This window comes from Scleropages formosus, chromosome 15 (assembly GCF_900964775.1).
Source record: "Scleropages formosus chromosome 15, fSclFor1.1, whole genome shotgun sequence".
Taxonomy (NCBI): Eukaryota; Metazoa; Chordata; class Actinopteri; order Osteoglossiformes; family Osteoglossidae; genus Scleropages; species Scleropages formosus.
Window position 1 is genome coordinate 520,830 of NC_041820.1, and position 67,845 is coordinate 588,674.

At 52.5% G+C, this 67,845-nt stretch overlaps 7 protein-coding genes across 13 annotated transcripts in view; 2 read left to right on the forward strand and 5 right to left on the reverse strand.

The window, feature by feature from the left end:
* Positions 1-6,453, reverse strand: part of ldlrap1b (low density lipoprotein receptor adaptor protein 1b) — a 12,292-nt gene extending 5,839 nt beyond the window's left edge. For both annotated transcript variants that reach the window (XM_018746994.2, XM_018746993.2), the window contains exons 1-2: positions 6,209-6,453; positions 289-431 (exon numbers count right to left, since the gene is read on the reverse strand). In XM_018746994.2, the coding sequence (XP_018602510.2) occupies positions 289-431; positions 6,209-6,293 (228 nt within the window). In that variant the 5' untranslated portion in view covers positions 6,294-6,453. The remainder of the gene's footprint in view (positions 1-288; positions 432-6,208) is intronic.
* Positions 6,454-12,044: 5,591 nt separating this feature from the next.
* maco1b (macoilin 1b) lies at positions 12,045-22,026 on the reverse strand. Its single transcript, XM_029258285.1, has 11 exons — positions 21,387-22,026; positions 18,551-18,692; positions 17,727-17,853; positions 16,986-17,109; positions 16,697-16,875; positions 16,057-16,597; positions 14,292-14,450; positions 13,965-14,147; positions 13,178-13,298; positions 12,879-13,053; positions 12,045-12,571 (listed from the first exon to the last, which is right to left on the reverse strand). Exons 1-11 carry the CDS (start codon positions 21,464-21,466, stop codon positions 12,369-12,371), a joined length of 2,034 nt encoding a protein of 677 aa, XP_029114118.1. The 5' UTR covers positions 21,467-22,026; the 3' UTR covers positions 12,045-12,368.
* A 35-nt stretch (positions 22,027-22,061) lies between these two features.
* rhd (Rh blood group, D antigen) lies at positions 22,062-27,848 on the forward strand. Its single transcript, XM_018746983.2, has 11 exons — positions 22,062-22,226; positions 24,054-24,288; positions 25,066-25,252; positions 25,556-25,706; positions 26,056-26,203; positions 26,331-26,503; positions 26,594-26,731; positions 26,881-27,008; positions 27,154-27,233; positions 27,323-27,396; positions 27,524-27,848. Exons 1-11 carry the CDS (start codon positions 22,188-22,190, stop codon positions 27,548-27,550), a joined length of 1,380 nt encoding a protein of 459 aa, XP_018602499.1. The 5' UTR covers positions 22,062-22,187; the 3' UTR covers positions 27,551-27,848.
* A 1,117-nt stretch (positions 27,849-28,965) lies between these two features.
* tmem50a (transmembrane protein 50A) lies at positions 28,966-31,761 on the reverse strand. Of its 3 annotated transcripts, none has more exons than XM_018746953.2 (7): positions 31,656-31,761; positions 30,992-31,119; positions 30,520-30,632; positions 30,290-30,357; positions 30,004-30,096; positions 29,799-29,859; positions 28,966-29,634 (listed from the first exon to the last, which is right to left on the reverse strand). In XM_018746953.2, the coding sequence occupies exons 2-7, from the start codon at positions 31,094-31,096 to the stop codon at positions 29,589-29,591; spliced, it is 486 nt and encodes a 161-aa protein (XP_018602469.1). In that variant the 5' UTR covers positions 31,097-31,119; positions 31,656-31,761; the 3' UTR covers positions 28,966-29,588. The 3 variants fall into 3 exon arrangements, with proteins under 3 accessions (XP_018602469.1, XP_018602468.1, XP_018602467.1); XM_018746952.2 differs by having other exon boundaries at positions 30,992-31,123; positions 31,656-31,760; XM_018746951.2 differs by having other exon boundaries at positions 30,992-31,182; positions 31,656-31,760.
* A 273-nt stretch (positions 31,762-32,034) lies between these two features.
* On the reverse strand, positions 32,035-35,387 carry mgst3b (microsomal glutathione S-transferase 3b). 2 transcript variants are annotated; one of them, XM_018747000.2, is made up of 5 exons: positions 35,144-35,387; positions 34,134-34,256; positions 33,450-33,522; positions 32,989-33,089; positions 32,035-32,730 (listed from the first exon to the last, which is right to left on the reverse strand). In XM_018747000.2, the coding sequence occupies exons 1-4, from the start codon at positions 35,267-35,269 to the stop codon at positions 32,989-32,991; spliced, it is 423 nt and encodes a 140-aa protein (XP_018602516.1). In that variant the 5' UTR covers positions 35,270-35,387; the 3' UTR covers positions 32,035-32,730. The 2 variants fall into 2 exon arrangements, with proteins under 2 accessions (XP_018602516.1, XP_018602515.1); XM_018746999.2 differs by having other exon boundaries at positions 32,035-32,733; positions 35,144-35,386.
* A 152-nt stretch (positions 35,388-35,539) lies between these two features.
* rsrp1 (arginine/serine-rich protein 1) lies at positions 35,540-39,680 on the forward strand. Of its 3 annotated transcripts, XR_001965902.2 has the most exons (5): positions 35,540-35,740; positions 36,440-36,504; positions 36,596-36,694; positions 38,994-39,077; positions 39,283-39,680. XR_001965902.2 is itself a non-coding variant. In XM_018746997.1 (4 exons), exons 1-4 carry the CDS (start codon positions 36,715-36,717, stop codon positions 39,451-39,453), a joined length of 906 nt encoding a protein of 301 aa, XP_018602513.1. In that variant the 5' UTR covers positions 36,701-36,714; the 3' UTR covers positions 39,454-39,680. The 3 variants fall into 3 exon arrangements, 2 of the variants coding, with proteins under 2 accessions (XP_018602513.1, XP_018602514.1); XM_018746997.1 differs by lacking the exons at positions 35,540-35,740; positions 36,440-36,504; positions 36,596-36,694 and adding exons at positions 36,701-37,198; positions 37,306-37,472; XM_018746998.1 differs by lacking the exons at positions 35,540-35,740; positions 36,440-36,504; positions 36,596-36,694 and adding an exon at positions 36,701-37,472.
* A 5,839-nt stretch (positions 39,681-45,519) lies between these two features.
* On the reverse strand, positions 45,520-49,069 carry syf2 (SYF2 pre-mRNA-splicing factor). The gene is made up of 7 exons (XM_018746956.2): positions 49,006-49,069; positions 48,571-48,666; positions 48,089-48,214; positions 47,605-47,722; positions 47,012-47,102; positions 46,485-46,583; positions 45,520-45,907 (listed from the first exon to the last, which is right to left on the reverse strand). Exons 1-7 carry the CDS (start codon positions 49,021-49,023, stop codon positions 45,742-45,744), a joined length of 714 nt encoding a protein of 237 aa, XP_018602472.1. The 5' UTR covers positions 49,024-49,069; the 3' UTR covers positions 45,520-45,741.
* Positions 49,070-67,845: the final 18,776 nt, after the last annotated feature.

The following is a 67,845-nucleotide window of genomic DNA, read 5'->3' on the forward strand; positions in this document are numbered from 1 at the left end:
ATGGGGTCGGGTTCAAATCCCAGGAAAATCACTGGGCCGATAATCCCATAATCCGTCTCCACGGGCCGCTGCCTTCAAGCGCCGAACGGACGCGTCGTCGGCCCGTCGAGGCACCCGGGTGTCCGTGGACCCCCTGCGGTTCGGCACCGGGACCCACTTCTTAGCACTTTCACGCAGAGGGAAGCGTTGCGCCGCGAAGTCGGGCGAACAAACGGACGGACAGATAATCACGGAGCGAACGAGGGAGCGTGGGGGCGGAGCCACGGCAGGGAGGCGGGGCAAACTCACGGTGGCAACGATCCTCTTGACGGCGGCGGCCGAAAGCTCCTCCCCCTTGGGCTGCTCCACCAGCGTCATGCCCAGGTACTTGAGGTTGAAGGCCATCCCCTCGAGCAGCGTCTCCCTCGTGTCCGTCCAGTTCTCCGGCAGCTCTGCGGGGGGCGACGCAACCGGTCAGCTGCGTCCACGCGCACGCACGCACGCATACGCACACGCTAATGGGGATCACTGGGGCTGAGGGTCAAGGGGGAAGGGACCACGTGCGGTCCTGTGCCGTGTCGATCGCAGAGCCTCAGGTCAGGAAGGGAAACTCGCGCTGCTGTCCATTTACTGTGCAAGTTTGCCGTGTTTCTCCAACCGAGTTCAGCAAGAGTAGGGGGGCGCAGCATGTCCAAGCGCTACGAGGATTTACCGCGCTTCTCGCCGCGTTCCTGTGGTTTTAAAACCCTCAACAGGAGAGCTGCGTTCCTCTGACTTGGGTGGTTTCACTGCTCCTCCCGCTCTGCACTCAGCGTCTCTCGAAGTGCTGCTACGCGTCAACCGCACGTCCACACGCTCGGCGACACTTTTTGGACGCGTGCAGATTCTGCCAGGTTTGTGACACAGTAAAAAAGTGTCACCGTCCCTCACGTCGCCACGACGTCACGGGGTCCGAACCCCCAACGAGACCCGTGACGGGCGGCGACCGCAGCGAGGAGGCGGAGCCTACGATTCCCTTACCTCCCGTGAGCCCCGGGGCCCAAGGACGCAAAGGGCAGCGCCCTGCGGAAAGCCTCCCGCTGCTCTGCGCCACACGCACCTGCTCACGCACCAGCGACGCGACACGACACCAAAGCGGCATGATTGACCGCGCCGGCGAGGGCAACCCGGGTCACAGACAGGCTGACAGAATGCGCTGCGCGAGTCTCCAGCGACACACTCACCGTGGCGAGCGCAGCCGCGCGCACAGGGCCGACGAAGGGCACACGCCGTATCTCGAAAGAATCTATAAATAAACGAGGGCAGAAGATACGAACGGCTTTGATACAGCGAACTTCCTGTAGACAATCGACACAAATCACCTTCCAGCCTTCGAGTCTGGGCTCTGCAGGCACCGGGAGCACCTGAAACTGACTGTCCGCCGGCTTTTAACCCTTAACTCTTCCGCCCGCGGCGGCCTTCCGGAAAAATCTCACCGTCGGCTCATTCCACGTCGACCACCGAGCGACGTGAGGCCTAGTCCAGGCCAACCGCGAGGTCCCGAGGGCATGTCGCTACAGGCGGTCGAAGTGTAAATCGACGAGTGACCACTGAAGGAAGCCACACGCACTGCGGAAGTCTTTTCCTGTACTGTGGGAACATCTGGAAATCAAACACGGGGAAGTTCTTTACGTCGCCATCGTGTCGCTCGAAAACGGCTCTCCGGCTCTTTGGAACAGAGCGAGGACTTTAGAAGACCGAAAAGGGTCATCGGCGGCTCGCTGAAGTCGAGCCGCGTCCCCCCCGGTGCCACGAGGACGGCGTAGAAGCGTCACGGAGCGTGCGGCCCTTGGACGGGGCACCGTGGAGCCCAAAGGGCAGCCTGACGAACTCGCACACGCCGCACTCTCGCCACGTGGGAATCTGGGACACGTCCCGCTGCAGGGACAGGCCCGGCTGGAGAGCCGCGGAGAATATTAAACACACGGGGGGGTAGCGCTGCAAGAGTGACCCTGTGTTTAAGCCTCTCTCACACACACACACACACGTCCCACTGGTGAAGTTTACCACAGAGCTCACCGCAGGTGCAGCACAAGCCGCTCAGAACCGCACTGTACAAAGAGTGTGAAGTGATCACGAAAACAGCCGGTGCCCCATCTCCTCAGCAAGTGCGAATGCTGCGTCCTGGTCCTCAACCTTCTTTCCGTCACAATTGGAACGCGCGGAGGACACGGACGCGACCACGCGAAACCTTCTTGTGGACTTCCCAGGCGGGAGGACTGGCTGACCGGGGCAACGCTTGACGGTAGCTGCTTGGCCCGATAAGTTTTCAGTAAAGACGTCCCGATAAAGGAACTTGCGGGCGAAGAAGCAGCGGAGCTCGTCTACACAGGAGAAAGATCCGAACCCGACCCCTTCGCTCTAACCACTACGCCCCCTGCTGGTGCCTCTTCCGGCAGATGAGCAGAGCGGAAGAAGATCCAGTAGAGAAACACCAGCAAAGGTGTGTAGCAACATGCTGCGTGATTCCGGGGGCTCACTCAAGTACCTTGCGTGTGTGTGTGTGCGTGCGTGCCCACGGGAGAAACAGGAAAGGACACACACACACACACACACACACACACCCCCCCAAAGGAGTACAATACCACGCTGCACTGCCAACGTTCTGCAAGGCTGAATAAATGACCTGTGGGGAGCGAACACTGACTCCGCGGTTCTGCAATCGGACCCGGGGCCCGGCCGCGGTCAGCGGCGCGGGGAGGGTGGGCCGCGACCCAACGCACAACGGACTCCATTGTGGAGCCGGACAATGCGGGACACGGGGAGCGGAGGCGGAACGGCTCCCCAGCGACACGTGGCATTTCGCCTGGCACCAGCCGTCGTGCTGGAAACGCACTTCGCACCGAGCGACGCTTACACTCCGCCGGGCCGCGCGAGCGAGCGCAGGGGGCTTGGACCCGAGTCCAGCAACCGTCATCACGCCACACTCCTCTCTGAAATTTTTTGCACAGATATTTAAAACGTATTAATTTACGGCACTTTTTAACATCATCGTTCAAAACAACTGTTACTGATAAACGTGATCGATAAAAAGCTCTGCAGCCCACAGCATTATTTCTCAGCTCTGGCTCTGTCCACAGACAGTGCAAAGGAGCTACAGGAGGCTGCATGTTCAAGACCTGGCCACTGTCCTACCGCGGTACTTTACTGGACCTCAACCTCAACAACGGTGAGTTGGTGTGAAAGACAGGGGGGGTTAGTATCATTTTCAAATCAAGAGTGATGATCAGCGAAGAGATGAGAAACTTGTTCCCCAAAAGTATTTCTGAGTCTGGAACGGATGTTCTTTTCTAATAACCACACGGTCGTTCCGGGAAACTTTACGTTCAAAACGAAACACGTCTTTCGTACCGTCGCCGTCACGCAAGCAAAGAGCAGCAGCGCGGCGCATCTTCACGTGTCCCTCACCAGTCACCAGGTACACGCGACTCACGCAGCCTTCCGGTCACGCGTGTGACGTCGTCTTAATCTGTCCAGGGAACACTCCGAGCTCCTCTAAGAGCCTTAGTCTCCGTCCCGAGACGCACCAAGTGGCCTCACATCCGTTCCAGACCGGTCCAAGCTGTCCACCGGGGGGTGGGGCACAGGCCAGGACACGCCCCCAAGGCCCAGCCAAATCCAGGGCCAGCTCATTTGTGTCCGCCCTAAGCGCGGTCATCGTCAAACTCATCGCCATCGTCGTCGTCCGAGGCTGTGCCGTATCAGTCCGGCGCAAAGGTCGCCATCCAGCAACAGCAGCGGTCAGTGGTCAACTCTACGGCCAGCGGGCCTGGGCTCTGCGATAATGACCCACAGTGGAACGCCGCTTGCGGAAGTGTGCGTGGGGGGGGGGGGCGGCGGTGACACGCACAGCCTCGGCACAGGAACCAACTTGCAGGGAACACGGTGGAAGAATCCGCAGCAGGAGGAGAAAAGCTGCGAGGCATCATCATCTGCCAGAGCACCGCGGTAACATGTGGTAACACGTGGTAATGTGCGGTAGCTCACCCAGGTGGAGCCTGTGCCTCACAGAGCCCAGTTCAAAGCCCACCGAGAACCAAGAGGCGGTGCAGGAAGGACCAGGGTACGAGAGGCCCGAGGAAACGTGTCCCTGGCGAGAGCCCTGAACCACGACCGTTACTGAGCAGCGAGGACGGTCAGAGCGACCGTCCCCTTCCACCGGAGCAGGGTTAGGGTCGGCGGATCTGCTCCCCAATACCGACCAGACCTGATGGCTCTAGAGCCCCCCCCCCCCCACACTGCTACGCTCCTCCACCCCCACCCCCTCCAAAAAGGTCCAAAATGAGAACCGGAAACGTTTTCGCTTCTGACTCCGATGTAGCGCGATGACACTATCTGTCACTCAGAAGTGCGGTGCAGTCGACCACGGCTGTAGCAGGAGGCGGCGGCGGCGGCGCCGGGGTCGGAATCCCACTCTGGGTGGGTGGGCGGGGGGGCTACTGTCCTGCGCACCCGTTTCCGAGGAGACGAGGACTTTGTTGCCGTTAATCAGCGTTTTGACTTGACACACGAACCTTGAAGTGATTAAACGGTTGCTTCATGATGACAGTGGGAGGGGTGTAATTATCACCCCTGGCAACCAAGGCCTCCGCTGGGGGGCGGGGGGGGTCTCAGTGGCGAGGCAAGAGCTTCACTGACTCTTCATGAGGGACTGCAGACGGGTAGACATTGGTGCGTGCGCGCGCGCGCACGCACACACACACACACACACACACACACAGCAGACAGTGGAGCCTGTTCTCACGGGAAAGAGACACACAACCTCAGCAAGAACCGGTGGCCCTCGAGAGCCTTTTCCCAGAATGCCACTGGCCATGCTCATGTTCACAGCGGACTCTCACACATGCACACACGCTCCACCCTCCCCGTTATCAATAGTTAACGAGCCCCCCCACCCACCCTCTCAGCCCCTTTGAAGACGGAGAGCACCGACACTGATGATGATGGGTGACGAAGGCGCTGACGGGCGACCGGCTGCCGGAGCTCAGATCAAAGAGCCGCCGAGACTCGCGAGGTTCGGGAGCCGACAGCGTCGGGACGACGATCCCGCCAGGCCCCGCCCGTACAGGGTGGCGGGGAGGGGGGTTAGGGGGCATTACAGGAGGAGAACTCATCCACCGAGGGACTCGTTCACTTCGACCGTCCTGCAGGGGGCGCAGGGTCTTGCCTGTCCCTGCTCTGTCCAGGTGTGTCCACCGCTGTCTCCCGTCCCTCAGGTGCCCCTGCTGTCCTCCCAGTCGCCGAGGGCTTCATCACAGGGGTCCAATCAGTCCTCATACTACAGTTATCATCATCATCATCATTATTATTCTTATTAGCGTGCGTTGAGCTCACACCTCTGTCCACCGTGAGCGGGCGTAAATAGACGCCGGACAGCCGGTACTGCAGTGGCCAGAACTACTGCCTTTGGACCCAGAGGTCACAGGTTCGATCACCACTGCCAGTTGGAGTACCCTTGAGCAAAGTACTTACCCTAAACTCGTGCGATGAACACGGTTCATATATGGTGAAAGACAGTAACTGTAGTGTAGAATCGCACGTCTGTATCCAACTTGTGTCTCTTCCTGCTGCTCTAATGAACACTTTGTTGTATTTTCTACGAGATGTTCGTCGCTTTCGACTCAAGTGTCTCATAAATGTAATAAATGTAAATATACCACACACTGGCACTACCGCGTGCCTGCCCATCAGGGGAACTTTCTCTCTCTCTCTCTCACACACACAGGTCCGAACCCACCCAGCGCTACCCGCTGCGCCACTGTGCGGCCGCAACGTCTCCACAAGTAGGAGCTGGAAGTAAAGTGTCTTTTTAATCCCAGAACTCGGAGCTGAAAGGGTTACAGCGCTGACCGGCGAACGGAATAACGAGCGCGCGCGCGCACACACACACACAGCTAAGACAGCAGAGCCTCTGGGTTTAAACAAACACACCGCGATGGATGTGTGTCAACTTCGGACAACCAAGTCAGTCAGTCAGTCACTCGCCCTCTCTCTCTCTCTCTCTCTCTCTCTCCCACACACACACACACACACACACACACACACGGAGAGTTAACGATCCTGATTTCACACACAGAACAGCAGGATAATTTACTACAACACTCCATTTATATAACTACCGCGTAAACTATTATTAAGTCTGTGCGTGGCACCGAGCGGAGTGACTCCCTCCGACTGCGAACGAACTCACTCTTGTGTCTGCCGACCCCCCAGGACTGCTTGGCGATGCTCGGGCTGCGGATGATCGCTCTGCCCGCCGACTTCAGCGCGTCCATGGCTGCGGCGGGTCCGAGACGGGCAGCGCGAGCCCCTCCGCCGTGCCGTGCGCGCGCGCGCTCACACACAAACCGCCGCTCCTCGAACTCGCGCTCCGAGCGACAGTGCGTCCCCGCGCTCCTTCCTCGCGGCCGCCCTCGACTCCACAGATCACGTGTGCGCGCGAGGGGCGGCGTTACACGTGTAGATCCGGCGGATGATGCGCAGCGGACGCCCCCTGCTGGCGGTGCAGAACAAGACGCGGCGGCGGCGGCGGCGGCGGCGTCGGACGCGTGGACGCGTTGTCACAGTAACATGTGGATACATTGTTGCGCTGCTCTTTCTTTGTGTCCGAGCGCGCGGCGCCCGGCACGTTCCCCCTGCGGACAACGTGTGTGTGTGTGTGTGTGTGTGTGTGTGTGTGTGTGTGTGTGTGTGTGTGTGTGTAATGACGCTCCGGATGGTGGTGGCGGGTCTGGTGTGTCTCTGCTCCGAGTGGGTGTGGTCAGCGCACAGACTGGTATGAACAAGATCCGAGCTCTGAAAGGGGACTCAGCACCCATGTGGGGGTCGCTGGGAAGGGGGCGCGCACACACACACACACACACACACACACACACACACACACACACTCACACACACTCTTCCACCTCCTGCAGACAGGTTAACTATGAGCCGGGTCTGTTCATGAGTCACCAGTGACACACAACCTGTGTGTGTTGTTCCAGGAAACGGCCTCGTTCGCCTTTACACAGCAATGTGGGTGAAGGATTAACAGCTCCCCACACAGGAGTGTCTGCGTCCTACCTGCGGACAGTGTCTTCGTCTCAATCGCCATTAACACGCTGCAACTCCGACACCGTTGTCCGCTGGCACCTGGGGGGCTTCAGGGGACCGATGGGACACCAGACAACCAGGGGGACCAAAGTAACACAACCGTGACCGACTGACCGCCCCGCAGCTGAGGTGTGCGTCGATGGACATTGTGGATAGCGTGAACACTGACACTGCAGACACTGTGACTGCGGACGCTGCGCAGTGGGAGACCAGTGTGATTCTGTGTTCATGGAAACGTGAGGAAAATGAAGAAGATCAGTGGGAGAAAAGAAGGAAGGAGTTACTGAGGAATTCCAGGATTGATGAGATGACTTGGCCTTGATAGTCTCTTTCATGCGTGCACACACACACACACTGTGTGCTGAGGTGTGTATCTGCTGTTGAGCACTCCAGTGCTGCCTATGAGAAAGAGGACAGTACCCCCCCCCGCCTGGCACAAAGTGGGTTGTCTTGCAGGCCTGACTTCCCCCTCTTGTCGAAGAAGGGACCATCACAGGGGCATTATGGGTAGCAGGAGACACACACTCCCATCAGACTTGCTCTACTTATCGCCATGGTTACAGGTGCCTCCATAGTGTCGCCTTCCACGTGTCAGCGCAAGGCAGGGAAGGCAGCGTGTGCAGCCGCTGTGTGTCGGCTTGGCGCCGCAGTGCGTGAGGAACTCCGCGTTTGACTTCCTCGAGGTACAAACCGTCACCTCAAGAGCAGTACACGCTCCCACGTCTCCATGGCGACCCTCTGAGGGCCTCCTGTCCCGATGCCCACCCGTTTCCCAACGTGGGTCATGCCGTCAACACCCCCGTGCGCCGACACCCTGCTTAAGTCATTTTCAATATTTGCTTTGCTCACTGCGCTCGCTCTAATCCCGCTGATCCTCGAGAGGGCGTGGCGAGCGAGGCGGGCTGCGGGCGAGCGAGGCTGGCTGCGGGCGAGCGATGCGGGCTGGGGGCAAGCGAGCTGTTTACGGGGCTGTGAGGACACAGTGGAGCGAAAAAGGGCTTTATCCACCATCTGCGTCCAGCCACTGAAGGAAAGGTACGGCACCCAGTGACGGAGCCCCACCCCACCGACACAGCGCAACCCTATTGCCTCGACCGCGTTTCCGTGCCCCCCGCCCCGAGTCGTCCTCTCAGCAAACGGCAGAGTCCAGGCGTCCTCCAGATGATGTCTTCGTCCACTCAGCTCTCCACAGACACTTCCAGGCCTTGTGATAGGGGGCGCTTTTCCAGTCTGCGCTTCGCACACACACAAGGATTGTGGGGCGAGGGCTGGAACGTGTGTGTGTGTGTGTGTGTGTGTGTGTGTTTGCCTTGGGGCTCAGCAGACAAACAGGATTTCTCAACCCCCCCCACCATCTTGGCCCCCTTCCCCATCTTATTGTCCACTGTGACACGCCTCAGCTGTCAATTAGGTTACAGTGTGTGTTGGGGGGGTGTCGCCCCAACACCCTGACTGAACAAGAGTCTTGAGAGTCTGAGAACTGAGTAGAGAAAGGGAAGCAGCTTGGGCTTCGGTACCACATTTACAGTTCTTTTACTGCAGTACTGCTGAAGGACCACCGGTCCCCAGCTCCAGAAGTGTGTGAGGGTGTGGGGAGGGTGTGCATATCATACGTACACACATAGATACACATGTAGATACACACGCACAGTATGCACATTATTTACCCTACCTGATACACACTCACACAAGGCACATACATAATTCATGAAGCCGCTGTTGATTCCTTGAAAGGCCTCCTGTTTGGCCATGGGGGCAGGGTCCGTGTGTGTGTGTGGTGGTGGGGGGGGTTAGTGCCATCAAGTCAGTTCTGACTCGTGGTGCCTGCTTGAGTGGTTTCCAGTGTCCAGGAGGGTACGCAAAGTGATTTACCGTGGCCTTCTTCCGAGTACCTCTGGGGATGGCGAACACGGAAAGAAAAGAAACGCCCCACAGACTGAGCTGGATTCAAATCCAGAACCAAGACCAGAGCCTAGGAGCTGCAAGGCACCAGCACTACTTGCTGTGACACCACGACGATCATGACTTTAATGACCAGTACAAGTTTCGTTCACATATCGATCATAATTTGTGCCGGAAGATCAGATCGTGAAAGAAATCGTACGGAGCGGAACTCTTCATAACCATGAAATGGTAAATAGACCAAGCTCCTGAACCAAAGGAGGTCCAGTCATTCTTCTCCAAACATGCAAAATTCCATCCTTTCCATTCGCACTCAAACAATACTGGATTGAAAGCCAAGTGTTGGATATTAGAGCTGCTCTGGGGACCTTTAAATCCAGGCTTAAGACCCTTGTGTCCAAAACCACACACACCTTTCCCAGTTATTGTTCATTTGGCCATTTTTTAACTTTATCTGTTCTCGCCTGCTGCAGTGGTGCAGCGGGTGGGACTGCGCTGGACCGGTGTCCCCCCCAGGGAGGACCGCCTCTATGGGTTCCGGCGCAGCGCCCGTGTTGGACAGATGGACCCTGCTCTTCTTTTCTCGCTGTAATGTCCTAGGTGTTGCTATTCAGTGTAAACACACCCTTAAAGTGCTGCGTGAAGCTGTGCTTAACTGCGTTAAATAATTGCAACAATGTCAGCAAACAATTACAGTAACAGCTACTGTAAATCAATAAACCCCTCCGCTGCTTGTAACTTTGTGAGAAATGAGTCATACGACAGGATGTTGTCTTTCAGAACTAGTTTTATCATGTTAAGTAGGGCTTCGCCTTTCAGCAGAACAACTTTTCCTTTAGGGCTCCTTGCCACGATGGATCATACAGAGTGCGGCGCTTCCTAAACGACATGCGTGAGCTGCCACATCTGTCAGCTGCGTCGTGGTAAGGTGTGTGTCCTGGCACTCGCTGGAAGGATTGTCACGCATGGGGCCTTTATCACACGAGGGAAACCTGTACAGGTAAAAGGATGGTAACGAGAGATGGGGGGGAGTAGCAGCAGCAGGAGGAGGAGGAGGAGTCACAGAGGCCCAACATTTCCTGCATGTGTCCACAGGGGAGCAGAACGATGAAGGAAAACGGACTGAGCTCAGGCTGACACTCCGGAGGGACTTCCTGTATTAAAGTGAAAAAAGAGGGACCGCTGGAAGGAGCTCTACAACAAACAGGTTTCTTCCTCATGAGTGAGTGAGTGAGTGAGTGAGTGACAACATACTAAATGGTGACCTGTGGACTGAGTTACACTCGTCTCTATACATGTATGGGGGGGGACTTGAGCCCAGGAATGTTGCCTGGTACTTCCAGTCAAGGCAACAGCAACAGACTTTAAGGAACCAACGCCACCTTGTGGCAGGAAAGAGCTTCACGTGAATAAATGTCTAAAAGTTGCTGTGAAAACACTGCAGCAGACAGACATTTTCACAGTTTGCGCGAAGAAGATCTAAGTTTCTGTTGTCTTTGAGGAAGTCTTTGGGTGCACTGAGACTGAGCTCAACCTCAGTGTAACCTGGGGCTGGAGCAGAGAGAAGCGGTTCAGCCGCAGGCTCCCTCCTCTACGGTGGCGGGAGATGGAAACAGCAATTATTTCAAACAGGAGCACGTCGCTTGCAAGAAAAGTTTATTCCTTGTCAACCTCACAGAAAGCGAGAACGCAGCAAGAACGAAGCCGAGATCAGTTCTAGAAAGAAAAGCTGAACAGGCAAAAAAAAGAGGGAAAATCAAAAAGAAAGGTGAGTGAGAAAACCAATAAAAAGCCCATAACACCACTGCACTCTGCAGGAAGCTTTCCCATGAACACGAGGGCCCATGTTTCTGCGGGTGGGTGAGTGAGACCACACCACAACAAAGCTACTGAGTCTTACACACACACACACACAGCAGAGGTTGGGGGTTGGGGGGGGGTTCTTCAGCATGAACCCTATACTGTATCACAACAGCCACAGAGAATCTGTACAGGAAATTAAAGAATGGCACAAGTCAGCAAAGTCCTGTTTCCCCAGAGGCTACTGCAGACAGGGACCACCAGGACCATCGCCTTTCCCCTACAGCCCAGTGACATTTTACACCCAGTGACTGAGCCAGTTTAGCACCATTTCCATATGCACTGACCAATGTATCAGGTGTATGTTTACTAGTCAATTTTTTAAATAATTTAAATTTTTTTTTTTTTTAAAAAAAAAAAGTATTTACTTGGCACATAAATTAATACAGCTGAACATTCAAGTGCAAACATGATTACAAGTGAAGACTAACCCTGAAAGGTGGTGGAACAATACTATGTAACAAGGTCAAGTGCAGCAGGTACCGCAGGCTCCGCCCTCTGCCTGTTTTCCCCCATTCTTGTGTGTGTGTGCACGCACGCCTTTTTTTTTTTTTAGGCAAACACACACACTAATCAGCCCTACAGCAAAGTGAATGTATCCATGGTGAGAGGAGGACCTTGCTGGTGTCTCCCATCCACAGCAGACTCTTGAATAGCTGAGGCCAAGTGGGCAGGGCTGATCTAGTCTCAAGGCACTGAGTACATGAGAGCTGGCAAGTTCAGCGCTCAGGCTGTTCACTGGGGACCAAACGGTCACTGCATTCGACCTTTTCCCCGTAAGATTAGCTAATGTGCTTCAATAAGTTACTCAGGGTCACTTTGATGGCTAAACACTGAAATGTCGCCGTTCGTCAGCCGGGTTACGGGAACTGTCCGGAAAGTGGGCAGCCATAGCGGCACACGGACGCCCCCCCTCCGGCAGCTGACAAACTGAGGGGCTGTGCCGTGCACCCGAACTAGGTTACACAATGGGATACAACTAGAACTTCTGCTGGCAGAGTGGTACATTCATTAGAACCCACCAACAGTAACATTCTTCCACGGTAAACCAGAAGACTCCTCTCTTCACCACCTCTTCCGCACATGTCAGCTACTCATGCCGTGTGTGTGTGTGTGTGTGTGTGTGTGTGTGTGAGAGAGAGAGAGAGAAAAAGAGACAACTGCAGGTGTGATCTCAAAAAAAAAAAAAAAGCCCAGCACTGTGTGCACGCCTGTGTGTACGTGTGTCCAGTGAAAAAAACAGGTCACATTCTGTGAGGTTTTCTAAACATTTACAATAGGAGAAAAGAAAAAAAAAAAAAAAAAAAGATACTGGTCAACCCTAGTCAACATGTGATGTCCCTTTTTAAAAAGTCTTTTTTTTTTTTTGTCTTTTGCTTTACCTACGACAAATACAATCACACAATACAACGTCATCTTGACCGGGGGGGGAACACACTCTTCCTCAGCGCCTGCGTGAATCTCGTACCAGGTCCACATAAACAAAGGGAGCAGCTTCACTTCTTCAGCGGCTGGTACACGGAGGCGTTGGGGTCCAGAGCCGAGGGGCTTGTGTCCATGAATTTGGAGGAGTAATGTGGGGTCACAGGGGTCATGTTGTTGGTGTCCGCCGTGTACGCCAGACTGGGCATGACCGCCATCACCTCGGCTATCTTCTGCTTCAGCTCTTTGATCTCCTGGTCCTTCTGCAAGATCTGGCCTGCAGAGACACAGCAGAGTACAGCTGTGAGGTAGTGTATGCTCTCTCGAAACAGGACTACCATCCAGGTTGGGGAGTAAAAGGACACATGCACTGACAGAGCCCACATGAAGCCAGTGCCCAATACCACTGTCTACATAGACTGCTCAACAAGCTGCACTTCCAGGACAAACTGCAGGTGCCCATCCAGCCCCTCAATGCCAACAGGCTCTACAGACACAGCAATGATGTGGAGATGATTGAGAAGAGAGCTAGGAATGCAGCAGCTGGGGATGAGGTTCAGGGGCCGGGAAGGACCAGGTCAGACCTTGTGCGATCTCCAGCTGCCTCTTAGCATCCCCTAGCGCAGAGAAGAGGTCCAACTTGATGCGTGTCTCGGCGCTCAGGCTGTTCTCCAGGTGCTGCGTCTTGTCCTGCATGGCGGACAGCGCCGACATGAGCACCTCTGTGTCCTTCTCGTTCTCCTTGTACTTGCGCAGCTCCTATGGGGTGTTGAGGACACACAGAGAGTGAAACCTGTGACCTGGGTAGAGTGTGGAGAGGAAGGGATCCTGTGTGTGTGTGGGCATGGGGGCAGGCATGCGGGAGTGTACGCAGCACTCTCACCTGCACCTTCATCTCCATGTCTCGGATCTGCTCCTCCTTGAGCTTCAGGTCGATGTTGAGCTTCTTGCAGTCGGACTCCAGCTCACGCACACGACTCCTCAGTGTCTCTGTGCACTCCCCCCTGAAGGGACAGGCATGACCACTGACCAACACACATAGTGCTCACAGCCAGATGTGGGCAGTTCCTAAAGGCCCCCAACCTGAATCCCAAGATTCACCACTTCATTCAGCAGCCAAACACACATTTGCATCTCTGATGTAAATTCTGAATTGTAACAAAGGTTTTAAATGAATAAACACTAAGCTCAAGTGCAAAGAACCACAAATGTAAATAAACCTCTAAAGCATAAATAGAAAATATCAATTCATAGAAAAATTTAGCCATTTGCAAGCTTCAGATCTGCACTTTATGTCAAGACTGGTCACATCAGCACATATTGAACTGTGTAATGAAAATATGGGACCAAACAAACCTCAGACACCAATATACACTGCGTGTGTGCGCATGTGCACAAGAGAGATACGTACATAGAAAATCATGTCAATGTGCAGGTTTGCAGAATTAGTCACATTGCTCCAGCAGCCACAGTGCATTTCAGTTTGGAGCAAAATGAAAACCCAAGTGTATTATGGGAACCATAACCTCAGGATATGACCTTGACAGTTAAATGTGGAGTAACAAGACCCCCTTGGACCTTGAACCCATATCTGTGCAGTAATTAAACGGCAGCAGCCGCCTGCAGTACGTGACATGCAGAAGAGTTGCAGTGAACAAGCCGCTCGGTACCTGGAGGCAGCGGCCAGTGCCACCGCCCGTGCCGCTGTCGCCTCCTCCAGTTTCTTGCGCTTCTTTTCTTCAACCAGCTGCTTTTCAGCAGCAGCGCGTGCCTCCTGCTCAGCCTTCAGCCTCTTCTCCAGCTGACCCATGGCCTGCTTGTCCTTCTGCTTGGCCTGGACAGCGCTGTGAAGCCTGGGGACAAAAGGAGGGCTATGTGAACGAGGGCATGCGCAGAATGCGCGAGTCCTGTCGGTGCTCCCTGTAGCTAAGCCCAGTGTTGCCGATGCTCACGGAGCTGCGTTAAAGTCGTTCTCTTCCAAGGGAAGCGGCCCTCACTTGCTTTGCAGCAGCTCGTTGTCCTGCCGCAGCTGGCTCAGCTCTGAGCGGATGCTCCTCTCCGTGCTGCTCAGGGAGCTGATCTGACTGCGCAACTCCTGCTCCGACTGCCGGCTCGCCTGCAGCTCTGCCTTCAGCTTCTTTACGTCCTGCTCCAGCCTGGCCCATGTGGAGGACAAGGTGTTAGGGTGGGCGCTAACATGAGTTGCCACAGCATAACTTGGTCTGTTGTGGGATGAAATGAGAAGCATGAGCCATCACCAGGTCTGACAAAGTCCCGAAGCTGAGAAAAACCAAAGACAGACCACCTGCTCACCGCTCCAAGAACTGCTCACCACATTTTGCCCAGCTGTACAGTATTAGTATGGCCAGTAATGGTAGCCAACCAGCTGGCCTTTGACTCCAGTGCCACAATTCTACATTCTGCTTGTTGCGTGTCCCTCACTGCTCAGTGTGTTACCAGCAAAACGTTGACATAGCTGTAATATTGGAGTACAATACTGCAGACTCCAGAAAGGCCCTCTTCTCCTCCATATGTCAATGCAATATGCCACTGCACTCCTAGTATCACAAATGGTCAAGTCAGCAGTTTTTCAGTTTATGAACCTGCTCCAGTTCTTTAAGTGCCACTCTTTCACTTGTGTATTTGCCAACAAGTCTGTCTGTAGTGATGCAAATTTGATCTGTGTTTACCCTGAAACTGGGTACAGGACAGTAAAGAATCCCCAAACAGAACAGGTGCTGGGCCACCTTCATTCGACTTACTTCCAAGGTGTTTACGGCTCATGTCTGCTGTTTCTGAGTGTCAGTGTTCAAGAACAAATTTTTGGACCTTCACTACTTCTGTTCCTCTACTACTACACAAACAATATCCTCGAAAGCAACATATGGAACTAGTATAACTTTATGGCAAAACTTATGGATGCAAGGGGTTCACATACTTTCAAGAAGCACTGTATCTGCTATGTTGTTCTGCGCATACTGACTGCCTTTTTTTACGTGATCTTTAATGAATGAGAACTTCAGCAGTCAAGCAGACTTTAGATGAACAGGACAAACAGCACACAGCAGCAGGACATCAGGAAGTTGTCTTCACCACTCATACGTGGAGACATGTAGGTATTGGGAGCCCAAACTGCTGCAGGCAGAGCATTGCATGATGGATCCCAGCCCTGACACTCAGTTCACTGAGCTGAGTCACAGGGTCACAAACAGATTACCCAGCAGCCCTTCTGCTGCCCTTTCAGGGGGCTAGCGCTTCCTGCTGAGGTGGAGCCAAAGCGGGGGAGGGGGTCACACCTGTGCTCCCCCATCGAACAGTGTCGCTAGCGACCCTCTTTGATGACTTGGGTGCTATTTTTGCCCCTGCTGGCAGCCCAGCATCCAACAGACCCCAGTCTGTTCCACCAACAGCACCGTTAGCATCTGATGCAACCTATCACACGGTCGCTATGGAGACACAACAAACAAGCCGCTCGAGTAAACAAACAAACCCGTCACTGACATCTTCTCCTCCAGTGCTTTGACCAGGACAGAAGGGTGACGCACAAGAATAAGTTTAACCTTATCTAGAGGATGGCCTGCCCTTAACCACAGCACCACCTACAGGCAGAAAAGGGGTCACACAGACAATGTCTCACTGCATTCTTCTCTCACTCATGTTTGTGTGCTCAAGTGATACCTATGACTGACCGCAACCCCAAAGCAGAGAGTGTGCACTACTCCAGCATGCTCTGAGTGGAGGCAGCCGGGGCTGGAGCCCTACCGTACAAGTGCGTCCGGCTTGCTGAGCTGGTTGTTGGGAATGCAATTTTCTGTGGGGTCCCTGTGGGAGACCGTCAGCAGTCCCTTCCCCGCCACACACTTCTTCTTCTCACTCTTGTTAGAGGAAGAGGAGGCTGTGACAGAGGAACAAGGTGCTGACAAGGGCACGCTTCCATTGGTGGCGCTGTGGCCACGGGGTGAGGAGTTGGCCACCCCCATGCTGGAATTCTTGCAGTTCCTGGAGGTGTCTGCAGCCTCCTCCTTGAGGAGCAGGTTCTCCGTGCTGCTTGCCAGCTCACTATTGATCCTCCTCCCACTGACGTGGTTCTCCATGTACTCCACCTCCTGCAGTCTGGAGTCCACCGAGGGCAGGATGTTGTTGGCCACTGCCAGGGTCGCCTGCCTCCTGCTGTCCCTTGCCTCCTTCCCCCTCTCTCTGTACTCCAGCTCCGGCAGTGCCGGCGGGACCCTCTTGCCTACAGGACCGCCATTCTGTAACACGGCCGCAGCGTCCGCCTCTGAGACGCCTCTGGCAGCCGCAGCTGTGGTGGGGGACAGGGAGACAGGGAGACAGGCAGGCCATGAGATCTGGACCCAGCCGGGGGCAGCAATCAGTGAGAGAATCTTCCTCAGGTCCTTACCTTCCTCAGCCTCACGCTCCTGCCTCTGGAGAAGCTGCTGCTCAGGGGGAAGTGCCTGCTGCAGGAGCTGCATATAGAACTCATTCTCCTTCTGCACCTCCTTCTGCTTGCGCAGGCGCATCTTGTAACTCACGTAGCTCTTGAAGCCAAAGCCCAGCGTCACCACTGGGTAGCCGATGCTGGGGGCGGGAGTGCGTTAATGGGGCGCATGGACACAAACTGAGACCTACACACTGTTTTATCCTGCGTTCTGTCCCACTTAAGATGTGTGAAAAGTCAAAAGACACACCAGTGTGCAGCAAATGGGCGGCACAGGTCAACGTGGAAGTTCTTCAGATCCTTGAACCTGATGGCTGCCTCTATGTACACAAAGAGTATCCAGAGAGACACTGTGGGGAGACACACTCCTCGCTCTGCAGGGAGAACAGAGGGATACAGGTCAGACAGCAGACAAGCTCACTGTGTGAGTGAGTGCAAACGGGAGGAGTAGTCAGAGCTCACAGCACTTTGAGCAGGGATCCTCTCCAGGCCTCCATGAGGAAGCCCAACCACAGCTAAAAACCCTTGTTCTCCTCAAGGTCCTGTGAACCCACTAATCACGAAGCAGCAAGTTGTGCTCGCGGGGACATGGATCACAGCCTCGAGGGAGAGCTCAGAGAGAGCAACTCAGGCGACTCAAACCGAGAGCTACAGATACAGTCCAGTTAACCAATGCGGAACAACATGGGAGCTTCCTTAACAGAGCCATGAGAGGGGTCCCGGTGAGTGTGTCCACTTTCATCAGGAAAGCAGGACTTGTCCATTCACACCCCCCTCACAATCCATCTGCTGGTATTCCGTGGAAAAGCAACAACATTCCTACTTTTACCCCACGGGGACAGTCAGGTGGGCTGGGCAGAATCCTGGCTGCCAAACACACAAATGGAACAACTCCCACATATGAGCTGTGCAGCGTGAGGGTTAGGAGCCATGCCAAGCTCATCCCACTGGCACACCTAAGCCCCACCTAAAGCCCAGCCACCACACTCACCTGTGTGCCACACGTACTGCACCCAGACGTAGGTGCTGGCAGCGAAGAAGAGCCATTGGATGGGGATGAAAAGCAGGCAGATGATGTCCGATGTGAAGGCCACGCACACAAAGAAGACGGAGAACGCCTGCAGGACAAGGACAGAGGAGGACCGCTAAGATGTGTGCATGTGGACACACAGGACTCAACGGTTATTCTACACCCACAGCAGCACGTGATGAATAAATCTGTATCATTAGCAGGGAGGGGTGGTGGTGGTCAAGGACATGCTTTCCTCTTTTAAACCTGCCCCCACTGTGGCACATTTAAGGGGGACGAAAACATTTTGAAGAACTGAGGATGACCTCAGGATGAACAAGAAATGTGTAAGCTTGGAGGAACTTTCCCACTCATCCTCTTCCCTTCTTCAGCTAGTAAAGGCCCACCTGTTACCTGCTCCACTCAATGGTTAACAGTGCTTGTGAGGCTGCCTGCGGTGGTCTGCAGTCCCTCCTGCTTCTCCCAGTGTCCCCTATCGAGCAGAGTCACTTGGACGCTTTAAACCCTTGGGCCTCAAACACAAGGCTAGGGGGCCTCAGGCTCCCAGCATGTTTGCAAGAAGAAAAAAGGGGGGCATAGCAGTGTTTAACTTACAGGTGACAACTGCTCCTTCATGGGCCTCCACCACCCCACCCCCACAAAACACTGCATCCGATGTAAATGAAAACATCGGACCCACAGCTCAGTGTGACACTACAAGAGCAACCCGGGAGGGTGATGGGGAGGGCACAGAAAGAAGGGTGTCGCTGATGAAGGGTGCGCCCAGGGTCAAAGAGGCAACTCACCAGCCCCTGGTATCTGAAGGAATCGTAAACGCTGCGGATGAAGAGCCAGAAGGGCCAGAGGTACTCAAAGCGGAACTCGAGCACAAAGTCAGCAAGCAGCACCAGGGCCCAGACGAGCAGGAACTTCAGGTACAGGAAGGTGCTGAGAGACACAGAGACAGACTCATCAGGACACAGTGGAGCTGGAGAGAAGTGGGCAGGAGTGTCACATGTCTCTCACTCACACACATGCACACACACACTTCAGTTCATTGATTTTGCTGTAAGGTTTCAACTGAAAGTGTTCAGAAGTTTAAAAGTCAGGTGCTCCTACAACTTTTAGATACATGGGAATTCATTCATTCTGATCAAAAATATTAAATAATTTCAATCAGAAACATTACACAGTTCCCAACTCTCAGGTGTCTGCAGACACTACGCAGGACACATAACCACTGTGCTCCTGCAAATCACATTTGCCTACATCTACCCAGCTGACACTAACAACAACACACCTTCAGTACAGATTCCAGTTCATAATTGAATCAGGACAACGGTAGCCGTGATAACCAGCCAGCTGAGTCCACCACCTTCAACGCTGACATACCTGCTGGTCCACATTTAGCAGCTCCTTTTCTGGGCGAAGTCAAACACAGGAGACTCATGCCTTAACATTTACATAATTATTTTTATTATCTGCAGAGAGAAAGGAAACTGCAGTTGGGCAGACATGCCTGCCAGCCGGACACACCTGTTGCCAGGTGTCTGCAGTGAAAGACACAAACAGCGCAGGGTGTCAAAAAGAGTGTGCCGGTGGAATCTGGAGAGAAGTTTGTGCTACGAGCAACTTGTAATGTCACTGTGCCAAGGAACAGAACAGCTCACATGCAGGTAAACAATGCCCAAACCATCACAGTTTGAAGACCTGGAGCTTCTTTCCCACAGCAAAACTTGTGGGCAAGAACAGCACGGGGCCCAAGGTACAGGAACCACTCACCTCCTGGCAGAGCAGCCCTTTTCGCCCACAATGCACTTCCAAGCCTCAAATCACTTTATGCCAACTCAGCAAAGTCCCTCCCAGATGAGGGCGATGACAGATGGAGAAACTCCTCAAATAGCAATCCATGTCACATCTGTGTACTCATACGACTCCTCCATTCCTGCCTTTACCACAGAAATCTGACCTCAACTTCAATATCAACAGATCAAAATGTCCAAATGTGAAGCTGAAGGTACAAAAACAATACAAACAGCAGCCATCCACCTCGGGGGATGGAAAGAAGGCAGAAAGATACGAGAACCAGCACTGCACTCAACAGCATGAAAGTGTTTCAACAAATATGGCTCTTTGCATGCCCCACACACACAAGCAGAGCAGTGGAACAACCTCACAAGTTCTCCCACTCCACCTGCCCAGACGCCCTGTGCTCCAAGCTCACCGAAGGCCCGCAGAGCCCAGTAATCCTCTGAACTCATGCTGGAAGTCCTCTACCCCACGGGCCTCAAGGGGAACGTAATCCAGATAAGGTGTCTCGCATGGCCCACGACTTACAGGTTAACCCCTGCAGCTAGAGGCCCGCAGAGCCAGTTCGGGTCCAGCTCTCTCCAGTAGAAGAGCAGGGTCCCTCATGGAAGGCCCTCCTTGTTAGTACTGGTAGAAGTGACCGGTCCCCAGCCACAGGATGGCCTGACCAAGATGTCGCCGGACCTCACTGGTGACCGGCAGCCCGTGGAGGAGCGCACTGACCACACGAGTGACCAATATGCTAAAGACTAGCATTACTGTAAAAAAAACAGTGTTATTGACGGACAGTTCATCATCAACGCTTCGGCACGCGGTCTGTACCGCAAGTCAGCGTGGCACACTCGATTTGGGGTCAAACGTGCGATGTGCTGCGGGTAAAACAACATGAGCATCAATCACATTCTCAGCTGACATCAGCAGGTGCTGTACTGGTTACAAGTATCACGTTACAGTGGATGGATGCAGGTTCAAATCCCACTTCCTACTCTAGTACCCTTCACGATCAGGCACGACTTAGCCAGAATGTACACAGTAAATGAAGCTGCTGTGTATAAAACGCGTGAATGATTCGGTGTAAGTAACTGTGCTCAAACGTAACACTGTAAAAGTGTCAGAGAAACAGAAGTAATGATATAATTAATTATAAGTGAGCATTTGCATTCGAAACGCTGCACCTCACGTGAGGTGAGGAACGAAGGAAGAAGGTTGTGGTGGTTGCAGTTTAATTTGTCCTCTCAGCGCTGTACTGGAATGAGACACAGAGCAACTGAGTAACTCGTGCGTTACTAAATATTTATTTAATGTACTTAATAAATTAAAAAAAAAAAAAAACCCTGTAGGAAACAGCTAGCCTAAGGTGCAGGAGGAGCAGACTGACTGAGACTTAACCCGGTCTGTCTCAGTCAGTCAGTGTCTGTGCTGCTCAGCTCTGACAGCTCCGAGCTCGTAAACTAAGACTCACAAACAACAAGCCAAGACTGTGTTAGTGTTACGGCACAACTAGACAAAACTACCACAAGCTCATACTGTTACTGTCTTAAGTTTATATGAATTATGACCCGCAAACCGCACCACACGAAGCCGTACAGGGAGCATAGCCAGTCCTACCGGGTAACGGAGGCTGTGTGTGGCCAGTGGCGCCAGGCGAGCTCGAGGCTGTGGCCCGCGGCCTATGTACACAAATACCCACTGAGGCACATCGACACCCACCGACACACACGTTCACACACAGACTGACAAACACAAGACTGCTGAGCCAGCGCCCTGCACACAGGACCCCTGCGCTGCCGCGGCAAGGCCGGCGCCCCCGGTCCCCCGGAGCCCCCCGCGCACCTCCCGTAGATACCCTCGGCGATCCGGTTCCGTTTTAACGGCCGTCGAAGTTTGCTGCAGTCCGCATTGCGCCGCTTCATCCTCCTCCCGTTCGCGTCGGCCGTCCAACTCCTCCTGCGGTATTTTCCAGGTTTCCTTCCTACGGCGGCTAAAAATAAACAGGAGCAGCACTCAGAAATGAATGGATACCATCACTTCTCCATTACAAAGACACAAATTACGCTTTTCCGCCACGGCCCTCCTCCTGCCTCTGAGCGCTGCACGAACAAGCCGCGCGACGGTTGGCGCAAACAGCCGTGCGTGACGGGCGATCTAGCCAATCGCCTGCCTGGATCTGCCTGTCATTTTGATTGACTGGGACTCTACCCAATGATGTTGTTCCACGGACACGCACTCTCATAATTTACGCCAAAGAAAGCGAAAATGGGTGGACTGGCGGCTATATAAGCAACAATCCTTCGTCAAGCCAATCGCTTCTGTCATGGACAAATCAGGCATTGTTCACTGGCCTATAAGTTTACAGCGGAGGCGGAGCGCCTGGACTTTCTTCGTACGCTAGTAGCGGTGGAGGATGAAAACTACGTAAAGTGACGACTCTACACGTAGCGAAATGACAGGCGCGTAAACCCTTGCTAGCTGCGACAGCAAAACTGTGAACCATTGATTTGACGAGAGGCACGCGCTTGGCAACCAACTAGCCAATAGGAAAGCGGGATTGGAAATGGCAGCGTATCAAGCTGCTGTGCGCTGAGTGTTGAGTGACGTTGACATGTCGGCGCTCGATGCGTCTTTGAGCAACGAATGAGGGAAAGAAAGCGCGCAGTGCGGCGAACCAGGAGTGTCAGTGTTCTTGTGTAGCTTTCTGTCTGTATCTGTGTGCCCTGTTCCCTCATCAGCCTGTCCGTGTTTTGTCAGTGACACAAAAGAAAGTATTGTTTCAGCTTGCAGTGTGTGTTTTATGGAGCTCTTGTCACACACACACAGCGACAGCGCTTTACACACACAGCCAGAATGAGGCAAAGACTGAAATACATCAAAGAAACAAGACCGTTGACTACAGAACTAGCGTAACACATTCTCAGTTTTTTTTTCAGCTATAAGTGTGTCTACTGGCCTGCAGGGAAGGAACAAAAACTCCCAACTGAAGTGGAGGGAGAAAAGAACCTCTCGGGTCATTCTGGAATAAATCAGACTTTTAAATCGGTTTACGGCTAATAATAACAACACTTATGCTGTGTGTTGACTTGATTTCCCAGCTCAGCAGGGTACGTCTCAAGTCCATCGTGGCGCTCCGTCATCAGCTTCAGCGGGCACGGGCTGCGTCCGTAGCGGCCGGCCTCCTCGGCTCTTATTGCAGGGAGCAGTGCTCAACAAGAAGTTGTTGTTAGTAATTTAAACCTTAAATAAGTTCAATACGTTTTGACACAGAGGTGGGAAAAACGGGAAAAACAAACGCGGCCCAGTGGAATTAAATTTCGAGGCGGAATGCCTGAGGGAACATGTGAGTCTTAAGCCTGGATTTAAAGGCAGAGACAGACGGGACATTTCTGAAGGTAACTGGTAGACTATTCCGCAGTTTAGGTGCTCTATAGCTAAGGGAACGACCTCCTGCTGAGGTCTTATTGATCACAGGTACTTTAAGGTAACCTGCATCTAATGAAGGGAGATTTTTGTCCTGGGATATGAGTGTCAATAATGTCACAAAGGTAAGCCGGAGCAATGCCATGTACTGCCTTATATGTCGAAGGATTTTATAATCAACTCTAAATGTGACCAGGAACCAATGCAGTGATTTCAGTACCGGTGTTATATGGACGTACTTCCTAGTTCTAGTGACAATTCTTACAGCGGCATTTCGTACCAACTGTAGCAAAAACAAAGAAAAACAAAAAATGCAATAATGTTATTTACAAATGTGACATTTGCATCTACATGTGAAAAATTCAGCTATCTAATTTACTAAAGAAGGGATGAAGCTTATGATGGGATTTATAATGACATTCTGAAATTCCCTTCTTACATGAATGTTCTTACATTGTTCAATATTTGAAACCTGTACACTTCACTGCCTAACGAAAATCTTCGCAGGGAACTAAAAAAGCTTTCATGTGCTTCTCCTTCACACCAGAGTGACCTGCAGATATTTCAAAGGAATATATTTTTTTGGGGGGTTGGTCTTCAAGGGATAAAACAAGGTGACACATACAAACATTAGTCTTCTTAATTTGAAATGATTAAAGCCATCTGTGGCATTCCTTGAGATATTTAACATTTTGGCAAAAGGCAGAAATCCCTGGAACCCTGGAATGAAAGCGTGCGGACACCACTGTTTAGGCAGAGCACAAATTAGGACATCTCTCATTGTCTTCAAGTATTTAAAATATTAATTATTCAAATTTGAGAGTCGTCTTTTCAAAATGCACCTAGGCACCTCAGGGTGTTTACATGCAGATGTTAACGTTTGATGTTACGACTGGATGTTCAGTGGCATTTCTAGAATTCTCGTTCACGACAGATCATGGACGCGTGTACGAATGACAAATGACCTCCACAAAACACAGCTGAAGGGTCATCTGCCATCGGTGGCTCAGAACAGACAGGCAGGCCTCCTGCCAGGCAAGTGGTCTCCAGGGCCCTGATCTGGGCCCTCCCCTGTCTTCTTCTCAGTTCTGCCGCTGCAAGATAAAGACAAGACACACCCAGCGTGTCCAACATCTGAGGTCTTCAGCATTCCTCCTCATCACTGCACCTCTGATGGCTCCTCAATATGCCCCCAGCCTCTGGGCAGCCCTGCCTCTGCTGGCCTTTCTCCTGGAAACGCTCCTCATCCTGCTTTTCACATTCTGCATTCAGTATGAGCAGTGGGAAGTTAAAGAGTCTTCCTTCACCGATATCTATGCAGGTATGTGTCTTGTCAGTTCACATTTGCTTAAGCTGGTTTACATGGTTTACAGTAAGATCTTTGAAGACAACACTTTCGTAAGCTGGGTCTGGTGGGTTTACATCTAGGAGATAAACGGTGTGAATACTGTAGGCTCCAAGGAGCATTTATGTTTCTTATTTCAGTCTTTCCTGTTAGCTAGGCATTGAAAACCCTTTCTCAGACAAGCAATGTCACTCATAATAAATGGTCAGAGAAGCTCCGAAGTCCCATGCGGCCCTCCAATGGCCCTCCAAGAGCTGAAGCGTAGCCGCGTCCAGTTGGGCTTTCTTCATTCGACATCAGCATGAGTATCTCCACTGACACATGGGCTTGTGGTTTTCAAAGGCAACTATTGATGAAGACCATGCGCACCCCGTAGTGCGAGTGAGTGTGACCACTCTGTGTTAACAGATCGATGGAAGCGCTGAGTTACGGTAGGCAGTGGGAGGCAGGTGATAAGGGCATTCATGTCCCTCCCTCTGGCCTCTCAGACACAGTCCTCATGAGGGAGCCTTGTGCTGGCACAGTGGATAAAATTAGAGGCTTAGCAAGCAGTCTCCACATAGAGCCATATAAAACCCTATGTGAACCCCAGATGGGTCTCTTGTAGTCTTTAGCGTACTTGGACGTGAAGATGTCTGTACCTGTGTGGAACAAAAACCACACTGAGAACACTGAGGCAGAGGGATAACATTGTCCAGCTCAAGTGTTCAGCAACCATCAGACTTGTGTCCTCTATCTCAATCCCTTTGGCAGAACTCCAGGATGTCAGTGTCATGGTCTTCTTTGGCTTTGGATTCCTGGCTGCGTTCCTCACCCGGTACAGCTTCAGCAGCTTGGGCTTCAACCTGCTCGTGGCCTCATTTGCGGTACAGTGGGCAGTGCTGATGAATGGTCTCCTGTTCTCCATTTCTAATGGAAAGATCTCTGTCAGCATGCGGAGGTAAATGGCTTTGGGTCCACAGTGGTCTTACATTTTGTAGCCAGACTTCTGGGCAGCAGATAGAGTACTGGCTACAGAACTGGAATAGGAAGGAAACCACTGTAAGAACCTTAAGAAAAGTATGAATGTAAAGGCTATACCTGTAGGCTATAAGCATTCTGTGTTGCTATGGATTGAGCCATGTGCTACTTTGAAAGGTCCACGTCACCTGTAAAGACAGACATCGGCATCCTTTGCCACCACCACAGCTGTCGCTTTGATACTCATCTTCTCCAACTTGCTCCTCCACTTCTGTTCCACCAGTTTGACTGAAGCCCAGATGTTTGCTGTATCTGGACTCATCTCCATGGGTGCAGTATTAGGAAAGACCAACCCAATCCATCTGCTCCTCCTGGCCCTGCTGGAGGTCACGGGGTTTGTAGCCAACACCTGGATCCTTCGGACCTACCTGAAGGTGAGTGTGGCCAAGCTCTAAAAGACAGGAGAACATTTATCTAAGATATGGGGTGACAGCAGACAGTCAGAAGCACAGCACTGTAAACAGAAGGATATATGTTTGAATCCAAGGTACACCAGAAGTTCACATTTCTATTTTAGCTTCCTTTGAATGGTTCTTTGACGATATACTGTATTTACCTGTTGGTTAGGATAAGGTGCTGTGTCGTGTCAGTGACACTGTGGAAATGCACACTTGCATGCAAAGTTGAGGTGTGCTCAGTGTTTCCAGGTTCAAATGCATATTTGCAGCAATTCAGTACTTGCCAGTGGCAGAAGAAAGTGCAAAGCAACTCTGATTCGTCCAGGTACCAGCGGTGGACAGCATCATGATGCTACACATCTTTGGAGCCTTCTTTGGGCTGATGACGTCGTGGGCTCTCCGGCGGGAGGGGCTGGAGCCCCGCCACTCAAAGGAGAAGGTGCACCGCAAGACTGGCTTGTTCTCAATGATGGGTGGGTCAACCTCCAGCTAGCAGTGCACCCCACACACACACAGCAGACAGGTGTGAGGAGCCGGGTGGGAGTGCAGTACAGTACATGCACTGGACAGCAGCAGATGCATCCGCTGTGGATTTTGTAGGTGCGCTTTTCCTGTGGATGTTCTGGCCCAGCTTCAACTCTGTGTTGATTGACCACACCCTCCACGCTAAGAAGCTGAGCGTCATCGGCAACACGTACCTGTCCTTGGCGGCCAGTGCTGTGAGCGCCTTTGTCTTCTCTGCACTGACCAGCCCTCGGGGGAAGATGAATGTGGTGAGGAGGACATTCAGGTCCTTGAAAGTGCACAACTCTGGGTGGTCAGCAGTGGGACCAGGACAGCACAAACAAACTGTTTCTCCGCAGGTCCACATCCAGAGTTCCATGCTTGCAGGAGGAGTTGCCATGGGGGTTCCAATGTCAGCCAGCTGCACGCCATGGGTCGCCGTCACCATAGGACTTCTCGCTGGTCTTCTCTCCACTTTGGGATTCCGATACTTCAAGGTTCTCCACCTGGAGTCCAGCCCAGAGAAAAACACCTACATGAAAATGCTAATAAGCTAGTACAGAAAAACCTGGTAAAACGAAACTAGAAGAAGTGTGTAAGCAGAAGTGTAAAGGGATGCGGGGGTGCTCTCTTTTCGTGTCCACAGCCCTACCTGCAGGTCAACTTCGGTTGCCATGACACCTGTAGCATTCTTAGTGTCCACGGCCTGCCGGGAATTCTGGGATGGATGGCCTATATGCTGATAGAGGTGTCCCACTCTGATGACCTCTCAAAGTAGGTGACCAGCTGGGGGGGTGTGAATAACAGGTTTTATGAGTAGCTCCAGTTATGAGCTGCAAGTCCATTTTCTCTGCAGTAACAAATGAAGAAGGTCAATGTGCTGGGGTGTTTTGCTGATGGGTTTCCCTCATGGGTGCAGGTCCCTGAGGTTTACCCTGTACCTCATGTGTACTCTCATCACCACCCTGGGTGTGAGCTTGGGCCTTGGAGCCATCACAGGTGGGTCTCCTTGTGGACCAGTGGCCACTGCAGGCTCTAGCATGGGGAAGTGTCAGCAGCTCAGAACAAATCTCTGCTCTGAACCTCAGGTGTCCTCCTCAAGTGGCGGGGCTGGAGACCACCCCAAGACAGGAAGTGCTTTGATGATCAGGCCTTCTGGGAGGTATGAACAGCTGTACCAGGCCATTGCTGAACAGCCAGTGGCTGTTATAAAGACGAAAAGAGCTCATCTGTCTCGGTGTTTTAAAGCGATACCCGTTTTTTTTTTTTTTTTTTTTTTGTCTCCTCAGTTTCCACACCTAGCTGTGCACAAGTGAGCAGCGTAAGACAAGAGCAGAGAAATCCAGAGTAGAACTCACGTGTGTATAAAACCAACATTTTCGTGCATGTTCACTTCCTTCGTAACCCCATCTCTCTTAGAGCAATTAAATTAATCCTTTCATTCAGCAGAACCTCTTGTGTCCAGGTTCTCCACTCATCTTTATCCTGTAAAACAATTCTGCACTGACTGTTTGCTCAGCTCAACAGGGTGCAGCTGGAAACAATTAGAACCACAGGTGAAATTCAATTCCAAAAAGAAAACTCCATCTGAATCATGGGATGCAGATTTTAATGTTCTGCAGTTTTAAAAAAAAAAAAAAAAAAAAAAAAAAACATTCTAAAGCTCCAAAATGATTAGAAGAAAAAAAAACTATATATGTATAAAAGTTTACATTCTGGTCAATAACTGTAAAAGCAGAATATATATTTCTTAAATGTGGTAGAGATTAAATTACCACTCAGTTAAACCCCATCTTACACACTTCATGTTGCACAAACAGCTTTTCGTGAGGCGTGTGCTTTGCAGAACAAAACTATTGCAAATAGTGATTTAATAAAAGCGTTAGTGTACGAGAGAAAGATGTTCAAACTTGAAGCTCACTATGTAGTCTTGGGTACATCAGGTAGACAGTTTACTACAGTTGCATAACTTCAACAGCAAAGATTAAGTCAGTAAAGGAAGGATGTTGATCCATCCCAGTTAAACTGTTTCTGCAGGAAATCAACACACACTTACAAATTGTGCTTTTCTTTAAAAAAAAAAAAAAAAAAAAAAAAAAAAAAACAAAAAAAAAAAACACCAAACCCAGCCTGTGGAACTGATACAACCATAAACAGAGGCATAGAACAGAACATTTCATTTATGTTACAAAGACCATTCTTGCCTGTTTTACAAATAAAAAAAAAGCATTCACATAAAGGCTTGTGAGAGGGGTGTGTGCTCAGAGACAGGCGACAGACCCGAAACAATGTGCATTTCCAGGAATACTTTACACCCTTCTTTCTTCTTAAAAACTTCAAAATTACATTATGATGCAGGGACAAATACTATGATGTTTAATGTATGGTGAATTTGGTGTGTCTATGTAATGTATTTGTTTCCTGTCTGATTTTCTTGACATGTCTTCAATTATATTACTCTATCAGCATTTCAGCCTTTACTCGTGACACAAGTTTTATTAAACAAAAAAGAAAAAAAATACCCAAATACAGGTAATTTAAGGAACAGTATAACAGGATGTAACAAGGAAGAACCTCTTTCTGCAGAATGCCACGTGAGCCCTCAGACAGCTGATCATCACCCCCCCCACAGTAATGACTAACACTTTCATTTATATGGACAAAACAATCAAGCCCTGTTCTGCACTGCTATAGCACAACGGGGGGGGGGGAGGGGGGGGGGGGGAGGGAGGGGGAGGGAAAAAAAAAGAATAGAAAATGTGAACAAAACAAGGAAACTGCTAAAGTAGGTGTGTTGCTGTACGTACATCTGTACACACCTTACTAATGTTCTCAGGAACCATGGGTTGTTAAAATGCCAGAACTTTTTTTTTTTAATAGAAGAAAAAAAGGAGACGGAAAACACACACACACACACACACACACACACACACACACACACACACACACTACACCAAACAAAAATGAGTCCTAATGCAGGATCCTTGTTTGACTAAACATTAAGATGGCTTATTGCTGACACCAAAACCCACCTCACCAGAACATTAGCTGGTTCAATCCTGCATTTTCATACATGCCCTTTGTGACAGTGTGTGTGGTGTCATTTGGGGTCTCACTTTCAGGATCTTCGAACAGAGAGAGAATGTCTGTAAGAGGAGTGTGGAAGCTGCTAGCATGTACCTAAAAAGGGGAAAGTTGGAGAGCAGCTGGTACTCTCAACTGATGACCCTAGTTGTGGCAAGGGGGCAATGTGAAAAGGTACATTCGTGACTTTTATACACATGTATCAAACAACCAACTGTGAGCGAGAAAACAAAGGGAGGAATGCTGCTGGAGGCCAACAGAGGAGGAAGGTCACTGCCACAAGTCTTCAGTTCGGCCAAACTTGAACACCAAGCCCCTAGAGAAGAGATGAATTGGAATGCTCATCAGGTAGATAGTCTGAAAATTGCACACAGCTTTGCTTGCTCTGTGCTCTCTACAGGCAAAGTGCTAAGTGACCACTTACAGTTTAATGGGAGACAAGTTGGAGTATGAGGAAAAAACAAAACAGAGGACACTTACCCAAAAAAAATGAAGGCATTCTGAAAGAACACAGCAATGCCAGGGTACACGACAGGCTTCTCTGAAAACAAACATAATGGTAATTAACTGTCTGTTTTCTCTGTGTACTTGTAGACAAAGAATCACCTTACATGGCCGTCATGCAGCATGAACCTGTAAACACACAGATCTTGTAGGTCTTTTCTAGAATGACGTCTTTACTTACGGGGCACAACAAAGCCACCAAACAAGATCCACATGGAGGCAATGAGTGACCCAAAGGCCAGCATGAAGCCAATGAAGAGCCACACACGAGCCCCTAGGAGTGCAGGAACAAAGGAGGGAATTTAGGCAGTTCCACACATGGTTGTCTGTAGGTTCTGTTGTGAAGACCACCTTCAATGAGTCCATTCATTTACATGGGACTCTGGGGAAGGGGGCACTAACCCCTCAGTGTGGGCTACTGGAGAGATGGTTGCAGAAGTGGGACCCTAATACCACATTCCTCCTACCTGTCTGTCCCATGCAGCCTTCACTATAGCTGTCCCCACGAACCTGGCCGTTGGACACAGCATTGATCCTGTTGACAATCAGGAAACAAATAATCGGTCAACATGTTAAGGTTTTGTTCTTCCTAAAAAAAGAATGATATGCATGATAAAAATATAAAAACAAAACATGCACTGTAGTGTACTTGTACAATCAAACAGGCAAGGGAGTCACAGGGTGCCCGAGAACTCACATGAGAAATGCCACCGTAGCGATGACCCCACACGCATGGTAGGCGTGGTTGAATGACTCCTGTTGGGGATACTTCACTGCCGCGTCGATTATGATCCACCACCCAGTGAAGAACTGCAATAATACCAATTGAACGTAGTCAGCCTAACATGTAACAACAGTACTCGGTTATACACAAATACTTGGAGGGCATGTCTCCACACTTGTTACACCTACGGAGTAAATTGTTTTTAACAACTAGCGCTTAGTGTTGCCCACGCAGTGTGAATATGGTGGAGGGAGCAATTGCCTGATGATCGGTACCCATCATGGGCTCGAGTCCCACTATTCGTGGACCCTTGAGGAACTTCAGGTACACAGTAAAAGTTGGCAGCCAGCAACTCACTTAAGTACCAAGGCTTAACACTGCAGATCACCCAGCAGAAAAGTGAGAGAGAAAAGACAATTAAGAGTATGGGCCCACATTTACTTACCAGGACCCCCGCGGCGATCGAAGCCATGGTGTTCCTGCGCTCTCCCCAGTCCACGGCGCTGCACTCGCAGTCCCCGCAGCGGATGCTGTCCAGGAAGCCCGACATTGCTGTTCAGCTGTGCGCAGGGCCTGGCTGGGACGGAGAAGACTTCGTTCAGTGGCGAGCGATTTACAGAGACTTACTCTTCCTTCCTGCATCACAAAGACACGAAAACGACCCGTTGTCAAACGGAAACCTTCTCCTAGTCAGAAACACAGATCCCCGGGGCTGTCTGGGAAATGGAGTCAAGGCAAGAAGGGTCTACTGCTGAACATCAATGCGGAAATGAACAAATACAGAACTACACGTCCCAGAATCCCGTGCGGCGGAGCCGTCAATAATAACCGAGCCAAGCTGCGACGGAAGAAATGACGATTAAATACCATGATTTTCAAGCTATGAGTGTTAAAGTACTTAGCAGTTATCGATAGTTTCAGAAATATTTAATCTGGCATTCATATTTATGTCGCACAGAAAAGCGGTCTACTAGCAGATTTGAATTGGAAAAAAAATTTAACTGAACACCTAACTAAGTCCCTGTCAAATTCCTTAATTACGGCCGACCGACATGAAGTGAAACAGACAGGTGAGAGCGACCGCTGTTACCTACATCTAATAAACTCACCTTTGTCAGGGTAGAGACGATCGCAAGAAGGTACGGGGCTATCGCGAACACTCTTTGCCGCGCCTGCGCAGACACTTCTTTCCGCATCGTTAAAGAAGCCCTGTCAATCAGGCTCTATACATCCGCAAGATTGGCTGTAACGCCGTGCCTCTGGTTTGCGCCTGCGCAATGAGTTCTTCTCGCTCACCAAGTCTTTTTTGATTGGAGGAAATCCAGCGTCAATCACGCAGCACAATTCTACGATTGGCTGCTGCGAGCAGTCCGTCTTGTGTAGCTGAACTAAGGGAGAGTTTTAATTGGTTGACGGCGCTCGGCCACTATTGACGCGCTTTACACCTTTTAACATCTGTCGCGTGGACGAAGACAGAGAGAGCATAGCTTTAATAAATTCGGTCCCTTTATTCAGAAAGCGTTTACACAAAAATCTTTGAATTCATTCATTGAAACAGTGATTAGAGTGTGGCTCAGGTCAAAGTAAACCGTCGAACTGAAATTGCTTAGAGCAAGAGTTTGGAAGCGGTGGTGCGGATTTGGCTGGATCCCGCTCTGCTGGGTCTGGGATTTGAGCCCTGCGTGGGGTGCCTGTGATGGACTGGGGTCCCGTCCTGGGTGGGTGCGTCCCCTCACCCTCCAGCCGCCTTGCTCCCTGTGTTGTCGCGTTAGGCTCTGGGTCACATAGTTGTAGACGTTGGTTGCTTGTAAAATACGCTGACTGTGGGTGCAGACCTGGTCCAGTGCTGCGAGGACGTGTCCGGACGGAGGTAAGGGCCGCTGCGTCTCTCTCAGCTACGGCAGTCCATTAAACAACTGTGTGTACAAGGGTCCCACTGGAATTTGTACAAATATCAGTGCGGAATGCCCAAGCCACTGTAGAGCAGGCCAGCAAAGAAGACAAAGAAAATGAAAGAAGACACAGGCGATAAGGAATTTGCCCTAATCCAAGAAGACAATATAAATGAGCGGAATTAGTTGTTCACAATACGATGCTGATGCAGTGGAGCGACCGAGCAGCGCCGAGGAAGGGGCTCTCGTGGAGAGGCTGACGCTGGGGTTCAAACCACTGGTCTTTATTCTGCTGCTGCGTGAAATAAAACAGCAAAAATGAGTGGTCCTTCAAGAACGAAACATATATTCAATACAGGGATTGTAGCGCAAGTACAGATTTCAGAGTCTGACACATTAGCAGGTCTCATGATATCACATTTCAGTACAAATAGTGAGCGAGAACAAAGAGCAGTGCTCTAAACATATGATGCGAACCAGGGTGTTCGATGCACTCCTTCTCTTAGTCTAAAGGGGGTGGGGGGGGGGGGTGTTGGGTGAAAACACACACCTAAAAGAGTCCCAGCAACTGCAGAGCAACCGCAATGGAGAGGATCATGACTCCGAAGATGCCGATGTAGCCGTAAGCGCCGTTCATCCTCTTCGCCGGATCTACAAGAAAGGAAAGTGAGAGCGTTGAGGCTCACACTGGTGCACTAACTACATTAACAGAGCCTCACGGACGCAGCACATCAATCCAGCAGCCATCACACGTGGCGAGTGCGTCCAGCTGATGGATGCACGCTTTAGCTACACCTGTGGCCACTTGAACAGGCGCCTGTTGTGCAGCCCGAGCGCAGAGCTCTCCTTAGTCACCTGGCCACACCGGCACTCCTCAAGATCTGCTTTTAAATGCACAGGATTGCAAGCACATCCCAAACTGCTCTAACACACTTGAAGCGTCCTGCTGCAGATGCCTACAAAAGTGCACCTTGTCTCAACTGCAAGTGTGTGGAGAAGGAGGTGCCTTACCACCGGTGTAGTAACCCCAGGCGTAGGAGAATCGGCTGGTAACCCAGATGACCCCCAGCACCGACGCTGCAGTCTGACACACAAGGAGATGGACCAGTGAGGTTCCTGACCACCTGAACTCAAGTCACTTTCACTGTATTTACAGCTTGTGCCCTGTGTTCCTGGCTTTTGGGGATTCTAGCAGGTACAGTAAGAATAGGGCTACTGTTCACTTCAATTCATCTCTATGGGAGTGCTCTCCTCATGCAGTGACACAGAGCTTTACTGTTGCTATGGAGACCAAAGTGGAGACATACAGTGAACAAAGTGGTGAGACACTGACAACTGGGATCACGTGGGAGTTTGTGGGGATCATTCATTTTTACTTCCAGCGTTTTAAACTTGCTTCTAATTTATTACTTTTTTAAGCTTGTAGCTGCATGTAAGCATTAGTAGTTCCACTCTTAACGTAGTCACATGAGTTCCTTTTTACAGAACCTAAAAGACAGAAGTGTGGACTACTAAACTTTTGCCGACTGTCACTCTGGAGTTCCACACCGGTGCTCCTTACTGAACTTGTAGGTTGAGGAGCTGTACGTGAAAAGGTTGAGGGTCCGTCACACACCAAGCGAGTTATCCTGCGTGGCTATTCCTTAACCGCCCTATTCCTCGCGGGAGGAGGAGGTTTTCCGCCCCGGTACGTACGGGATAGACGAGTGCCGCGATGGTCTGGAAGACGAGCCACTGGGGGTACACCTCCAGGGTGTTCTGGTGGGCCCTCTGGATGCAATTAAACACCTGCTCCTTGTCGCTGTACATGGTCGGGTACTGGCAGGGCGACACACACAACACATCTCACACACAGCAAGGCTCAAGAGGGAGCCTGAAAATGTAAATGTCCTAGGCAAGCGCGCGTATAATAATGTAGATAAATTGTGTGTGTGTGTGTATAGAATACATGAAAACAATGTGTGTACATGTGTTAAAGGGGAAAAAAAAAAAAAAAAAAAAGACAATAAATGAGAACATGATTCATCCAGTTTCAATAAGCACTTGTCCTGAGCAGGGTCGCGCAGAGCCGGAGCCTATCCCTGTGGGGGGGGGGAGGTTACAGCCTGGACTGGACTCCACTCCATCCCAGTAAACGTCATTAGATTTATTTATTTATTGAACGCATCTGAGAAGGAGGAAATAAGCACAGTGGGTTGGACCGGGTCCTGATCTCCGTTGGGTCTGGGGTTCAAGTCCCGCTTGGGGTGCCTTGCGACAGACTGGCGTCCCTCCAGCCTTACGCCCTGTGTGTTGCCGGGTTAGGCTCCGGCCCCCCGCGACTCTGGGACAAGCGGTTTCAGGCAGTGTGTGTGTGTGTTACGGAAGAGATACAAAGTCCAGTGCAGTAAGCGCGCGCACCGGCCCGGACTTTACCCTGTGTGTGTGCGCGTGCGTGCTCAGCACTGATTCATTACCGCGCCTAACACTGCAACACCAGTGTTCGCGGCACTTACTGTAAGTGTAAGTCTTACAACAGCAACAGTTTGTTTTTTCTCTTTTTTGTTCAGTAAAACACAACTTTGGAGAAGGAGCAATGACCAATCTATTAATATCAAGTAACACATAATAAATATAATATAATAATACGAACGCACAGATTTCTGCAGAGTCACGGTGGCTCAGCATCGGCGTCCGCGCCTGCGCGCACAGAACTGTGGACCCACCTTCACTCCGTACTTCTTGCGCGCGGAGCCCACTTTCACTGCCAGGTAGGTGAGCATAACCCAGCTGTAGCAGAAGGTGAGGATGACGAAGCCGAAGCGCGGGGGAAGCACGTCCACTATCTCCATGGCAAAGGAATCTGCGCGCTCTCTGGGTCTGCTTAGGCGGCCGACAACACGTCCAGTCTCGCGCTCAAATGCACGTTGAACTGAGTTCGAGCCGCTGGGCGTTTGGGGGGAGGTGAGAGACAAGGTCAGCCTCGCGGGCGGGCGAGGGGAGGCGCGGTAGCCAATCACAGATCGCAGGAACGTTCTAGCGCTCGGCTTTCCACCAATGAGTGACGCCGCTGACGATAACGTCACGTTAGCGCTGCCCGGTTTTGCTAGGATAACCCACATCAATTTCATTACGCAGCAGAGCGCTCAGAGAGAAGTGGTGTGTTTGAGTTGTGTCTGCCTGTCGGAGATCTTCTTGGCTTAAATTCGAAGCATTTGGTGTAGGAAATACGGTTGAAAGCCCACCTTTTCTGTCAGAAGTAGCTGAAAAATGCTTCAGAATAACGGGAGCTGTTTTTCTGCCTCTCTTCTTCACGAGGAACCGTAAGTTCTTTTGTAACTTGTTACCTATGCAGATTCATTGCTTGTAATTATTAATACTCTTCTTCTTCTGTTTTCTCTCGTAATTCGAGGTAGGTCATTAGTAGGTATAAGGCAAAAAAGGTTGATGAATTCTTTTTTTTTAATGGATGGAGCTTGAAGGAATCATCATCATGGATTCAAGGAACAGAGAATCAGAATGTATGTTTCCGTGTTTATGTGTATATAACACTACAGTCACAGTGCTGCAAGGAGAGAGGTGAATCGGCATTTCAGTCCAGACTGGTTTAAAATACAATCAGTCGGCGGTGTATTACTATTAATTTTATTACGAAAATGAGGTCAGGTAAAGCCTCGTTAGACCTGTTGTTTTTTTAACAGGGCTCATTTACTGTTGACGGTTCATTTCAACGTTAGTGATTTGACGTTTTAAAGAAATTATCCGTCTTTCGTAACTTACCTTACCAGAGTATGAGACTGGAAAGAATCAATGGTAAGGAAAGTTCGAGAGTCGTCTGCTTCGTGAAACTTCCGCCAGTTCCACCAATTTCCTATAGAGGGAGACAGAGAGGCGGAGCCTGCGGTTTCAGGCTGCCCCGCAGGCGATCCGCCTGTAGTTCCACGACTGGCCGATGGAGGGAGACTGCGGCTGTGAATGCTGGGGCTCTTTTACTGAAGTTAAACGCTAAGTGTCTTTTTCAGGGGGGCCGACTTGGAGCCGAAGATCGGCCCAGGTGATTCCGAAGACAAACGGCTTGACAGCAGTGGTAAGTTTAACCCTTTCCATACACACAGTTTATGAGCCCTTGACATTTGAATGCATTTTATAGATTAAATCTTGAATTGTCTAATTTTCAGATAAAAAGATGAAGATAGAGAGAGAATTACAAGCCCCTGCTGACTGGGCAGCGCCGGCTGGCTCTGACCTGTCTTTGAAGGTTGCCAGAAACCAGCAAGGTGGTGGACCTGCTGTGCCCATGAGACGATCACGATCACGCTCTCCTTCTGCGTCTAGCATGTCCAGCTCTTGCTCTAGCAGTTCGCATTCGACCCAGAGCAGTCGCAGTAGCGGATCTCGTGGGCGTAGACGCCGAAGTTCACGTCGGCATGGCTGTAGGAGATCCGGGTCCAGGTCTTGGTCATCCAGCTGGTCCCGATCACAGCCCCGTCCACGTTGCCACAGGGTTGTATCCCGCTCCCCCTGCAGCAGGCGGTACCATCGGTCTCCTCCCCGCCGGTATCGGGCACACTCGCGCTCTTACAGCCGCTCCCCATCACCCAGATGGCACCGAAGGAGGTGCATGACTCGCTCAAGATCACGATCCCGGTCTCGCTCCAGGTCCGCTGGCCACAGGCTCTATGGGTTTGTGGGCAGGACCAGGTTCATCTCCTCTACTTATGGGAGCGCCAGAAGCCGGGCGAGATCACCCATTGGTGCCAACATCCACCTGAGCTTAGATGGTATGATCAGCAGAGGAAAATGCTAAATGGCACAGTGAACTGTCACAGTTCTGCAGCTGAATCAACAAAAGAGCAGATGTTCATTGCTTGTTTCTTCGTGCGCATAGATAAGAGGGAGCTCCTCAAGATTGCCCAGGCCAATGCAGCCAAGGCCCTGGGGGTGGAGACGCTGGAACTACCTGCTAGTGTAAAATCCATCCTGGGTGAACCAGTGGAGTCCTCACACCTGCAGAGGTTTAATTCAGAGGGGTCTGTCTTAAGGAGGCAGATTGAGGTGGGTGTAGCACAGGATCACATTCTTGTCCCCACCCTGTCAAAGTTGAGGTCACAGTCCACTGCAGATTTGTCTTGGAGACACATGCTAGTCACAGGCTCAGAAAGCCTGTAACACACAACCAATGCAAGGAGTGTCACTTCTTCCTTTAAACAATGGCTTCATAAATCTTGCTGGCCACATACCAGCTGGCATATTTTTCTCCATTGATTTAGTTGGTACATGTTGGTGTAGAGATGGATTTTGACTTGGTTCAATCTGTGCCAAGTTAAAAATAACATCATTTGTCATTTTGATTGAAATGTAGTGTGTGTTTGCATGAAGCCACAGGCATAATGCCACATGGGACAGTAAACACTTGTAACTAAAGCTAAGCTTTAGTCCTGAATCAGCCTATGGATCTGACAGATTGTATACCTTCCAACTGAGAAGCAAAGCACAATAAATGCGTGCACACAGTGTGATGTTCAGGTCTTCCCAGGTGTTGCATGCTTCATCATCCTTCTGCTCTGTTTTGCATGTAGAAAAGACTTTTCTGCTTGTTTTTTAATCTTTCCCCGTTTTGTCAGCAGGAATGCAGTTTAGCTTTACATGCTCTATTTCTGTTTTTATAGATCACATGACAGTGGTGCTCACCTCAGGGTGCCTGGGGAAGGAGGTGGCATGAGGTGACTTGTAGAGTGACTTGGGTGACATGGGGATTGTGGGAAGGGTGGGCAAATGTGACCGGTGCACTATGCTCAGAGCCCTTCAGCTGCTACTGGCACGCATCAGGCGACAAACACATTCTTTGCTTGTAGTCCTATGTGACTAGTTACCTGTGACTGTATAGACTTGACAGTTGCCTGAGCAACAGTGGCATGTTGCCATTGTTTGTAGAATGATTGGAAGTATCAGTGTCTTTACCATTATTGAGTTAGTCCACAACAAATTGTAGGGTTTGAGGGGGGACAACAAATTTAGTGCTGCCAATTATTGAGAACTGTGAAACGTGCTTGGGTACAGTTGAGCTCTATATAGGGCTCATCTGTACACTGTTTTTCAGCAAAAGGTTTGTAACTGCCTTTTATTCACTGTATTCCAGACAAGAAATCTTGTCAAAGAAGAAGAACCCGACTTCGTTTGCCAAAGATAAGTTGGTCTCGCGCAGGTGGAGTCTGGAGCTGCTGGTGGCAGCAGTCAGACATGGCAGCCTTTTTCAAAACATGATTTTCTTGTTTTCTTTGGTTTTCCTCAGATGAGTCTATGCATTGTGTGAGATGATACTTGTACACTGTATGCACTTAATGCTTGTGAGTCTGAGGGTTCATACTGAACACAAGTGTGTGAACCTGTTACTGGATCAAGGTAGGAAATGGAGCCAGAACTTTTAAGAGTACAGCAGATAGTTTGGCCAGTTAGATGCTGAAATAAAGAACAGAAATGAACATGTCATCATGAATGTGAAACATGAGTTGACTGTCAAAGTATACTCTCCATGGAATCTAATTTAGTTTGTTCTTCTTTTTTGTTTCTTTGCAGCAGAATAAAGTAAGAGAAGTCGAAGAGGATGTTCCCAGCCCCAAGACATCACCAAAGAACAAAGTCATCACTTTCAGTATTCATGTAAGTATTTACTTGCCATGTTTGTAACTTCTAGCAATGAAAATGGTGGTTTGCACATTGCGTTTATAATGTGGTGCAGAACATAACAACCTGTAATCCTGTACTTCTAGTCTGCTACAGATGTCCTTTTTGTGAACCTGCTCTTTACCTTACGCACTTACAAGTAACAAGCGGTTACTGGAGCTTGTTTCCTGTTTCCATGTAGAACTCGGTGGCCAAGCCGACCACATCCAAAGCCTCCCACGGTCCAGAGAGCCCAGCAAGCACCAGCGAGGACAGTGTGACTGGGGGCAGCCCTTATGGTCAATGGGTCCCGATCAAAGCACAGTCATTTCCTCTGCCCGCTCACAAACAGTCGCCCTACAAGACACGGTAGCCCAGCGGGGGACACATGGACTGCTTGTACATACTGTATCATATTCTTGTACAGTGATGACACCATTATCTGTTTATACTATTTCAATGTTAGTTTTCTTTCAGATGTAAAGTGAGATAGTTGGAGGAAGACGGCGATTTCACACAGGTGGGATTTCATTAGTAGATTTATGGTTCTTGTGTAATTGTTCCTTCTGCTCAAGTTTCAATAAAGATGTTTATGTGAAACTGTTGTCATCTTTACAACTAGAAGCAAACTGAATTTTTCAAAATTAATACATGGCTCAAGTTGCAGTTACTGTAGTCATTGTTTTGTAGTCAAAGGTCCTGGGTTCAAACCCCACCTCCTGCTGTCAGTGCAGAAGCACAAAGCATTTTTTACCCTATTAATTTCACAATGGCCAGAGTTTAATCCACTGGCGTTGGTTGTACTTTATTTCCAGCTCATGTATGGTGTAAATGTTCATGCACCATAACTTCATGAGCATCACCAGATAAAGCCTTTTATCAGCCACTACTCCAGTATTGTATTTGCTTGCCTTTGTATCTTATGTTAAAAGAATTGGTGGGAGGGTATCAGGATTTGTCTATCCTGTGTTTTATGCACCTACTTGAACAATGAACCTCGGTGCAGCAAGTGGTAGGGAACAAACTAGGTTCACTTGAGTCACATGAGCTATATGTGGCTTTGGACAAAAGCGTCTGCTAAATGAATAAATGTAAATTTCCCAACTCTGCCGCTAGATGGCACTTTCACATATGCTACATGTGCTTCTGCTTAGTGTTTGTATCAGGGCTGCCAAAGGGCTTCTCTTGCCCTTTCTCATCTGAAAGCTGTATTTTTATTTTTATTTTTTTTTATTTCTCTTTTTTTTTTTTTTTTTAACCTCTTGTTCAAAGCTTTATTTAGGAGAAACTGTGGTCACAGCTGATAGTTAGTGCAGCACTTCTCCAGTGACTGACCCTAAAGGCCAAAGCAGTAGTGGCCTCTAGAAAGTGTTCTCAGTCTCCCCTTGCGTCGCCGCACGTGACGGTAATTGCTGCTAACTCCTCGCAGGGGAAGGCATTGCTCACTCACCGTTCAACAGGCGAACCACTGCAGGATGTGTCCCCACATACAGTAATGGGGCTGCAGGTGGAGTAGCGTTGAGAGCTGAGGCCATCCAAGCCATAAGGCCAGCTTTGAATGCCCCTCTTGCTGTAATGCCCTAGGTGAACATACTTACTCCTGAAGTGAAAGAGTGAAAAACATTGATTGACCATGTATTCAGCTGGTCAGTGTAAACACTTTGAAAAATTAATGAACTATGCTGACATTTTATCCATTTGAGATGCCACACTACTGTGCACAGTCGCAGTGCAAGTCAGAAGAAAAGTGCCTTTCTGCTAACAGGTGCATGGAGACACAGTTCTCCCAGTACAGTCAGTGCTTGTGGGTTCAAGTCCCAGGGGTGGGGTTCTGCTGGTCCTTCGCCTAGCGACGTCTGGTCAAAGAGCGGCCGCGCAGCAGAGGGCAGGAACCGAACTGTACGAGCCACAGAAACTGCATTGACCGAAAGGGTCCGCGAGAAAAATGATCGATAATATTGAGCGCACTGGAAAAAGAGCAGGAAAAGGCTCTTTTGTGTCGACATGCGAGCTGGGGCTAAAGTGTCAGTAATGACTTCTATATAAAACCCAGAATGTGCTGCGAGGAGTCCAGGTATAGTGTGGGCTCCTCACCTTGTGTTGCAGGTTCGGATTTCACTAAATGACAGCGAAGCGGCGCGGTACCGTACTGCGGTCAGCCTCCGGTGACGACCTCAGTTCCTGCTCAAGTGAAAAAGCTGATCTGCAAACCTTGGGCCACGCGGCGAAGCTCCGGAGCACCGTTTGAAAGAGCAGCTGGAAGTAAGGTCGTCTCCTCCACAGACGCAGCAGGGGGATGTGCTTCAAAAATCATTTTACACACACACTCACACACAAGCAGCTGACTTAGAGGATGCCCGTTACCAGCTAGATCATGACCCATAAGGTACATTTTTACTTAAATGTGCAGTTTTCCATCCCCAGCAGGACTAAGCAATGATATGGAAACACAATCGATCGTCTTGGGTCCAACAAAAGACGTAAAAACGTTTTCCGGCATGCGTGATGCAGACGCCCAGCTGAGAGCGCTGTGGCACCGTTTGCCACAAGACATCACATGGAGGCCATGCTCTAAATACTCAGAAGTGAAAAAACAACCTTGTACAGAAAATGAGCGTCGGAATCATTTGTGTCACTTTGTGAAGTAAACTATTTGTGGTAACGGCGCCGTTGGACAGGCTGTGGAGGACGCTGATGGATGGGGTGACATTTCCAGATGCAGTTCCTTTTGCTCTGTGGTTTCAGATGAACCCAATGCAAGAGAAGTGTCTTTTCTCCACGTTTTCACCACATTTTTAACCCTTCCAACTATGAGTCGCCCACACACGCGCACACATAATGAATAATAAATAGATTGAAACAGCGTCACTGCATGTGAGGGTGTGGAAACGAGGTACTCTAGGTGGTGGAGTGTGAAACTGAGTGTGGGTACCGCATTCCCACAGTGCACTAGCTTTCCATCTCTCTCTCTCTCTCTCTCTCTCTCTCTCTCTCACACACACACACACACACTGTTGCCTGCACTGGATGTCACAAACCAGTTGAATGAAGATGTAGACCAATTCATGATAATTGATAATTGACAGACCAATTAGCAGCAGACTGGCTACCAGGTGGGGGGAGGGGTGGCTAATAATGTAGTTATTAGTAATGTAGCTGTGTGTGAAGAATTGGCTAAAGGTCTTTAGCGACTCCTCCCGTTCACAAATGAAACCAGTAGCAGACACTGGGCTTTGACCACACAACCCCAACTTTCCACATCCCCCGTCAAAGCCCTACCTCTCGGTGCCTCCGCGTCACGGCCCCCGCGGTCCAGTTCCGGTCGAGTGGAACTCACCCGGGCTGCAGGATCCCGGTCGGCCCTCGAGGCCTACAGTATCTCGCGGGCACCTTCCATGGCATGAGAGATAAGCATCTGGTGCAGCGTGCCACAGGGAACCCGAGCCCTAAATTGGGAACATTCCTAATGAACCACAAACACATCTTGACACATCCAAAAAAAAAAAAAAAAAAACTGTTTACAGGCTCAGACAAAGGTGTCCATTGTGTGGAGGGCGCACAAAAACGCCTTTTCAGTTCAGCTTGAGAAAAACGCTACAAGTTGCCCCCTGCAGGCAAACGGTATTTGATGTTTAATTCTGCGTGTTAAAGGCACGCAGCGCCAGATGGTGTTTGGGTTCATCACATGAGATGCGTCCTCTTCAAACACACGGCTTCTGCTCAGTGCACCCTGTGTCTCAGGTGTCTCTCGAGGGTTCCGGCGCCTGTCCGGACGCTCGGGCGCAGGGGGCGCTCCGACAGCCACCCGGCACCGGGCCGCAGGCCTCCCTAGCCGAACGCACGGGGGCAGGAGAAGGGGCGGTTCTCCCGTGGCCTGAGAACGTCTCCAAACGGCAGCGTCCCCCGCCTGGACAACGTGTTTGTCCTTAATTGACCTCAGAAGACAATCAGGAACAATGAGCACAACCTCTGAGTTGAGAGAACGTGAGCCTCAGCGCTCAACACCTACACCTTTCCTCTTTCTCTCTCTCTCACACACACACACCTCCCCAAACTGACAAACAAGATCAAATGTATTGAATAACATCATTTGCATCCCAGCCCGCGCTGCCAAGAACAAAAGCCGTAAATCACTCGCCGCTCTTGTCACACACGTTCATACGCAAACCTGGAAGCGGCTCCACATTTTCATCGTACACGTCCAGGACGTCCAGCCAAGCTCACGTTAGCAGGAGGACATCTGAGCTGTTCTGGGGGGAACATTTCTTTTAACATGTGACTTCAAGTGAATTCTGCCCAAAGCTGCGCGACACTCACTGCCCGTCCCCTAGAGGGCGCCGGGAGGACAGGGCTTCGCACTCGAGGAAGGCTGGAGAGCTTTTCTTCGCTTTCACCTTTTGTAGGCCACAAGCCCTTTCCACACCATGCCACATTGGGATGGGGGAGTTGGCCTCTCCTATACAGCCGATAATACAGAAACTGTTTCCCTCCCCCTTCCTGGATCAGGGCCTTGGCATTGCAGAAGGGCTTGCGTGATGTAGGGATCTCCAGAGCTTTATCGTCGCGAGCAGCATGCTCCTGGTAGGGTCTCCCGTGCCGAGCAGATCTGGAGTGAGGATCCACACTAACATGGTCCGAAAAACCCCTTTGGCAAATGGGAACAAAATAACGTTTACCCCGGCTGGAATAGGGTCACCGGGACCTACCCCTGGAGCCAGGCCTGGGGGGTAGTGTTCCTAGGCGAGTGCCTGGTGGCCGGGCAGCCCACGTAACCCGGGCGGACTCAGCCCAAAAAGGCAACGTGGGGGGGCCATGTGGGTCCACCAGTAGGAGTGGGCAGGGTGGCGCATGGCATCTCAGCCCCTCATGACAGAAACTGGCTCTTGGCACGTGGAATGTAACCTCGCTGGTGGGGAAGGAGCCAGAACTGGTGCAGGAGGTTGAGAGATACCGACTAGATATAGTTGGGCTCACCTCCACTCAGAGCGTTGGCTCTGGAACCAAACTCCTTGATAGGGGGCTGGTCCCTCTCCAACTCAGGAGTTGCACAGGGTGAGAGGCGCCGGGTGGGTGTGGGGATACTCACAAGCCCCCGGCTCGCTGCCATACAGTTGGAGTTTGTCCCGGTGGACGAGAAGGTTGCCTCAGTGCGACTTACGGTTGTGTGTGCTTACACACTAAACAGCAGTTCAGAGTATTAGACCTTCTTGGAGATGGTGGGTGGGAGTCCTGGACAGGGCCCCACCTACAGACTGCATAGTCCTGCTGGGGACTTCAACGCTCACATTGGCAATGACTGGGAGCTGTGTCCACATACTTGGCCTTAAGTCAAGCCTGTTCAGTGTAGGTGTTGGGCTCCGCCAAGGTTGTGCTTTGTCTCCATTCCTGTTTGAGATTTTTATGGACAGAATATCAAGGCGCAGCCGAGGCCAGGAGGGCATTCTGTGTGGGAGTCGGAAGGTGACGTCTCTGCTTTTTGCAGATGATGTTGTCCTTTTGGCACCGTCACAGGGTGCCTCCAGCAGGCACTGGAACGGTTTGCGGCCGAGTGTGAAGCGGTGGGGATGAGGATCAGCACCTCAAAGTCTGAGCTGATGGTTCTCTCATGGAAAAGGATGGTATGCCCCCTCCAGGTAAGAGGAGAGAATTCGCCCCAGGTGGAAGAGTTCAAGTATCTTGGAGTCTTGTTCACGAGTGAAGGGAGCGCGAGATTGGCGGCAGGCTGGGAGCAGCGGCAGCAGTAATGGGGTTGCCGTACTGGACTGTTGTGGTAAAAGGGGAGCTGAGCCATAAGGTGGAGCTCTCTATTCACCGGTCATTCTACCCCATACTCCCATAGAATTTCTCGAGGAACACAGTTGCAGGCCTTCCTCCTATCTACCGGTCAATCGGTTTACGTCCCTACCCTCACCTATGATCATGAACTCTGGATAATGACCGAAAGAATAAGGTTGCGGATACAAGCGGCTGAAATGAGTTTTCTCCGCAGGGTGTTGGGACTCACTCTGTGAAAGGGTGAGGAGTTTGGACATCCGGGAGGAACTCAGAGTAGAGCCGCTACTCCTGATGCTCCCTGGACGCCTCCCTTTGGAGGTATACCGGGCACGGCCAACTGGGACAAGGCCCTGAGGTTGGCCCAGGACCTGCTGGAGGGATTATATCTCACAGTTGGCCTGGGAACGGCTGGGCCTCTCTGCTCCCCCGCTGCCACCGTGACCTTACTAGGACAAGCAGGATAGAAAATGGATGGATGGATTTTTTTTTCCCCCTCCCCCCCCCTGACATCTGAGGCTTTTCTCAGTCCACTGGTGCAAAGAAGCCAAACACACACACACACACACACACACACACACACACCACAATGAGCATCCTGCCTCTGTAATGCAGAACACGCAAATGCTGCACACTTTTATTAATGAACAGAAGAACAGGTAGTTTGTCAGGGTTTAAAGATTTTTTATGTGAAAAATGTACATAAAAGTCACGTGATGCAAAGAGACAAAACACTTGAGGAGAGAGTGGCAAGAAAAGAGTCTGAAAGAACGCAAACACACACAGCTGCTCTTCAACTCCGTGCCGAGTCCCCGGTGGGGCGAGAACCCCACCAGGAACCCGCAGCTGGAGTGCAGGGGTGGAGCCTGTCAGGCACAGCTCCGCCCCCCTACACAGCTGTACCCCTCTCCAGGTTCTGCTTGATTTCAGCTGTGTACTTGCCGTAGAAGCGCTCGGCCTTCTTGTTGAACTTGGCGTTTCTCTCGTTGATGTAATCGATGTCGGCATCGTCGTTGTATGCTCTGCGGCGACTGTACTTGGAGCACTTCTCGATCCTGTAGGGGCCGTGGCAACAAGTGGTGGTTTGTATCACAACAGCCGACACACTGACTGAGCCCAACCAGCCAAGAGTCAAATGCAGAGAAGGAAACACGAAGAACAGATTCATTCTTACACACAAACACACTTTTCCCCATACAGCTTCAAAGAAGATATGTACATCACACTGGAGTGTAACAGCAGCATAAGACTCCACCCCAACAGCCTCCACAAACACTGCTACTGAATTTAATCAGACGCAAGGGGTTGGCAGGTGTGTGCGTGTGCGTGCGCATCCGGGTCGCACTCAGTGTGATGCTTGTGTCCATTGCACCACCACAACAGCTTTTACATTGTGCTTTAGCGACTATGTTTAACACGCAGATCCAACAAAGGCCTCAGTAACACACCTCTACTGGGTATGAGGACCAGGGCAGGACAAGCTGTGGGGTCACACAACTCCACCCAGGCCATCTCCATCACACCCTCCACACCAAGCCCCACACAGACCAGAGAAACACACACACACACACACACACACAGCGAGGGGGGAGACCCTCTAGCACCCCATCCAGGGGGTGTGCTGGTACTCACTGCTTCTCCACGTCCTCCACCATGCGGTCAACACTCTCTTTGGAGGGAATGTGGGTACCGTGAATCAAGCTGTTGGAGGTGGGGTGGAAGTCCTCACCACTGTGACGGGGGACAGAGTTGAACAGCCACATGTCACACACGGAACACACACGTTAAGGAGCTGCTAGAGACCCCTCACACAACAGGCGCTCTCACTCGGGAGAAACGAGCAGAACATCACGTTCTCTGAAGGACCACAGAGCCACAAACAGCAAATCGAGGCCCTTCCACAGACATGAGAACAACGTCTCTCACCGTCTCTGGGTTTCAGTCCCAAACACACACTGGAAAGCAGGAAGAACCTTCCATGCGCTGCTGCCTGTCCGCTGACCCCCCCATGGCTCCCAGCACCATGTGGTGTCAGATGGCGAGAGGGGGCTCCTTCCACATTGAGCCATATAAGGACCACTAGTGCTCCTCAAAAACAAGGCCTGGGCGCCGATGCGGTGCTGAGGTCCGAACCCCAACTTGAACCCGCCGCCACTCACCACTCCTCGCGCTGTCGCTCGTAGTTCTCCATGTCAGGCTGGATCTGCTTCGTGAGTCGCTGGTACTGTCTCAGTTGTGCCTCAGCGTAACCTGGAGGGGGCAGAAGCTCATCAGCGCCACCTGCAGGCCAGTCCCTTCCCTTTGCTCCCCTACAGCTTAGAGAACAGATAGTTGCCATGCTGGGAGGCGCCACTGCTGCTGCCAAGCTGGTCACAGACCAAGCACCCGACCGCCTGCGGTCCTCCAGCGTGACGTACTGCAGCTCCTAAACACTGTGCAGTAGCTTTGGGAGGAATCCTCAGTGCTGAGGGTCTCCGCTTTCAAAATGAAGCGGAAAAGCATCTGAGGAGGAGGGGCTGGAGAGGAGAGCAGCACTCTCAGTGCTCGGACCCGGAGCCTTCAGGGTCCTCTTCCCCACGGAGGGCCGAACTGGACACGTACCATTACAACTACCCATAAAGCAGTAACGCAGCTCCCAGGGGCAGGAGGAGCTGGAACAAATCTTCAGAAGTTTCTATATACACACACATATCTGCAAATGCATTTGTGCTGCACATGTCAAGCACACGAAGTCACATGATCCAGCGCTCACCGGAGAATCCAGGGTCTGGGTTCTTCTTTTTCTTCTTCCTCTCCCAGCGCTCAGCATCCTCTGCACTGATCTCCAGCAGCTTCACCATGTCATAGTCCTCCCCCTGCGCCACGCACTCCTGAAACACACACATTCACTGTGGCATGCAGAACACAAGGTCCCATATTTGAGCGTGAGCACAAACACCTCCTCAGCATGTCTCTCTCAGTCATCAGACAAGGAGACGGCCACACCATTCTTAGTCATATAAGAGTGCACAAATTGTTATTCACAACACAAAGTGTCTACCGTTTCACCCTCATTAACCCCAGTAACAGGTGATCAATTATCAGATCATTCAGTCATCATCATCAGATTAACACTTGCAGCAGCCAGATGTGACCCAAGTTCTGGCATTCAGCAATATGAGCTGAAAGGGGCCCTTTCTCCTTTTGGGAAAGAGGACAGAGGAGGAGGGTGGCTGCTGAGCCCCACACACACACACCTTCCTCTTCTCGTCCACCTGCAGCTCCCACTCCAGACGTGCTTTCTTTGCCTCCCAGTTGGATGGCAGCTTCAGCCGCTTGTCCTCCTCCACCACCTCCTGGTGGTTCAGTTTGCGGGCTTCGTTCTGATCGGGGCACAAAGCACAACACACACATCTTGTTTACATTTACATTTATTCATTTAGTGGATGAATATAATGTCGCTTACAGTGTTAAGGTTACAATTATTTACCCATTTAAAGCTAGGTAGTTTTACTGGAACAATTCAGGGTAAGTACCCTGCTCAAGGGTACTACAGCTGGAGCCTGGGGATCGACCTTTGGGTCCAAAAGGCAGTGACTGTAACCACTACAGGACCAGCTGTGTTGTAGCAAGTGCAGCGCTGACTGACTGACTGACTGACTGACACACACACACAGCTTAAGGGTCAGAGCCCAATGGACGGAGCGACGGACCAGCGCCCCTCCCCCCGCCGCCTCACCCGTTTGAAGTGCAGCTCGCGGAACTTCCGCAGTCGCTCCTCCCGCTTCTGGGAGGCCGGAGTCTCGTCGCCGGACAGCTGGGCCACAACGTTCAGCTGTCGGACAGAGAGAGAGAAGTGACACACAAGTGAACTCCTTGCCACTCAATGGCAACAGTGCGAATTGTCACTCCGGCGGGTAAAAGGGGCTTCCGGAACAAATTATTATGATCGAGGAGAACGAAGCAGCGCAGGCCCTCAACACAACACAACCAGAGAGTCTGTGGTGTCAGGCCTGCTGCTGCTTCCTCACGAGTGCAGGTACTTAGAACAACACTACTCGGAGTCATTTCAGCACCGAAACACGCATTCGAACTCCACTGCATCTCCTCAAAGAGTAAAACAAACTTTTAGTCTACCGACAACTGTCCGCGTTAACGCTGCGCGTTTACAAACCTCGACGCCAGCCGCCATGTTGACGCAGGAGAGAGGTGCGTCACGCAGGAAATACGTAATCACGCAGTCACCTAGGCAACAAGACCAACGCTTTGCGGCAGTAGCCAGTAGCAGGTCGCGCACGTGACCTTAATATGAGAGAACGTTCATGCTCCGCCTGTTAGTTTGCAAGTGTCGGGACTCGATGGAGTCAAGGAAAAACAAACAATTCAGTATACTGTGAATGCCAAGGGATCCTGACACCTTTCAATAAATTAAATGTATGAACTTGTACTGCTGGAAACGCATAGAACTGTATCCGTATGTTGAATATCGCATGACAGACGTGTATTTTAATAAAGAATATCTAAGGGATCCTGCAGAATTGATCTACGAACTGAATGTGCAGCACACTGTGACTGTCAACAAGAACAGGACCTTGACCAGTAAACCCGCTGACTCTTAAACTCTTACAGTGGAAGCTCATGTACAAGGCAGATGTCAAAATTATTGTCTGTTCTTATTAACAGTGTGCTAGAAATGCAGATGCTTCAGATAGAATTGCAATTGCAGTGCAAAAGCATCGATTTGACATTAAAGCTCTTCAGACAAACGTGTCTTTTTGATACAAGTTCACCAGCTTTGGGAAATAGTCACTCGTTCGGGACGGATGTTGGACTGACTGGCAGTGATTTGGCAAAATGTCTCTGTTGAGTCCATCATGTCATGTGTGAATAAAAGTGACAGTGGCGCAAACGTTTTAGTAAAACTCTCCAAATGATTTGGTGCGAGTCACAGATTTACATAGATGTGTCTCAAGATAATTTGAACAGTGATGGTGAACTACGAATTTAAATAGTGAAACAAGTCTCTGCTAAAATGAGTTGGTGTAAATAAAAAAATGTAAACTTGGAGAGCTGGAAAATGAGCTAGATAAGAGCGCTAAACCTGTACAGTACCTCACTTTTCTCTCTCACCTCCTTGGGATGGGTACCTTTTACATGGTTTACCATTACTGATGTTGTTTTATTATATTTCACTACAATTTACAAAATATTGACACGTGTTGTGTGGAGGGTGGCCTCTAAACGACAATGAACTAGAACACACACACACACACACACACACACACACACACACACACACACAGAGACACACACACAGCACGACACGACAGACTTGTAAAGCTCATTTTTGTATTCACTGCAATCTCCCACAAACTGCTGTACACAGTGTGTCCAGTGGGCAACAGGTATCTCCGTCTGCAACAGCGCTGTGGGAAAGAGCTTTGGCTGAACATATCTGGTTGTCTTGCAGCTTTTTTCTCCGCTCACCTCAGTATGTTTCTCAGTAAATTGTGTTTCTTAACCGCAACACCTCCTTGTGGCCCGTAAAAGCGGTGCGGGGATGTGCCTCCGTTCCCTCTGTCAGTTAAGCACTTCCAGCCTCCTGCGCTCGCTCTTGGCGAGTTAATCATTCGCAGACACGTGTTCGGGTGTAGAGCAGGGCAGGAATGCGCAATCGGACCGCCCAGCCGCTCTTTGTCACACGGCCGTGTCGGCGTGCGATGGACGCCGCGGGTGCGTCCAGGATCAGAGAGTGCCGACACGCACATCAGTTACGGAAGGGTCGGCGTCGGCTGAACGGCACAGAGCCGCTCCTCGTTCGCCCCCTGGATCCTTCAGTCACTTGGTGTAAAGTTCTCACTGGACACACGGAGGGGTTTGCAGGGGCCCCTTTTCATTTGCGGGAGCGAACTGCGGGGCACTTTACTGAGCTTTCGGCCTCTTCTGCGACTTCGCTGCGATCTGACGCTCAGAAACTCGTAAACGCGCACAGCAGCTCGTCACCACGGTGCGTCACCTTTCGGGAGGAAGCTGAAGGCCTGCTGAGAGAGGCCTGTGAGTTCAACGATGACGCCGGAACGCGGCGGATGCCGGCGGACACGCACACACACGCACAGGCAACACACGCACGCACTCACATAGACATACTCGCACACACGCACACAGAGCGAAACACCACAGAGACTGTGGAGAAAGTGAAAAGATGTAGAGTAGATACGGTATAAATAACCAGTCCAGACATGACGGGTCTTTCACAGTAAGGTGCACATTATTGACTTAAATCAGTTCCCATGTCCCGCAGGCCTATTTCTGGCCGTGACGCCATCGTTGTTTCACGTCTCGACTTCCTTCAATGAGTCGCATGTTCCAAAGTGGTCATTTGATTATCACTCGGAGCTCTAGGCAGGAGCACAAAGCGTCTACTGTTTTACCCTCACTTTCACACTGTTGCTCTGCTGCGTTTCCCATCCGATTGTGTCATAATTAGTAAACTTCTTTAAAAGGACGCCATTAAGTGAAGTTCGCGCTCTTCCATGAAGCCGAGTCAAGATCAGAGGCGATCGAAATGGAGCGACGCAAAGGACCGGAAGGCAGAAGGGTGGCGAGGAGCTCCGAGAAAGAGGCCCGACGTGACGCCCTACGTCCTGCACCCTGCACCCTGCGCTCCTCGGGAATCTCCACGCCAACAGTCCTACGCGACACGAACCACTTAAATGGTCATTAAAAGAGCCCGAGGAGCGGGAGCCCGGGCCCCTGGCCGCCTCATGGCAGCCTTGCCGGGGAGACGGATGGAGACGGATGGAGACGAGGCTGCAGGTTCCATATGTATCCACTCTTGTTGGAACACATGTGTGGGTGGAGCTGCGCCGGGGGAACGTCGACCGGAGAACCATAAATCTTTTCCTCCCATCACGGCTTGCACAAAACCATGTAGCCGTTACAGAAGTAATGTATCACACACTCGAGACCCTCCCCTCTTCCCCGGGTCAGATACAGAGACTCGGCCCCAGGACCCCCCGCCTCTCGGGTCCTGAGAGCGGCGCCGCACACCAGCGGCCCTCCTTCCTCAGCCATTTATTTCTCCAGGATCAAGCCAGTGTTGGAGAGAATGCAGGAAGGTGCTGGGGGTGCAGGATGGGGCAATGGGGCAGCCGCTGGGGCGGCCGCCGAGACGGTGGCCTCGTCTGCTCCCGCTGGGCGCAGCACCAGGACACCATGGAATGGAGACATGAACAGTGACCTAGTCTGACCTGGTGTGTCCACTGATGGTGCGTAACCCTTCGCCCCGGGGGCCCCAGGAGCAGAGACAGTAGTGTGTGCTGTTGTCTCTCTTGTGTGTGTGTGTGTGTTCTGTCCCTGTGCGCCCGGGTGCTGTCGCTTTCAGAGTCGCCATGACAATACGACCAAAATATACGAACGAATCCCGGCATCAGTTTTGGTGAGAGCGCTGGCAGGAGGCGGAACGAGTCTCGGCGCGGCGCCATCAGCCCTGACAGCTGTGTCACATCTGGAGCTTCGCGCAAAACGGCACGGCCAATAAAATCATTCGTTTCCTTAATTACTATTCCTGTCATTTCCGCACCAAATAAATTCGCCCTGTTTCCTGGCCAAAGCAAACGCATGGTTCTTGTCCCAGGAGCCTCTGCGCACCGTGACGGCGCTTCTGGTCGCTGCTCTCGCACCGCGGCCCTCGTCGCCACGGCGGAGGGCAAAGTGGAGCTTGTGGAGCTGGCGGAGCTGGCGCATGGAGCTGAATGGAGTGCGAACGGAAACGCTTTCTGCCGTCGGACCGTTGAAATGCTGTGGTGCCCCAGGATGGGGACGAGGTCCCGCCCACTCGCTGCCTTGTGCCGTCACGGCGGCGCTTTCACGCATTCCTGTGGTCTCTGCCCTCTGCTCCTCGGACTTCCGCAGCTGCTTGTCCCCGTCTCTCTCCTTCTCCCTCCGCCAGAATGGGACTCTTTTGGTGCCACTGGCGGTCAGCAGCGCAACGGCCTCTTGGTCAAGTTTCCGATGGCCCTTCGAGTCCCTGAGGGCACAGCCGTCGAACCCTTGACTCTGATGCGAAAGCACTTGTACCGTATCGCCGTTTCCCTCTGAACGTGGAGTCTGCGGTTTGCTGGATGCACTGAACGTCCGGCACTGAGGGAGCAGATGAGAGGGACGGTGTGGATGCGTTTTGCTGGGTCACAGTGTTGCACCGAGGGAGCACACACGCGCACGCACGCACACACACACACACACACACACACACACACACACTGCAGTCAGGGGCAGGGCTGCCGCCACTCTACACTATGGATAAACTGAGCTCCTTTGTGTTGAACATGGAGATGCCTGATTGGCGCGGTTTGCAGGACCTGGAGTTCAGGGACCCGCTGACCGACCGACCGACCGACCGACCATCCGCTGCTCGACCGCCGTGAGCAGCCAGTCTGTCGCTCACCTGATAACCCAAGAGCCAAGGGCACCGGGGGCTCAGCAGACGTGTCGGCACAAAGAGCCCTCAGCTTTGACGGTGAACCGTTCCTTCGTTCGACACGGTTCATTGAGACGGTTTACAGTGACACGTTGCTGAACTTTATGGAGGAAATAAAGCCCCAGAACTGTCTTTGTGGGATTTGATCCTCTAGCTTCCTGGTCATGTGGCCGATCCCTAGACCACAAGGCCTCACTCCTGACTGCACGCTTGTCACGGCCCTCGGGGACGAATCGGCTTCGCCGGGATGATCTTCGTCTCCAAGGTTCAAGACCCTCACCTTGATTCGGGGTCAAACGAGCAGCGGGAGGTTTCCAGCCCAGAAGAAGAGTGTGTTCCTACGGCGGCGGCAGGAGAAGAGAACAGTAGAGGGAGCTAAATAATTAATTTCCACAGTCCAGGCCACGTGTGTGTGTGTGTGTGTGTGTGTGTGTGTGTGTGTTCGTTCATGAAGGGGGCTGGGCATCTCTCACTGTCACAGAAAGGAAGTGGAGAAGAAACACACCTGCAAACACTCCTTTCTCAGCGCTTTGATTTTCCCACATTTTCTCAACTCAAGTTTCCATCGAAAAGAAAAATATTTTTCAATACAGTTTAAAACATTATTATGGAATATTTCACAAGAGTCCAGTTAATAATGTGGCATCTCTGAACTATATATTTGAAAAGAAATTTAAATGCGCCATTTTGGCAACAGGAGCAGGTCACAGGGCAGCTGGTACGGTTAGGGTTCGAGCCGCACCCTTCGGCAAAGAAGGTTAGTGCTTCAAATCCCACCTCCAGTCGCAGTACCCTTGCGCATGGTACTTACCTTCTTTTACTGCCGTAAAAATACCCAGCTGTAAGGCAGCATTACCACAGTAAGTGGCCATGGAGAAGAGTGCGATAAATGATAAACGTAACACACTTTTTTCAGCAATATTTCGTGATCCATATTTTCCTGTGTTGCAGTTTGCCTCCGTACAGGCTGTGTGTGAAGCTCCTGGAACTTCTGCCCTCAATCAGTTCATGCGAGACAGTCTCTGAGAGAAAGAGTGTTATACATGACACGCGGCACATCACATCACCCGCGGCCGCGTCCGCTCCTCGCCGCACTCAGCGGGGCCTCGAACCCGGTGCACGCCGACACAGCCTCGTTTGCAGGCCGGCCGGAAAGCAGCGCTTCCCACGCGGACGCGCAAGGGCTCGTTGTCGGGGCCCCGTCAGACCGCGGCCCTGCGGACGCCCAGCTGCACCGAAACAGCCCTCATCTGCGGGTGCCGAGCGACACGCGGGAGGCGGAACGAGGGGAGAGTCTCACGCCCGACGCACACGTTCGTCAACCGCGTTTCCCGCGAGCCGTTCACGGTGGGGGTCAATCTGGTGACAAGAACCTTGTGCCAGAGAGGGGAGCTGGAGCGGATCGACCGCGCTGTGTGTGTGTGTGTGTGTGTGTGTGTGTTTGGGGGGGACAAAGATACCTCTGTGCAGGACACCCAAAGGGCAGAAGCTCGCCTTTTGGAAACATTTTGGCAATAAATAATGACTTCCTGTGTGTGTGTATGAGACATCACACAGAGGCGCTGGACTCCTGACCATTTCACACACTTTCGCCACAGTGCTCCAGGGCCCACGGGGGTGAGGAACCTCCTGGGGAGACCGTGCGCAGCCACCGTCTCTCATCTTGAAGGAACATGAGACACATGTCCCAGGCCAACCCCCCCCCCCCCAGCCCCCCAGGCACCACCGGACCTTGGCTCACGGGACACTTCAGGTCCCTTTCGGGGCCAGCAGAGGGCCAGCTGGACCCCCCCTCAGCAGAAGTCGCTGAGGTTGTGGAGACGCCACCCGCAGCACATCTTTCCTGTCTGCCTGGGGGGATAGCGACTTATTTTATCCCTTGAGCCTAATGTGGTGCCAAACGACCCCTCCCCCAATGCCCCCGCCCTTCCCCTCGTCTGCACCGACGACTTTGTACTTATGTTGTCACAAGGCGGGGGGTGAGGAGGGGGGTGCGTGATGGATGGGGGGGTCAGCGTGCGCCACAAGAGGATGTGGGAATGTGTGGATGGCACACGGCCCGTTTGGCAGCGTCGGCGGCCCCTCGCTCAGAGCTTCCAAAGCCCCTTTGTTCTGCTGCCAGGGGTAGGGTGTGTGTGTGTGTGTGTGTGGGGCGATCAAACGGCTGCAGATGGGGGCGCCCATCAAGCTGGTGTGTGCACTACACTTCCCCAGCTCCTCTTGACAGCCCCCTCCCACCCATAGGATGAGAGAGGAGCACCCTGGGGGGTCTCCAAGGCAACGAGTGTGTTTGCAGGGTCATGCGATGAGATGCTTTCGCTGCTCGGACTCTGTGGACACGCAGCACTTTGGTGGCGTTTTTGTCCCCACCTCCACCCAGTGCGGTTCAGAGAGGTGCCGTGTCCTCTGGCCGGGCGGGAGTGTGAGTGTGAATGTGAGTGTGAGTGTGTGTGAGCGTGAGTGTCAGTGAGTGTGAGCGCCACCGCGCTGCTTCCAATACACAAGACGGACTCTCACCTGGACGGGCCTTTCTGAGCATGCTGGGAAATGTTGTACCACACTCTTCTCCCTGTCGCAGCCTTGTTGCCCACTGGAGGCTGTGTGTGTGTATGTGTGTGTGTGTGTGTGTGTGTGTGTGTGTGTGAATTCAGACGCACGACGCTGTGTGTATAAATAATGTGGCTTCCATCCCTGGAATGTGAGCGCAGCGGAGACACAGTCCTGCTTTTCCACCAGTGTCTCATTATGCGGCTCTGCTGCCGTCGGCCGCCGGTTCCCGGCTGCGACCCAAACCGTGACCCTGCCCTCCCCGCGGCTGCGGCTCGAGCCCCAACCCCCCGCACAGGGCCTCCGGTCGCATCCCCAAGCTAAAGTGATGATTTGGAGGTTTTCCCCAGATTGCTTCCTTATGCGTTCGCCTCGTGCCGAGCTGCCATTTTCGCCCACGCGCCGCACGCCTCCGATGCTGAGTGAGGAGCGGCGCCTCCCGCAGGAGGGAAACCGCAGCGCTGCACACGTCCCTCCTGCGCCGTCGTCAGCGATGAGTCGTGAAAGGAGAGGCGAGTTTACCTGTTGCGTTAGAGGCTGGTGAACCATCAGCAACATCTGGATGCAGCACCTGGAATGTGTGTCACTGTTACTGAAAGCGCTCTCATTCACGGTCACACACACACGCACACACTCGCCCCGTGTAGCGCGACAAACTTCATCCTCTTGGGCCGCACCAGCAAAGCGGCTGAAACGCGAAGGACATTGACTGATAGCAAAGGATCAAACGAGAGCAAATCCGCTTTCTTCGAGCCGCGTCGCTCTGTTACCATGGAAACAGTAACAACAGCGCAGTCCCTCTGTCTTTGTAGGCCTGTGCCTTCAAGGGCCACGTGGAGCCCCCCCTCCGCGCAGCACGCAGCCGCCGACGTCATCGTCACGCTGAATCACGACAGGGCAAACGGAGACGGAAGGTTATGGGGTCGCACGCGCTGCGCGGCGGGGTGGCTGAGCGGCCGGACGAGGAGGGACGCGGGTGCGGGGAGAGGAGGGTGACCCACACTGACGAAGGATCCTGGGGTCCGTCTAGGAAGTTCACGAAGGAGGACGGGGCAGCAGCCCTCCAGCGTGCTATAGCTCTCAGCAGCAGTCTCACTCAGTGTTGCGTCCCTCCTGACGGACCCCCTGCGGACCCCCACCGTCCCACATCACGGATCGCAGGTGAAACGGACCGGCGCTTCCGCTCCCGCTTGCACCCAGGTCTTGGTGCCCGGGGGTCTGCGGGCAGGGGGGTCGGTCAGCCGGCGCCGGGAGGGGCGCTGGGAGGACACGGCTCCACAGGAAAGCCCGGCGTGTGGGACGGTTGTGTACCCGAACCTCCCAGCGATCAATAAACATATTTGAACATCATGCAGGAAAAGCAAACAAGTTCACATTTATCAGTTTTTATACATCAAAAACTTAATGTGTTTCCATGTTTTCTATTGCACAATTAACTTCTTTTATTTTTTCATTTTAGCATCTTTAAAGGTTTTTTGCTGCTGATCTTGAAGGGTTTTTGGCCGATTCACCACCGGGTGGACAAGCAGGGTGGACGAGCGGGGGCTGCGATGACCTCGATCAGCGCTGAGCCAAGCAGGTCATCAGCGGACACCAAGCAGCAGCTACTTCCACTTTAACCCGCTCCGCAGGAAAGCGGTCGCCTAAACCGAACCACATGGGCTCCGCCGAGTGCCGCGTGAGCCAGGCACTCCCCCCGACCCCACACCCATCCGTCTTGGCCAGGCACCGGGCCCCCGCGCGCACGGCGACCGCGCAGCCGATTAAATATTTACACGGCCTAATGGAGAGGTGCGCACACACGACACGCACGGACGAGGATGGACAGCGGTCGCCGCGTGCGCTGCCACCGTGCTGCGCCGCGTCCGCGGGCCAAGAGCATGCTGGGAGAAGAACCGCTCTAGGCAGGAGGCGCAGGCGAAGACGGAAGACTGACCAAACAGCAGACACACGGGTGCGAGGCTCTCTCTCTCTGCCCCACCGTGTGCTCGTCAGGCATCGTCACGTACGTTTGTTCGTTCGGCAGAGGTGTTTCTCCAGAACGACACGCTGCTGAGAGGAAACGAAAGTGCGTTTCTCCAAGAGCCGGAGGGAGACGGACACCGACGCTCGATTCTCCCTCGGTCCGACCGCACCGGTGCTTCCAGCGTACGTCACGTGGGGAGCTGTTTACAGAAAGGGCACGGAGGAAACTTTCTTTCACAAGTTAATAGAGGTGCCAGGAGGAGATCAGCCGTAACCCCGACCCTAAAGAGACGGGTTCGAAACCCTTCTCGAACGTGGGAAGGATTCAGCAGCTCTGAGGGACGCAGGGAGCTCAACCCACCGCACTGGACTGAAAACCAAGAGCCCTTGTGCTTTTGACTTTAACGGCGCGGCTCCTTCCCGCTGCGGCTTCCTCGGCGTTCAGCCCTAATGCGCTCTGCCAGCGTGGCTACAGTAAGTGCTCTTTGTCGGCCTGCCGTACTGGAAACCCATTGACCACAGAAGCCCTAGAGGCGGAGGCCTGGGGGGGTGGGCTGGGCTGGGCTGGGCTGGGCTGGGGTGGGGGGGCTCCCTAAGACCACAAACCACCTGACCCCCCAGGAACCACAGCGCGTGCAGGCACTCACCAGCCATGTCCCATCGCACCTGGTGTTTCCATTTAACCGGACAAAGCCGCGGCCGCGACGTCGCTCGCCTGCTGAGCCCAGGGAATGCTGGGAGCTGCGAGGGATCCTGCGATTACCGCAGTAAATTCCATCTGCTCCCGTGCATGAGAAGCGCTCGTGTGCGAACTACCGACGTGGGCCATGGTCCGAGAGAAAACCAAGTTATTCCGTGGAACTGACATTTAAAGCAAATGAACAGGTAACGGACGGTTAAACCGACGAAGAATTCATCTCCTGCAGCCATTAATTAATTTCATCAATCAGAGTTTGTAAATGAAAAAGGTGTTTTAGCCTCACAGACAGGATATTAATTAAAATGTGTAACGAGGAATAACATGCGGAGACATATCGTGAATGTGCCGCACACGGGTTTTTTCTCCAGCGACAGAGTGTGCACTTTTGCACACACACACACACGCGCGCACGCACACACGCACACGCGCACACGCGCACCAGAAAAGGAGGGATTTACAGGCAGCAATGCCGGCCAAATGGACAGTCTTAATTTACTGTGCAGTCATGGAATATGATAATTGTCTGATTTGTGCGAAATTTTAATCCCTCAACTCAGACACATAATCATTGCGGAGGAAAGGAGAAGCTACCTGCGTAATGCGTTTAACAGAAATTAACCTGGTTAACTGCAGCCGCTGTTTGAAAATGAGAAAGTGCTGATGGTCAAAATCAATTTCCTTACGGCCAAATTACTGCCGCACTGGCTTAGGATTTCAGCTAAATGGCCAAAGCTTAAAACACTGATACTAATTTTATTAAATTAGGGCCTCGATCATATAGTTCAAGTTATTGTTAATGCTATTTGCTTTATTCATGGCGGCTCTGGGGGTTGGGAATGGAGGGGGTGGGGGTGGGGGTGGGGGTGGCGGAGGCCCTGCACTGCACGTGTGTCCGTCTGAGATGTACAGGATGGGATGAAGGTGACCCCAAGTGCTCTCCACACACACACACACACACACACACACACACACACACACACACTCCCTGCCCTTACCTGGACTCAACTTAATAACCCAGTCAAAACAATGACAGTATGGGAACGTGTAAATTGTAGGGCTGAAGATTTGAAGCGACAAGTGTGCGTGCTGTGTGTGTTCCTCACTGCGCCCCCGGGACGCACTCGTTCAGCCGCACCCAGACGGAGGAGGCGGAGGTGGAGGGGCAGTGGGGGGTGGAGACGACAGGGCAGCCATGCAATAGATCTGTGGACAGGAGCTGGTGCACCGTGGACCGCGGGGGCGCCCACATCGTAAAGAGCACCCTCCCCCCCCGAGCCCAACGGCTGCCGCGGCTGCGCCGGCGATCAAGGTTAACCTCCGTCCGGCGCTCGGCTTTCACCAGCAGCCTGCGCCGCTCAGCGCTCACTTTGTTCCGCTCCTCTGTGCGCTGTGGGCTCCGCCCCCTGCTGTCCCTGCAGGCTCCGCCTCTATGTCAAGGTGTGCTCTGGACAGGGGGAAATTGATGGACACCTGGGAAGGGGGGGCAGAAAAGGAGAGACGGAGAGAGGGGTGGCACGGTGCTACGGCGACTAGTGCTGCTGTCTCGCAGCACCTGGGTGGTGGTGTGAGAGGACGTGGGTTCGATCCCCGCTCGGTCTGTGTAGAGTTCGCATGTTCTCTCTGGGTGCTCCGGTTTCCTCCCACAGTCCAAAGATATGCTATATGCTATATGCTGTTCAGGTTCCCCCATAGTGTGAGAGTGTGTTCTACTGATGTATGGATGGGTGACCCATTGAAAGTAGTGTATCTAGCAGCGTAAGATACCCTGGTCAATGAGGTGTGTGGGATGATAACACCACATAGTTTCTTAGAAGGTGCGTTGAAGAAAAGTGTCTGATAGATAAATGGAGAAAGTGCAAAGGAACAGGGGAAGGAGATGGAGAGAATGCATGACAGCAGTTGTGGCGATAAATCACGAGGACAGAGGAGGGTCAAAGGGCCAGGAAGAGCTGGGTGAAGGAGGACTGAAGGAGACTGACATCCAGGGATGTGTGGAGAAAAAGACGACTTGAACACATGGGAGGGATTACAGGGACCATATGGACACGGTGGTCCTCTGGGCACCGGGACCTTTGGGATGTGAGTGAATGGATGTCCAGAGTGCGAGCTGCACTGCAGTGTCCACAGTGCGGGTCCAGCTAAGGAAATTGTCCTTTTCTGTGAGCTCAATAAGTCACTCGTCATTTATTAATTCACCTCACACCTGTCTCTCAACCGCTTACAGTGCTCGGCTCCTTACAGCACTTCACTCGTTTGCACAGCACGGTACTCTTTACAGTATCACCAGGGCGAGTCCCTCGATCAAGGGCTCTACAGCAGGTGGTGGGATCTGATCCCGCACCCTTTGAGTCCAGAAGCTGCACTTCTGAGCACCGCGCCACCTGCCGTGGTCCGGCACACGTCACAAAGTCTCTGCTCTGAGAAATGAGCTCAAAGAGGGTAAGCTCGCCCCCCCAGGACCCCAGCAGGCCTACGGAGAATTGTGTCCTGTAGGCGCTCTTGCACCGCGGGTGCCCTGCGAACGTGTGCGGTGTGGTCCGTGTCAGGTCACTGCAAAAGCCCTGGGAGCGAAGGGGTGGGGGGTTGGGGGGGCGGCTCGTTCTTCCCGATAGCGGCTCGCGCGGCACGCCGGGGCTGGGAGGGGGATTAAAGTGACACTAATGGAACGTTGATGACAACTGGAGCGCGCGTGGGGACCTGTTCTCCCGCCTCCGGCCCCCATCGGGCTCCGGTTACAGGAGGGTTCGCGGCTCGGCCCGGTGCGGCCGCCTGTCATGAAGCCGCCGTCCGAGGAAGCGGCCACGTGATTTACGGTCGGTCCGCGCGCCACAGGTGCCAGCGGGATTGTGTGACCCGAGGCGAGCTGCTGGGATGCGCGTGGCGAGCCTCCCGCTGAGCCGCACCCGTGTCAGGATCGGGGGTCGCGGCGTCACCCGATCCTTCAGAAACACGCCTCGCTTTGGCGACGATGAAATATTAATGGGGGAATTAGACCCGGAAAGCCGTGACCATGAAGAGAGGAGCAGAGCCTGGGCATGATGAGCGCCGATCCACTCAGGCTGCCACTTATGCTAATAATAACAGTAATAGTAACAATAAATCATTATTATTACAGTATTTGTAGTAGTAATAGTAGTAATTACTAATTAATATAATAGTATTGCATTAATAATATATAGTAGTGTTATATAAATTATTAAAATAAGCTTCTTCTTCTTCTTCTTCTTCTTCTTCTTCTTATTATTATTATTATTATTATTATTATTATTAACGCAAATATACACATAATGTTCATCCATCCATTCATTTTCTATCCCGCTTGTCCTAGTAGGGTCACGGTGGCAGCAGGGAGAGCAGAGAAGCCCAGCCACCCCTGTCCCCCGCAACTTCCTCCAGCTCAACCTGGGGGATCCCCAGCCGTTCCCAGGCCAACTGTGAGATATAATCCCTCCAGCGGGTCCTGGGTCGACCTCGGGGCCTCGTCCCAGTTGGCCGTGCCCGGTATACCTCCAAAGGGAGGCGTCCAGGGGGCATCAGATGCCCGAACCACCTCAACTGGCTCCTCTCAATGTGAAGGAGTAGCGGCTCTACTTTGAGTTCCTCCCGGATGTCCGAACTCCTCACCCTGTCACGGAGAGTGAGTCCCAACACCCTGCGGAGAAAACTCATTTCGGCCGCTTGTATCCGCGATCTTATTCTTTCGGTCATTACCCAGAGTTCACGACCATAGGTGAGGGTAGGGACGTAGATCGACCAGTAAATGGAGAGCTTTGCCTTATGGCTCAGCTCCCCCTTCACCACTACAGTCCGGTACAGCGACCGCATTACTGCTGCCACTGCTTCCAGTCTGCGGCCGATCTCACGCTCCCTTCTCCCCTCACTCGTGAACAAGACTCCAAGATACTTGAACTCCTCCACCTGGGGCAAAAACTCTCCCCTTACCTGGAGGGGGCATACCATCCTTTCCCGTGACAGAACCATGGACTCAGACTTTGAGGTGCTGATCCTCATCCCCACCGCTTCACACTCGGCCGCAAACCGTTCCAGTGCCTGCTGGAGGCATCCTGTGACGGTGCCAAAAGGACAACATCATCTGCAAAAAGCAGAGACGTCACCTTCCGACTCCCACACAGAATGCCCTCCTGACCTCGACTGCACCTTGATATCCTGCCCATGAAAGCCACAAACAGGAGTGGAGACAAGACATAGCCTTGGCAGAGTCCAAAACCCACACTGAACAGGCCTGACTTAATGCCGAGTTTGCGGACACAGCTTTCGCTCCGTATGTACAAGGATCGAATGGCCCACAGTAGTGGCCCGGTACCCCATACTCCCGAAGCACCTCCCACAGAATTTCCCGGGGAACACGGTCATAGGCCTTCTCCAAGTCCACAAAACACGTGTAGACTGGATTGGCAAATTCCCATGCTCCTTCAATGATCCGTGAGAGGGTAAAAAGCTGGTCCACTGTTCCGCGGCCAGGGCGGAATCCGCATTGTTCCTCTTCGATCTGAGGTTCAACTATCGGCCGGAGCCTCCTCTCCAGCACCCCGGCATAGACTTTCCCAGGGAGGCTGAGAAGTGTGATGCCCCGATAGTTGGCACACACTCTCCGGTCCCCTTTCTTAAAGATAGGGACCACCACCCCAGTTTGCCAATCCTGTCCCCGAGGTCCATGCAACATTGCAGAGGCATTTCAACCATGACATACATCCAATATCCAGAGCCTTAAGCATTTCCGGGTGGATCTCATCCACCCCTGGTGCTTTGCCACTGTGCCCTTGCGGGTGGTGGGCCTGCATGGCCCCCCCACGTTGCCTTTTTGGGCTGAGTCCGCCCGGGTTACGTGGGCTGCCCGGCCACCAGGCACTCGCCTAGGAACACTACCCCCCAGGCCTGGCTCCAGGGGTAGGTCCCGGGACCCTATTCCAGGCAGGGTAAACGCTCTTTTGTTCCCATTTGCCAGAGGGGTTTTTCGGATCGTGTTAGTCTGGATCTTCACTCCAGATCTGCTCGCCACGGGAGACCCTACCGCGAGCATGCTGCTCCCGACTGTCATGTTCTGAGCCGGAAGGAAGATGGCGGACGCAAAATGCAGAGCTCCAGGCTTCATTGAAGGGGACATCCAGAAATCGAAGTCGTCGTACAGGCCAGGTCGGTCGAGGCGCAAACAGGGTTTCCAGGACAATTCGAAATCGTAGTCGAAGGGCACGCGGTGGTCAAACACAGGAAGCAATGAAGCGGGGGTCAAGGGTTCGGCGAAGGGACAGGAACAGGAACGAGGAAGGGACAACAAGGGAAGGTGAGTAATCGAGAGCACGCAGTAGCGAGTGGGATCTCTGAACTAGGTTCCGCATCGGTTGTTGTTCGTCTGCGTCCTCTTATGCCTCTCCCCGGCCTGGGTCCCAGGTGCTCCTCATAGAGTCGATGGTGTGGGCGTGGAACCGACGATATAGCTCTGGAGATCCCTAGATTACGCAAGCCCTTCCGCCACGACAAGGCCCCGATCCACGTAACATAACAGCAACAGTAATATTGATACTTAATGTTGAATGTGTGCTTGTTCGGCGTGCATATGTGCGCGCCGTGTGTGCGGTGGTGCTCTCTCTGTGTGGCCTGCCTGCACCGCTTTACCCCCTCGAGGGCTTTCAGAATGAAGGGCGATGGAGGGCCGGCGCTGCGATCCCCGGCGAGACCGCAGACGTGCCGGAGACGGACACACCAACACACCCCAAGCACGCAAGCGGGAGCCCTTCTGTTAGTAACCACTCTGTGTGTGGCGAGCGAGCGCGGCAATCAGGAGTTCCCCAGGAGGGCGGCGCTAGCGGTCACATTGGGATGGGGACCCCAGGAGGGTGGATGGGGGGGGCACGGTCGCCCCTTTGTTTCCCAGCTGACCACCACACTGCATTCCTCCCCACCCGCCGTGGCGTGCTCTCCTACAGTACACAGGCTGGGCGTGTGTGTGAGTGTGAGTGTGTGTGCGCGTCTGTGAGCGGCTCACAGAGTGCGACTGTGCTCCTCAGAACACACATGTGGGGGGGTATTGGCTGGGAGGGAGAGGGTGAGGGGGGCGGTGGGGCCCGGCAGCTCTGACTTCCATGAGACCTTTCTGTAAGAGGGTAAAAATAGTCCCCGACCGCAGCGGTGCTCCAGCTAAGGCCACCGGCCCTGAGTGCGGTCGCACCGCGACTCCACCGCACGCGAGTCAAAGGGCCGCCCACGGCGCGCCGCCGCGCTCTCCTGCTGGAACAACCGACCTGGTGTACGAACCCGGCTCACACACACCCCTCCCTGGTGGCGAGCGGCCCTGAACTGAGGAGACCTGATGCAACGAACGACGTACCTGTGTGTACCTGCCTGGCACCTTAGCCGCCTCTCTGCACCTTCGCGGCCCACGGCGAGGCCACGAGCTCCAGCATTTGTACATGGCAGGATGGGTAACACGTGCTGTGTGAGTGTGTGTCTTATGACATCCCAGGGTGCGGTGGAGACGATCCACAACAGTCAGGTTTAGGTCCCATGTTTCCCAACCTGAGGTGCAGCTCGTGTCTTTTGCAGGGTGCAGACCCCCCAGGGACAAACAAGTGACAGAGCAGCATTCCTGGGGGGCGGGGGCGGGATGGGGTGGTTGTGAACTCACCATCAGTCTAGGAGCCCCAGTGGACTCTTCCTAAGTGGCCGAGTGGGACACAGGGCAGGGCTGGACAGGTCGCTTTGCCGCTCTGGCCTAGGAGCCTCCGGGGAGACCGCAGGGGCCCTTGGAGAGCGTTGCTATGGGAAAGGGAGTGTTGTTAGGACGTGACCCCCTGCGAGGTGAGGGGTTCGGGAAGGGACGGGCGGGCCCGCTAACCGTCGGCGCATTTCCATCGTGTCTGAACATAAACTGTCGGCTCCATGTTGCACAACCCTGGGTGGCGGGTGGCGGTGGCGGCTGTCGGCGCAGGGGGGTGTGGCGCGATGCTGCTTCCCATCCCCCGGGGAGGCTTCCTGGGGCTGCGCCAGGGTGTTTACCGGCGGCGTCGCTTTTGCTTGTAATGAACGAATTACCCTGGTAAAACCACTTTATCTTAAATAACTGATGGAATCCTGCGGAGAGCCCCTGTTTATGGCGCTCGCCGGCGCCTCCAGACAGACTGCGGACCTGTCTCACCATAATGCTGCAATGCCCACTTTTACGATAGGTGTGGGAAATTAAACATTATGACTTTATTCTCTGGTGGACGCCGCGCTGTGCCGCGCTGCTCGCCATAAGTGCTTCTTGTTTGTTTGGCTGCGTCTCCGGTGAGGCCCCGCGCCCATTTGCTGCGGCAGACCTCTTTAGCGGCGGTCTGAGAAAGCCTCGGGAAGGCGCGGACGCCGCCGTGTGTTTACCTCCCCGAGACGCTCTCTTCCCGGCGGAACACGAGCGCGGCAGCCAAGGTGAGGCTGCCACGCGGCTTCCTTCGCCGGAGGACAGGTGTCCTGGGGGCCGGAGAGCGTCCACCTCTTCGCGGCAGCCTTCGCTCTGCACTGCGGGGCGGCGTTTGCTCATGTGCCCAGCACCTTAACCGCGCCGCCCTCTGCTGTCCTCTCTGCGCCACAATGGCATCACTCAACGTGTTGCACCGTGGGGGGACCGCGCTTCTGTGAGCCCCACGGTGAGGTGCCGTGTCCTTGTCAGACCCCCCGCGAACAGCGCCGCTTCCCCTCCAAAGGGCCTTTCGGTGTCATCAAAGGCACCAAAAATCCCGAGAAAAACCATCACGGCTCTGTGTCAAAGTACAGGGCTACATGAAATCAATAATGATAACGAGGAACTGAAATAAAAAAGAGAGCGCTCATTCTGAGAGCGGAGCGTTAACCGCTTCGTTTGTCTCTTCGAGAGAAAAAAAGGATGAAAATGAGCCGTGACAGACATTCTGGGAAGTGCTTTTCTCAGGTGTCCTGCGCTTCCTCGCCGCCCGAGCCGTGTTTGTTTGGCCGACCCCCCAGGAACGTGTATCGATTCCTGTCGCAGAGCGGTTTCATTCATGAATCACACACACACACACGCAGAGGGTTCCCGGGGGAGGCGGTTAGGCTCTACACTTAGGAGTGCAGGAGGGCCGTCTCACTGCGGACTCCTGCTGGGCACCTCAGTGACGCGTCACCGTGGAAACTGCGGGGGGGGCTCTCGGTGTTCGCCGCCGAGTTCTTGCTCCAGGCCTCCTGGCGTGACGCTCCTGCCTGTTCTTGCTGCGCCTCTGTTTGTTCACACATTCCAAGTGTGTGAGCAGATATGAGAGACTATGGGCTGGACGCCGGGGGGGACTCATTACACTCATTAAAGTGATTTGAATATAAGTCGCGTCCCGACCGCAGCAGCACTACCGTCCAAAATAGTTTTGGGAAGCCATCGTAAATCATCGTGAGTCACCGAACTTGCGCTGCGCCGACCGTTTGCCGTCTTTTCTTCATCGTGCCGCAGCTTCGCTCCGACGGCACGATTCTATACGGAAGAGCTGGAACCCGGAGCCGCCGGGGCGCTGCGTGGGGCGTGACAGAGCTCCGCCCCTAGAGAGTTCTCTCCAGCTGCTCTCCGATTGGGTTCTGGGGGGCGTGTAGGACCCCCCCTGACACGGCGTCTCCACAGACTGGTCCCTGACCCTCATCTGTCACCCAGATTGCAGCTGTGGGCAAAGTGCGGAAAAGACCACGAACCCGGAGCCCAAGGGCAGCCCCAGGGGACGGAGAGCTACCATGTGCTGGGCGTCACAGAATGAGGGACAGACATGGATGATGGACAGCTGGTGACACTGCTCCCGTGAGGGACAAGTTGACAAGGTCACTGGTGAGAAGGAGACCGGTGAGAGTCCAGCCAGAAGTTCTCCTGCCACTGAATGTGTGACACCAGAAGGCCACTCTGGAGCCCTCCTTTGTGTCACTGAGGCCTTGAACCCGTGCCCATCCGGTCAAAGAGAAAACGTGTGTCCCTCGTACGGTGCGGCCAGGCTGGCATCAGACCTGCAGTCCAGGAGCGTCACTCAACATGAAGACCATCCGTCCACATCTGGCATGAGGGGACATCAGAGCAGACCACTTCTGCATCATCCGTCTCCATCTGTCTCCCACTGTCTCTGCCTGTCTGTGTCTCTGTCTCCTCACTCCTGGCTTTCCCTCGTCCACCAACTTTCCTCTCCTTCTTTGCCTCGCTCTCTCTGTCCACAGTTTGGACACACGTCTGTCCCAGGTCTAAGGACGTGAGCGACAACAGTCACCCAGAGAAGAAGTGACCTCTTCATGCTGGAGGTCGGAGCGTTTGCTCCACGCGTCTCCAGCATCAGAGGGGGTTGTGTGCTGGG

Bases quoted from the DNA above. Each gene is read 5' to 3' on its own strand.
- maco1b (XM_029258285.1), bottom strand. From the start codon at position 21,466: ATGAAGCGGCGCAATGCGGACTGCAGCAAACTTCGACGGCCGTTAAAA. The intron at 17,854-18,550 runs GTGAGTTGCCTC...CTTGTCCTGCAG, and splicing joins CCTTCAGATACCAGGGGCTG to GCGTTCTCCGTCTTCTTTGT. The intron at 14,148-14,291 runs GTGAGGGCCGCT...TTTTGTCCCCAG, and splicing joins AACGAGCTGCTGCAAAGCAA to GCTTCACAGCGCTGTCCAGG.
- rhd (XM_018746983.2), top strand. From the start codon at position 22,188: ATGAGGGAAAGAAAGCGCGCAGTGCGGCGAACCAGGAGT. The intron at 25,253-25,555 runs GTAAATGGCTTT...CTGTTCCACCAG, and splicing joins ATCTCTGTCAGCATGCGGAG to TTTGACTGAAGCCCAGATGT. The intron at 25,707-26,055 runs GTGAGTGTGGCC...TGATTCGTCCAG, and splicing joins TCCTTCGGACCTACCTGAAG to GTACCAGCGGTGGACAGCAT.
- tmem50a (XM_018746953.2), bottom strand. From the start codon at position 31,096: ATGTCGGGCTTCCTGGACAGCATCCGCTGCGGGGACTGCGAGTGCAGC. The intron at 29,860-30,003 runs GTAAGTAAAGAC...GTTTGTTTTCAG, and splicing joins TGGTGGCTTTGTTGTGCCCC to AGAAGCCTGTCGTGTACCCT. The intron at 29,635-29,798 runs GTAAGTGTCCTC...TCTCTTCTCTAG, and splicing joins AATGCCTTCATTTTTTTTGG to GGGCTTGGTGTTCAAGTTTG.
- mgst3b (XM_018747000.2), bottom strand. From the start codon at position 35,269: ATGGAGATAGTGGACGTGCTTCCCCCGCGCTTCGGCTTCGTCATCCTC. The intron at 34,257-35,143 runs GTGGGTCCACAG...TCGCCCTGCCAG, and splicing joins GCAAGAAGTACGGAGTGAAG to TACCCGACCATGTACAGCGA. The intron at 33,523-34,133 runs GTACGTACCGGG...CTTGTGTGTCAG, and splicing joins TCGCGGCACTCGTCTATCCC to ACTGCAGCGTCGGTGCTGGG.
- rsrp1 (XM_018746997.1), top strand. From the start codon at position 36,715: ATGAGACGATCACGATCACGCTCTCCTTCTGCGTCTAGCATGTCCAGC. The intron at 37,473-38,993 runs GTGGGTGTAGCA...GTTTCTTTGCAG, and splicing joins TCTTAAGGAGGCAGATTGAG to CAGAATAAAGTAAGAGAAGT. The intron at 39,078-39,282 runs GTAAGTATTTAC...GTTTCCATGTAG, and splicing joins TCATCACTTTCAGTATTCAT to AACTCGGTGGCCAAGCCGAC.
- syf2 (XM_018746956.2), bottom strand. The intron at 47,723-48,088 runs GTGTGTGTGTGT...TGTGTGTTTCAG, and splicing joins AGGTGGACGAGAAGAGGAAG to GAGTGCGTGGCGCAGGGGGA. The intron at 45,908-46,484 runs GTGAGTACCAGC...CGGCCCCTACAG, and splicing joins GTGGAGGACGTGGAGAAGCA to GATCGAGAAGTGCTCCAAGT.